Source organism: Euphorbia lathyris, chromosome 8 (assembly GCF_963576675.1).
Source record: "Euphorbia lathyris chromosome 8, ddEupLath1.1, whole genome shotgun sequence".
Taxonomy (NCBI): domain Eukaryota; kingdom Viridiplantae; phylum Streptophyta; class Magnoliopsida; order Malpighiales; family Euphorbiaceae; genus Euphorbia; species Euphorbia lathyris.
In genome coordinates, this window is record NC_088917.1 from 30288642 (window position 1) to 30360730 (window position 72089).

Below are 72089 nucleotides of genomic sequence, written 5' to 3' on the forward strand. Positions count from 1 at the left end.
GGAAACTCCCATTATCAATCGCATCCTGAATCAGGTGAGAGAGCCTCTCCATAGCAATAACAAAAAGGAAAGGGCTCATAGGATCCCCCTGACGGATTCCTCTGCCCGGGGAAAATTCCTCCGACATATCCCCATTGACCATAACTTGAAACACAGGAGAAGAAATACATACCTTAATTAAACTTCTCCAACTGTCCGGGATTCTAGCTCTCTCAAGGCTCTCCATCAAGAAATCCCAATTAATTCGATCATAGGCCTTCTCTAAATCCAGCTTCAGAGCCACAATGCCTTTCCTCCCCTTGTTGTAATTATGTTCAAATGAAGGTTAATTGAGTGAAAAGGGGAAAATAAAACACAAAAAGAGAGTTCAATTTGCTTATTTAAATTAAAAGCTTTTCTAGATATTCCCAAAGTGTAAATAACGTTTTTTTGTCATTTTAAAACCGTTTCCAAAATATCACGTGTTGAAACCTTAATCCGTTCCAACGACGGATTGAGCGAACCTTGTAATTAAAATCGTTTTCTATTTGTAAATAATAGAGTTTTGAATCGTTTTCTTGTCTAAGTGATTTTGTACAAAAATAAATGGACTTGTATGCTTAACCACGTTTTTTTGTTAAAACTTCTTATCTCACGTTTTCAAACGCTCGAGTCGTTCCAACGGCGATTCAAGTCGATATCATGTAAATTAACGGGGTTTTGAAACGTACCTAAATCGTTCCAACGGCGATTAAGGTACGAACCATGTAAATAAACTCGTTTTCGGGGAATGAGATTAGCTTAGAGTTAGTGTATAGTCTAAAGCATAAAATCACACTGTGAATAAATCAATTCTTTCTTCTCCCCCTCTCTCTCCTGTATACTTTAAAATTATGCAAAATGGGTGATTCTTTACTAAAATGACTTTCAAATAACATGCTCAAAACGGTTTTCAAAGCGAGAAAGAAAAGGTTTCAAATGAATTTTAAACTTAAAGAAATATGTGATTAGTCCGTTATCGTCTAACACGCTAAGTAGGAGGCCGGTGGTTCATAACCGGGCGATGTCGGGGTGCCTAGTAGCCTTTCTTTGGAAAGGAGATAGCCTTCTCGGCTCGTACCTAAGTTTCCCGAACCCACACCGGTCTCCCGCAAGGGATCGGTGTTCATTTTCCCATTCGTGGGTGGCGACTCTTCCATACTCCGAGCTCCGGCCCTGCCGAGCAGCTTGATTCCGCGATTTGTTGCTTTCGGCGCCAATCACAGCATCTGTCGTCAACGGTGTCCACCCCCCGGTCCGCTCGGGCGAGGCCGCGACACCTACAGCAGCAAAATTGGATTTTATTGCAACCAACAATGCAGCGGAGTACGAGGCCTTAATATTGGGACTGCGTCTGCTGAAAGAAATCACTCCCGAGCGGATCGTGATCTATAGTGACTCCAAGTTGATGGTCAACCAGGTGATCAAAAATTACGAAATAAAAGATGACGTTTTGGCCAAATACGTTGCTGAAGTTAAAAGATTGCTGGATCACCTTGAAGCCAAAGAAACTAAATGGGAGTTGATCCATGTACCTCGCGGATCAAACACAGAAGCGGAGCATCTAGCTAAAATGGCTTCCAGCAAGGAGAACTGGGTGGATCCACAATGTCCATTCGAAGTTAAAGCAGCTCCAGCCTTCGCCACGGAGGAAGTATCCCTACTCACGACAGTAGAAGGTGATTGGAGGTCGGCCATCCGCCAGTATCTGTTAGATGGAGCACTACCTACGGACAAGGAGGAAGCTCGGCGGATAGTCAGGAAAGCGGCTTATTTCTCCATGATAAATGATTGCCTCTACAGAAAATCTTTTAGCCACCCTTGGTTAAAATGCATTTTGCCAGAAGAGGGACAACAGGTTCTCAAGGAGCTGCACGAGGGAATATGTGGAGCCCATGAGGCATCCGCTTCCATCTTGAAGAAGTCTAGGCTAGTAGGATTTTATTGGCCCACAGCGGAACTTGATGCACAGAAACTGGTGGAATCTTGCCATAGTTGTCAGATTCATGCGAATGAATCTCATACTGCCAAACATCTCTAGAGGCACATCATCGAAGGTAGACCCTTTGCTGTCTGGGGAATTGATATTGTTGGACCATTTCCCCCAACTCGCAGACAGAGGAAGTACGTGGTAGTGGCAGTAGATCATTTCACTAAATGGGAAGAGGCTGAAGCTGTCTCCTCCATCAATGCTGAACGAATGGTTGAGTTCGTCAAAGATAATATTACGGGAAGATACGGAGTTCCACACACGATCATCACTGATAATGGAACGCAGTTCAACTGTGGTGAGTTCAAAGCTTTCTGTGAAAAATTGGGCATTCTAAACAGATTCGCCTCCGTATATTACCCACAATCCAACGGTATGACCGAAGTCACGAATCGGACAATCGTAAAAGGAATAAAGAAAAGACTGGGTGAGCATGATAAGAAATGGGCGGATCAATTAACAAGCGTCTTATGGGCGTATCGTACTACTCCTCGCACGACCACAGACGAAACCCCATTCGCCCTTTCTCATGGCGTGGAGGCTGTAATCCCAGTCGAGATATTGGTTCCGAGTGACAGAGTTGCATTCTATTGCGAGGATGAAAACAGTCAGAGATTGAAAGAAAGTCTTGATCAAGTGGAGGATAGGAGAGACAAGGCATATGTATGTATGGCGGCATACAAGCAGCGGATCGCGGCTTATCATGACAAAAATGCCAAACTTGTAGACCTGAATGTGGGAGATCTCGTGCTCCGTAAGGCCGACAAAATCCAATCTAGAGAAGGGAAGGGCAAGCTAGGGCTCACCTAGACAGGTCCATATCGAATAGTGGACAAAATTGGGTTCGCCACATTTAAGATTCAAGACATGGAAGGAAATACATTGCCGCGCACTTGGAATCTCCAAAATCTCCGCAAATACTTCGCCAGAAAATAGAATGTAAACAAAGGTCTTGAGTACTCTTTTTCCTTTAATAAGCTTTTTTCCCATGAGGTTTTTCTTATTAAAGGTTTTAATGAGGCTCGCATATGAGACCCGCTTGCTGTAATAAAGCGTATCTTCTATCAATAAAAAAGCAATTGTTCTATTGTCCATATTCTTTTTAAGTATTTTCTTGCAGCAATATAAATATTCCAGTCTCAAAAAGAAGGGGGGTATCAATGCTTCCCACATTAAAAAGTATTGCTATCTTATAGCTACTTTTTTCTCCTCAAAGATAGGAGAACAATCTCATGGGCGGATCCATCTGTAGATGATCACCATTCGAGATAGAGTTAAAACATTCCTTGGACGCAAGGTCTTTACACTCTCCTGCACCCTTCCCAAAGATGGGTTCACAAGTCCTAAAGGCGGATCACTTCACCTCAAAGATAGGTAGCAAGTTGATCCCTAAAGGCAGCTTTACTTCCTCTAAAGGAATAAAACAGCTTCAAACCTTCACAAAGGTTCGCACAATGGAGTATGGCTGGCCACCTACTCCAAAATAACTCCTAAAAGCTTATATATTTACTTACGCAAATGTAAAAGTAAAATAAATAGCAACCATAATGATTAAAAAATTGTACTTAAGTTTTACAAACAACAAAACTAAACATTAACAGGAGCATTCTCCTTAACATTCTTCTCGCCTGAGGCACCTGCTTGGGAAGCTTCCTTCTCAACAGCTCCACATACGCCCACCAAGGAGACTTCCTTTTCCACAGAAGGTGTACCCTCAGAAAGAAGGGTGCCATCGGTTATCAGCTCCTCACCCGCCTTTGGAGATACTTCCTCGAGATCCACTAGTTTGACATTGGCAGAAGGCTTGCTTTCTTCGATGGGTCCCTTCATCCATTTTCGAACATAGTCACGGAGGTAGTCCTTGATGTCCAGGATTTTGTTATATTTGAGAACATCATCTGGGTCCGGAACGACGAACTACGGATCTGTAAAATCGATCTCGGGATGCGCCAGCTGGAAATACGCCATGATTAGTTCGCCGTAAAAGAAAGCTTACTCTCCAGCCATGTACTCTGCCTCTCCTAAAGCGTTCTCATGCTCCTTGGCATCTGCCTCAATCTTCTCCTTTAGCTTTTTAATTTCGGCATCCTTGAGGGCAATGGCGGACGCGGCGGATGCAATATTCGCGTTGGCATCAGCGATTTCTTTCTCCAACCTTTCTATGGTAGCCTTGTCCGCCACACCTTGAAGGAGCTCAGCTTCCATAGCGCGTATGCGAGTATACATCTGTTAAAGGCAAACAGTTTTATCAAAATGAAAGAACAAAGGTACAACTTTTTCTAAAAAGAGATCCTTTCTAGCAAGGGGACTTACCGTAAGAAGCTCCATCTTTCCCCTTTGAGCATGGGTTGATCCTGGAATCTGGTTCTGATTCCTCTGTACCTCACCCAACTGACCCAGAGCCTCGTCTAGGTCATTGATAACAGACTCATTCTCCAATGATCCCTGGACACCATACTTGGCGAACCAGTATCCGCCTAGGTCAGGTTTCGCCATCTGCACAAAGATGTAAGGATCAAAACTTAGATTCCAAACATAGCGAACAGATAAAAGATAAAGACAACCTACTTGTTCCATCTCCACCACGGGCATGGCGGATTTCATGGCATCCGCCATAAACTTTGGACCGCCAGAGGATGCAGACTTCCTCCTTTTCAGAGGCGGATCGGCCGTTGTATCAGCCAGACGTTTCCCTGCACCCTTTTGGGGATTCGCCACCTGATCTTTCTTGCGAGACTCATCCTCCATCAACTTCCTATGCTTCTCTACAAGAGCGTGATTGGCCTTAGATAAACCCCTGCCAAAGAGAACAATAAAGCGATCAAGGTTCAAAGAAAGAAAACACAAAGTTACCTTGATCAAACTGGGCAATCTTTGAGTAAATAAACTTGTCCCCTTCCCGGCGAATCAGGGGAATATCATTCATCATGAAGTCTAAGGCGTCAGCGTATGTCCAGGCCTCCGCCTTGACACTCTTCATGAGCTCCGCCACTATCTCATCACTATTCGTCAGTATACGCATATCTCCCGCCATATGCAAAGGTTTGGGATTCCAGTATGTTGGGAAGCCTAGAGATTCGCCCTCGTTTATCTTTACGTAGAAGAATTTTTCGTCCCAATAATGGACGTTGGACATTTTGCCACTAAACGGTGAATACACTCCAAATTTTGCAAAAGTAAGGAAAGACTCAGACTTTCGCTTCAACGGTTTATGAAAAGCTCTAAAGATACGGGGAGTGTACACTACTCCTAAGTTCGAGGCCAGATAGCAATCTAAAGCTATGTCTAACCAGCCATTAGGATGTAATTGGCTGACAGTGATATCAAAGTAAGAAAGGATGTCCGCCATCATCTTTGGAAGAGGAAGTCAGAACCCTCTCTCTACGTGACTATAGTACACAGATAAGAATCCGCTTGGCGGACAGGCGGGTCGTTGATGAGCCTCCGCCAATTGGGTCTCGTAGTTATTTATCCATGGGAATCTACTCGCTAGATCTGCTAGATCCGCGGTACTCATGCGAGAGGAGGTAGACTCCGCACGAGGTGCCTTTTTCCTGGGCGGAGCGGAAGAACCTGGAACTGACAGGTTTGGTGGAATATTCTATAAATCCTTCTGGGATGTGGTTTCCTCTAATGTTTGTGTTGTGGTAAAACAATTTTTCAACACGAGTTTTATGCATCCTGGTATGAATTCCAATTTGTTGGTCCTGATTCCCAAAATTCTCGATGTGAGTGCTATTGATCATTACTGACCCATCATTTTGGGGCAATTCTGTATTCAAGATAATTATTAAAATTCTTGCAGACAGACTTGCTTCCATTGCCACTAGAATCACCTCGAAAAATCAGTTTGGTTTCATTCGAAACTGTAATATACATCATTGTATTACGACAACATTGGAAGGGGTTAACGTCCTAAATAAGCCTTGCTTCGGGGGTAACATGGCTCTTAAAATCGATGTTAAAAAAACTTTTGGCACTATAAATTGGAATTTCATTCTGGGGGTGCTTGAAGCATTCATATTTTCTTTTCTTTTTCGTGACTGGATTTTGAAAATTTCTTCCTCTACAAGAATTTCAATCATGACCAATGGGAAGGCTCGTGGTTATTTTCGTTACTCTTGAGGGGTTAAACAAGGAGACCCCCCCCCCCCCCTCCTCGATCTTCTTCTGTTTGGCAGAAGACTTCCTTAGCAGGAAAATTGAGCGGATGGTGGACTCTAGGATTTTTGAGCCTATGCGTTATATCTGAAATATTACTGATCCTTGTCATCTACTTTATGCGGATGACATTTTAATGTTCTGCAAAGCCACGAATCAGAACATAAGGTTATTTCTGATATTTTTCTTATCTTTGAACCTTGTTCATTGTTTTTACATGTTTTTAATTAAAATAAAAGTGTATTATATCTAGTATTATTTTCATTACTATTTTTACCTATTAATAATCATAATATATATATATATATTCTCTTTACCTCATTTTTAATCTATAGGTATAATTACCATTTCTACTAAAAATGTATATATATGTATATATTTCTTCTTTTCCTTTTAAATTTCCTATATATATATGTTTTAAAAGTGTTTTGATTGGGTGAATTTGGGTTTAATTCATTAATTGTTGTAATTATGTTCAAATGAAGGTTAATTGAGTGAAAAGGGGAAAATAAAACACAAAAAGAGAGTTCAATTTGCTTATTTAAATTAAAAGCTTTTCAAGATATTCCCAAAGTGTAAATAACGTTTTTTTGTCATTTTAAAACCGTTTCCAAAATATCACATGTTGAAACCTTAATCCGTTCCAACGACGGATTGAGCGAACCTTGTAATTAAAATCGTTTTCTATTTGTAAATAATAGAGTTTTGAATCGTTTTCTTGTCTAAGTGATTTTGTACAAAAATAAATGGACTTGTATGCTTAACCACGTTTTTTTGTTAAAACTTCTTATCTCACGTTTTCAAACGCTCGAGTCGTTCCAACGGCGATTCAAGTCAATATCATGTAAATTAACGGGGTTTTGAAACATACCTAAATCGTTCCAATGGCGATTAAGGTACGAACCATGTAAATAAACTCATTTTCGGGGAATGAGATTAGCTTAGAGTTAGTGTATAGTCTAAAGCATAAAATCACACTGTGAATAAATCAATTCTTTCTTCTCCCCCTCTCTCTCCTGTATACTTTAAAATTATGCAAAATGGGTGATTCTTTACTGAAATGACTTTCAAATAACATGCTCAAAACGGTTTTCAAAGCGAGAAAGAAAAGGTTTCAAATGAATTTTAAACTTAAAGAAATATGCGATTAGTCCGTTATCGCCTAACACGCTAAGTAGGAGGCCGGTGGTTCATAACCGGGCGATGTCGGGGTGCCTAGTAGCATTTCTCCGGAAAGGAGCTAGCCTTCTCGGCTCGTACCTAAGTTTTCCGAACCCACACCGGTCTCCCGCAAGGGATCGGTGTTCATTTTCCCATTCGTGGGTGGCGACTCTTCCATACTCCGAGCTCCAGCCCTGCCGAGCAGCTTGATTCCACGATTTGTTGCTTTCGGCGCCAATCACAACATCTGTCATCAACGGTGTCCACCCCCCGGTCCGCCCGGGCGAGGCCGCGACACCTACAACAGCAAAATTGGATTTTATTGCAACCAACAATGCAGCGGAGTACGAGGCCTTAATATTGGGACTGCGTCTGCTGAAAGAAATTACTCCTGAACGGATCGTGATCTATAGTGACTCCAAGTTGATGGTCAACCAGGTGATCAAAAATTACGAAGTAAAAGATGACGTTTTGGCCAAATACGTTGCAGAAGTTAAAAGATTGCTGGATCACCTTGAAGCCAAAGAAACTAAATGGGAGTTGATCCATGTACCTCGCGCATCAAACACAGAAGCGGATCATCTAGCTAAAATGGCTTCCAGCAAGGAGAACTGGGCGAATCCACAATGTCCATTCGAAGTTAAAGCAGCTCCGGCCTTCGCCACGGAGGAAGTATCCCTACTCACGACAGTAGAAGGTGATTGGAGGTCGGCCATCCGCCAGTATCTGTTAGATGGAGCACTACCTACGGACAAGGAGGAAGCTTGGTGGATAGTTAGGAAAGCGGCTTATTTCTCCATGATAAATTATTGCCTCTACAGAAAATCTTTTAGCCACCCTTGGTTAAAATGCATTTTGCCAGAAGAGGGACAACAGGTTCTCAAGGAGCTGCACGAGGGAATATGTGGAGCCCATGAGGCATCCGCTTCCATCTTGAAGAAGTCTAGGCTAGCAGGATTTTATTGGCCCACAGCGGAACTTGATGCACAGAAACTGGTGGAATCTTGCCATAGTTGTCAGATTCATGCGAATGAATCTCATACTGCCAAACATCTCTAGAGGCCCATCATCAAAGGTAGACCCTTTGCTGTCTGGGGAATTGACATTGTTGGACCATTTCCCCCAACTCGTAGACAGAGGAAGTACGTGGTAGTGGCAGTAGATCATTTCACTAAATGGGTAGAGGCTGAAGCTGTCTCCTCCATCAATGCTGAACGAATGGTTGAGTTCGTCAAAGATAATATTGTGGGAAGATACGGAGTTCCACACATGATCATCACTGATAATGGAACGCAGTTCAACTGTGGTGAGTTCAAAGCTTTCTGTGAAAAATTGGGCATTCTAAACAGATTCGCCTCCGTATATTACCCACAATCCAACGGTATGACCGAAGTCACGAATCGGACAATCGTAAAAGGAATAAAGAAAAGACTGGGTGAGCATGATAAGAAATGGGCGGATCAATTAACAAGTGTCTTATGGGCGTATCGTACTACTCCTCGCACGACCACAGGCGAAACCCCATTCGCCCTTTCTCATGGCGTAGAGGTTGTAATCCCAGTCGAGATATTGGTTCCAAGTGACAGAGTTGCATTCTATTGCGAGGATGAAAACAGTCAGAGATTGAAAGAAAGTCTTGATCAAGTGGAGGATAGGAGAGACAATGCATATGTATGTATGGCAGCATACAAGCAACGGATCGCGACTTATCATGATAAAAATGCCAAACTTGTAGACCTGAATGTGGGAGATCTCGTGCTCCGTAAGGCCGACAAAATCCAATCTAGAGAAGGGAAGGGCAAGCTAGGGCTCACCTGGACAGGTCCATATCGAATAGTGGACAAAATTGGGTTCGCCACATTTAAGATTCAAGTCCTAAAGGCGGATCACTTCACCTCAAAGATAGGTAGCAAGTTGATCCCTAAAGGCAGCTTTACTTCCTCTAAAGGAATAAAATAGCTTCAAACCTTCACAAAGGTTCGCACAATGGAGTATGGCTGGCCACCTACTCCAAAATAACTCCTAAAAGCTTATATATTTACTTACGCAAACGTAAAAGTAAAATAAATAGCAACCATAAGGATTAAAAAATTGTACTTAAGTTTTACAAACAACAAAACTAAACATTAACAGGAGCATTCTCCTTAACATTCTTCTCGCCTGAGGCACCTGCTTGGGAAGCTTCCTTCTCAACAGCTCCAGATACGCCCACCAAGGAGACTTCCTTTTCCACAGAAGGTGTACCCTCAGAAAGAAGGGTGCCATCGGTTATCAGCTCCTCACCCGCCTTTGGAGATACTTCCTCGAGATCCACTAGTTTGACATTGGCGGAAGGCTTGCTTTCTTCGACGGGTCCCTTCATCCATTTCCGAACATATTCACAGAGGTAGTCCTTGATGTTCGGGATTTTGTTATATTTGAGAACATCATCTGGGTCCGGAACGACGAACTGCGGATCTGTGAAATCGATCTCGGGATGCGCCAGCTGGAAATACGCCATGATCAGTTCGCCGTAAAATAAAGCTTGCTCTCTAGCCATGTACTCTGCCTCTCCTAAAGCATTCTCATGCTCCTTGGCATCTGCCTCAATCTTCTCCTTTAGCTTTTTAATTTCGGCATCCTTGAGGGCAATGGCGGACGCGGCGGATGCGACATTCACGTTGGCATTAACGATTTCTTTCTCCAACCTTTCTATGGTAGCCTTGTCCGCCACACTTTGAAGGAGCTCAGCTTCCATGGCGCGTATGCGAGTATACATCTGTTAAAGGCAAACAGTTTTGTCAAAATGAAAGAACAAAGGTACAACTTTTTCTAAAAAGAGATCCTTTCTAGCAATGGGACTTACCGTAAGAAGCTCCGTCTTTCCCCTTTGAGCATGGGTTGATCCTGGAATCTGGTTCTGATTCCTATGTACCTCACCCAACTGACCCAGAGCCTCGTCTAGGTCATTGATAACAGACTCATTCTCCAAGGATCCCTGGACACCATACATGGCGAACCAGTATCCGCCTAGGTTAGGCTTCGCCATCTGCACAAAGATGTAAGGATCAAAACTTAGATTCCAAACATAGCGAACAGATAAAAGATAAAGACAACCTACTTGTTCCATCTCCACCACGGGCATGGCGGATTTCATGGCATCCGCCATAAACTTTGGATCGCCAGAGGCTGCAGACTTCCTCCTTTTCAGAGGCGGATCGGCCGCTGTATCAGCCAGACGTTTCCCTGCACCCTTTTGGGGATTCGCCACCTGATCTTTCTTGCGAGCCTCATCCTCCATCAACTTCCTACGCTTCTCTGCAAGAGTGTGATTGGCCTTAGATAAACCCCTGCCAAAGAGAACAATAAAGCGATCAAGGTTCAAAGAAAGAAAACACAAAGTTACCTTGATCAAACTGGGCAATCTTTGAGTAAATAAACTTGTCCCCTTCCCGGCGAATCAGGGGAATATCATTCATCATGAAGTCTAAGGCGTCAGCGTATGTCCAGGCCTCCGCCTTGACACTCTTCATGAGCTCCGCCACTATCTCATCACTATTCATCAGTATACGCATATCTCCCGCCATATGCAAAGGTTTGGGATTCCAGTATGTTGGGAAGCCTAGAGATTCGCCCTCGTTTATCTTTACGTAGAAGAATTTTTCGTCCCAATAATGGACGTTGGGCATTTTGCCACTAAACGGCGAATACACTCCAAATTTTGCAAAAGTAAGGAAAGACTCAGACTTTCGCTTCGACGGTTTATGAAAAGCTCTAAAGATACGGGGAGTGTACACTACTCCTAAGTTCGAGGCCAGATAGCAATCTAAAGCTATGTCTAACCAGCCATTAGGATGTAATTGGCTGACAGTGATATCAAAGTAAGAAAGGATGTCCGCCATCATCTTTGGAAGAGGAAGTCGGAACCCTCTCTCTACGTGACTATAGTACACAGATAAGAATCTGCTTGGCGGACAGGCGGGTCGTTGATGAGCCTCCGCCAATTGGGTCTCGTAGTTATTTATCCATGGGAATCTACTCGCCAGATCTGCTAGATCCGCGGCACTCATGCGAGAGGAGGTAGACTCCGCACGAGGTGCCTTTTTCCTGGGCGGAGCGGAAGAAGAGGCCACCATCCCGGAAAATCCCCTAGAATCTATGGTCGGAGCAATACCAGTGATAGGAACAGAAAGGTTTTGACTACTACTACCTAAACGAGTTCTACCGCGATTACACGCCGAGTCAAGCAACTCAGCTAAATCGGAGTTAACCGTACCTTCGGAGGAAAGAGAATTTTCTAACGAAGAAGAGGTCCAACTAATTGCAATTTCAGAGGGAGAGGTCAAATTAAAAAGTTCAGAGGTTGATCTGGAGGATGAAGAAGAGCTTCTAAACATTCAAAAACACAATATATGGAACGAAAAGATGAACTTACATGGAAAATAAAGGCTTAAAGAATTCTGAAACTCCGAAGAAGCTCTGCAAAGAAGACGCAAAAGAAAATGGAGAGGAAGAACGAATGAGGAAGAAAGAGAAAAGGAAAAAGGAAGAAGGCGTCTTCTCTCTCCTCGGGCGGTGCGCCTGCTACACGTGTCACTCCATGATTGGCATCGAACAGAGTGCTCATTAATGCAGGTAATCATGACGGCGCGCAAAGAAGCTCAAAAGCCCTAAAGGACTTTAAAGGAACTTTGGGGGGGCTTCTGATAACATTGTGATATTATCCCAAGGATCAAAAGGGATATTCGCCTAAAGAACGCCACGTGTTGGTCACCTAAAATGGGAATACCTCGGCGAATGGAAACAAAGAGATCCGGCGGGCGGATCTCCAAGGACTCACCAAAAGAGACTCGCGGACGAACCTATGAGGCGAATCTCCATAAACACTCAATCCGCCATTAGAACGGCTGGGCCGATCTAGCAATAAAGACCATTAATGAGCTATCAATTAGCTAACCGCCAACTTAAGGGTAACCTGTAACCGCCATTAATAGGACATTAATGGAGACTTTCTAGTTGCTAGAAGTTACAACTTCATGACTATATATAGCCTATGTCTCAGGCTATCAAGGTACACATTCACTTACCCCCTGTCAATTCAGTTTGTTCTCTTGTTCTTCCTTACTGACTTTGGCATCGGAGCTTCCCCCCGTCGAACCTAACGACGCCCCCACAGGGACGGAAGTTGATCAGAATTTCTCCATAAGTCATCATAATACTACCCTTTAATATATACGTAGAGCTAAAGGGTAGTATTGTATATGTTAATTGAGTGTATGATGGATCTAAATTTCTAATTTAAAATGGTCAAATATACTAAATTATCGATTCATCTTTACTTGAAGTGTATTTTTTGGACAAAATGAAATTTAGGTACCAAAGTGTAAATTAGGGTAAAGTTTAGGTACCATTAGTGTAATTTACTCATCAAACCCGCATTGACCGGTAAAATATACTAAATTGTCCAGTCATCGTTAGTTCGGGTATATTTCCGGGACAAAATGTAATATAGGTACCAAAGTGTGAATTAGGATAAAGTTTAGGTACTATTGGTGTAATTTACTCTAACCTAACCTCCAACAACCTCTTTTTCCTTTTCAGTTATTTCAAATTCTTACAGCAAAATTCACCAATCCAACTCAAAATCTAAGCATATTCATATATCATTCAAGTTCATGTGAGTATTTTTTATTCATTTTACATATACATTATTCAAATCTGCAATTGGGTTAGTGAATGTTGTTGCGTTGAACCCGTCATTTCTGATTTCCCCATTTCTCTCGATGTGTCGCATTTAGTTGTTGTAAATACGACACATGTCGTTGCATTTTGCGACAACATTGCTTCTGTCGCATCTACGACAATAAGTATCAGCCTATTTAGATGTCACATCCAAGCGCAATTGCGACAACAAATACCAGCATATTTCGATGTCGCATCCAAGCGAATTTGCGACAACAAATACCAGCCAACTGATGTCGCATCCAAGTGGATTTTTAGTAATTGCTTCTTGTAGCATTTGTTTGTTCCTTATCGTATTTGCGACAACATTGTTTTGATTATGTGTTTGTTTCATAAATGCAGAAGTATGTCAACCAAAGAGAAGTGTACCTGTTTTTTTTTGTCTTGAAACGGCCAATGCAACACAGTGAGAGATATGATGATATATGTCGGTGGTAAATCGAAGTTGTTGGTTTTGTCAATAGAAATTGATTTGCAAAAGTTAAAAAGAAAGTTTATACTACCATGTGTGTTGATTCAACCTCATACGACCTACAATTGTCCATACAAGCAACATACAGTCCAAATAAAATGCAGAAGAGTAGCACCTATTGATGACGATGATGATGTTATGGGATTCATAGAGTATTGCCGAATGGAATCCGGTCGGTTTGATTTCACTGTATGTTGCTCTAAGTCTGCGAACAATAGATGTAGAAGTACTGCGATGTCATGAGGATGGGCATGTCGATCTGAGCAAACCACCAAAAGTAAGTTATGATCCCACTATCGAAATTGAGACTCGTAGGCATGTTAATGATGATAATGATGGTGAAAATGACGATGATGATTATCAAAATTACGATAATGATTATCAGAATTACGATAATGATTATCAGAATTATGATAATCATGATCAATATGATAAGCATTATGATAATGATTATTGTTACGAGCAAGGTGATAATGTGGAAAATGAGGTAGATTTTCCTCGGAATCAAAATCTCATAAAAGGTGTTCATGAAACATCCAAACAATCTGATCAGGTCCAAGACAGTGTATACGAGAGTGATGATGAAGCTAAAAGGAAAAGGATGATTGATCCATTTCGATGGCTTCCAAATGTATGTTCGGAGCCAGTGATTCCGATTGCATCAAAGCAATCAAGCAGAGAGTCTACTTTGAGGCCGAATGATATATTCTCAAACATAATAGAATTGCAAGATTCACTAGGGACATATGCAACAAAAAATTCCTTCGATTAGAATGTGTACAAATCAAATAAGTCTTTATTTGAAGTGAAATGTAAAGTTGTTGAAATATGTAACTGGCGGGCTAACGTTATTGTCATTCCGAGTTCCAATATGTTCAGGCTTGCAAGAATTGATAGTGTAGACCTATACATTTGTGGGAGAGATCAAATATGTCCGCATTTTAGGCAAGTGGGAAAACGAGTTGCAGGGATACTACTTCGAAATAGGTTTGATTTGGAGAATCGAGTGTATCAACCAAAGGACATCGTTTTCGATTTTGAACGAGATTTCTCAGTTAATCTCTCTTACTCGAGGCCTCGTCAAGATAGCCAAATTTTTGGCTCCAAGTTTATCGTTTACATTGCAAATTTTTATTTCATTATTGTTATTATAATTATGCATTTCAATTTCTAATTTATATTATTGATTTGTTTACACTTAATTTTGCGATTGGTTTAGGTATATATTGGTGCATAGATCATTTCAATTGTAATTATTTGTCTTTGTTGAACATATCTATTCAGACTATTTTTATATCAATAAAGTAGACCATTTTTCTTCAAGCTTCTTGTTAATTTCATATTTACCTTCCCATTATTTAATTTGCAATAACTATAAATTATATAGCAAAGCTTCTATAACAGTACTAAAAATATAAAAGAGATTTTTTCATCATTGTATCTGTCGCCAATCATTTCGATTAGATTTTAAGTTTTCACATGCAGAATCCATAAATATAATTGTCTACATTAATTGAGAATTAACTTTTCTGGCACGCCCGCACCTAAACCACACGTGACAATATTGAAATTCGCATTATTCACAAAATATCGCTAACAATAGTTAATAACAATTTATATTTAACGTCATAAAGACTATAATTTTAACCTAATATTTGCCGGTTGGACCAATTTTATCCTTAACGTGTGAAAGTTTGGTCAATTTTTCAGTCATTATTAATAAATCACTCTACGCAGTCTTGAATCTTGTTATCTCTAGTCATCTTATACGTTATTTTATCACTCTTCAATAATAATAGATATTAGATATGTATTCACACGTGGAATTTTTTTTATATTTTTGTTTTATTTCATGTTCTAAACTAGATCAAAGATATGTGTATACACGATCCTTTTTTATTATTATTTTATACACATATTTGATTTGTTACTGGCGAGTGATAACATAATACATAAGTGAAGTGAAAACAATAAAATTTATAACCGTCGTAGATCATAATTGATCAAAATTGCAAAAAGTAATTGTATTGTTTACAATGTTAGCAGTTTTTTTTTCTTTTGGAACCTTTTCTAAATAATAAATTAAAGTTTAGGTACTACAATGTGAAAAAGTTTAAATATCATGAAGCAAAGGGTTAAATTTACCTAAAATCCTCTTAAACCCTTCTCCTATCTGTCCTTCCCCTAGACTCGCACACACACTCCCTCTCTCTCCCTCCCCAACTGCGAGAAACTCGGTGGCGACATTTCATCAGTGTACTGGCAAAGATGCCCGCCACTGGTACAAAAATTGAAAACTATGAGGACTTCGTCAAAGTTCACGGTCTGCTTCTGGCTGCGTCGGGTCTCCCTCGATCGCTTCATCGCAAACTGTTCGATAAACTAGTTTCAGAGACCTTCGACGGTGGCGCCTACTTCCATATCGAGCCCTGTCAGGAAGGACGGCAGAGGCGACTTCTTCTTACCTCTGATTCTATGCCCAATGAATCCAACGTTTTCCTTGTCGACCATGCCTGGACATTTCGTCTTTCCGATGCTTACAAGCAGGTAAATAGTTTTTCGCCTTCGATGCTTCCTTTACATAAGAATCTACTTTTGAGCTGTGGAACTGCAATTACTAGCTTAGTCTTAATCTAGGTAGGGACATTTTACTTGTTCGTTCAATTTATGGTTTTTGCTGGCTACAGAGCGTAGAATACTTAAAACTTACAACCTTTGCAGCTTCAAGAAGTGCCAGGGTTGGTACAGAGAATGGCTTCTTTGATGTGTGTAGATATCGACTTCAATTCTGATGCCGATGATGAGGATGGAGTTTCTCAAGATCACAATTCGAAATTGAATGTCGTGGATGTGGTTCAGAACGAGATTAATGATGCAAAAGCTAAAGGCTATGATACTGTTAGATGGTTGGAGCTTGAGGAACTTGACATTGACGATGATATGCTTCTCTCTCTTGATTTACCGGGCAAGTTTCCGGTCAGTTTTATCATTACCGCCAAGTTATTTTCATAGCATAAAGCATGAGACAAGATTCTTTCGTTATTTGTTTATATTAGTCTAAAATCCGAATTTCTCGTCAATGTTGATAGCCCATATATATATTTTTATTACAGTTGGAGTTGCTCTCGTAACTAATATCATACTCAGGAGGTGCCATTAGTAGCTTTAGGGATTTCTTTCGATTTGATGTTAATAATGTTTGTCTTAATTTTTGTTTTAGGATCTACTAGCGCTTAGCCTGTGTGGAAACAAGCTTGACAGCGTAGAAACAATAGTGCAAGAAGTTACCAAATTCAAATATTTAAGGGCTCTGTGGCTGAATAACAATCCAGTCCTAAAACACGGGTATCTTTGCTGATAAGTTGAAAGTATGGACTGGTTTACAGTTTCTATTATTGATTATTCTTGAGAAAGAAGTTTTCTATTACTCCAGTGATGATCATATGGTGGATACAATTATCCAAAGATGTCCAACATTGCAAATCTACAACTCGCGTTTCACTGATAACTTTGGTGAGTGGGCCTTGGGATTTTCTGAAGGAGTGTATGAGAAGGATAATCCTGGCTGCGTCCATGAAGGAGAGTCTGACTTGCAGTGTGTCACTTCCCTTGATCTTTCAAATAGATTTGTTCATTCTCTTATGAATAAGGTCAGAACAATTTATGTTTTGCTAAATCTTCATTTCATGCTTTACTTTTTGGGTATGACAAACTCTACCTTTCCACGTGCTTTCCTTATTCAGAGAAAGAATTCATATTTTGTGAAGTTCTCCTATTTTCTGGACAAAGTTTCCTGCATAACTCATGTGTTATTATTTTGGACATCACATAAACTTGGATTAATTTCATTGATGGTTTAATGTGGTCCTGTTTTTCTTCAGGCATTTTCTCCTGTCAAAATGCCAGCTCTTTCACACTTGAATATTCGGGGAAACCCATTGGAGCAGAATTCAATTAATGAATTATTGGAAGTATTGAAAGGATTTCCTCATTTACAAGCTTTAGAGGTACTTATTTAAAATGGTGGCATTTGTTAATGCTTGAAAAGAAGTTTGATATTCTTATCAAATTGTTATGATTTTCAGTAGTTTAATTGTCCTTTTTTTTTTGTCATTTTGGAAGGTGGATATTCCTGGCCCCCTTGGTGGAAGTGCTATAGAAATTCTTGAATCTTTTCCCAGTCTTTCTTTGCTGAATGGTGTCCATGCATCAAAAATATTAGAAACTGGAAACCCTGTGATTGATGCAAAATTGGAGCCTCGTCTTCCCAAATGGACAGCTGACGAACCTCTTGCTGATCGCATTATTTCTGCAATGTGGTTATATATCATGTCATATAGACTTGCAGATGAGGAAAAGATCGATGAAACCTCAGTGTGGTATGCATTAGCAAGTTGATTGGTCAAGCAAAAAAAAAAAAAATCTTCGGGTTCTTTTTTGCTGGGTGGTTATTATCATTAACTAGTTAAATTCATTACACATCTAAACTTTTAGAACACATGTTTTGAAGTCCATTTTCTGTTTAAAAGTGTTGCGTAGAAGAACAGAACATTTGGATAGAACTAATAACTAAATGTAACTTTTGTAAAGTTTTGCTAATATGATCCGTGCCTGATGGTTTTCTATGAAATTGGAACACTGTTTTTTTTGTATAATGAATAGGTTGAGAAAATTAATGGCCAACTTATGCTCTTCTCCTGGAATGTAGATATGAGCTTGCAAAATATTATCCAGATACTAGTTGATGCATAGTAAATGTCTAAAGGGCGGCCCGGTGCACTACGCGTCCCCGCTGAGCGAGGGTCCGGGGAGGGGTCCCACCACAAGGGTGTACTGGGGGCAAGCCTTCCCCTGCCAATTTATTTGGCAAGAGGCGGCTCCTAAGACTCGAACCCGTGACCTCTAGGCCACACGACAACAATGTTTACCGTTGCGCCAAGGCTCGCCCTCTATGCATAGTAAATGTCTAAATGAAGAAAATAATTTCAAAACAAGGATAAGGAAATCACATGAAACTATTGCAGTTTTAGAAAAGTTATAATACATAAATAATATTATATGTGAAATGGTAAGTTATACCTCAGTTTGTCTCTATTTTAGTGATTGGAAGAATCCTCAACAAAGAAAGGTATTAAGGGCTATATGATTTCTCTAAAGAATTGGAACTTATAATGCGATAGGTGATATGAGCATTCATCAGTCTAATAGTTGAGTAGAATGGTTTTGTATGGTAGTAAAATGTCCTGGATTTGTCCATTTCCTTTCTGCATCAAATTTTGCGTTGCCATTCCTTTTAGTGCAAATTGTGCCTAATTTTCAAGAATGGAAAAGCTTAATCCAAGTGAATTGTGCATGTTGTTTTGGTTTACCGTTGCTTGATTGAACAAGTCTGCTTGTGAGGTCACTGGGTAGTGCCATTATGATCTTGCTTCTCCCTCATAATTAGATGTATTCATGTGAATCTAACACGCATATGGAAGCACATATGTGCCTAATGATGTGGCCTAAATTGCTTGTTCCCTGCAGGTATGTGATGGATGAACTAGGTTCTGCTTTACGGCACAGTGATGAGCCGAATTTCAGGGTGGCTCCTTTCCTGTTTATGCCAGAGGGGAAGCTTGAATCAGCTGTGAGGTTGCCTCTGGTTATTTTACTCATGCGTTTGTCAATTTGTGCATATTTCCTGAACTTTGCAATCCTTTAGGGTGCATATAAAATGTGAATGTCTTATGAAGCTCAATTGAAAAATGACATGCTCAGACATCTGTGCTTTGAAATAGTTGACAGGTCCTCCAAGTTGCAGTTAAAACAGTTGCAATTTTGAATTAAGTACTTATTTTTCTTTTTGTTTCCAGCTATTCCATATTATGGCCCGTTCAGAATGTCAAAAATGGAGATGAATGCACTCGTGATTTCCTTTTTGGAATTGGGGAAGACAAACACCGTTCTGCCAGGCTGACTGCATATTTCCATACACCACATAATTTTTTTATTCAAGTATTAACTCTGTGGATCCACTGCTCTGCTACTTTTAAATTTAATGTGGATTGGCTCTTGGCTCAGTGCTAATTAGGGAAATTTTTATTCAGGAGTACAAGAAATTCTGTCAGAACTTGCAATCAACAAATCTAAACTCTTTGCCTGTGAAGTCTCCTTCAACTAAACGCTTGTGTCGTGGCGATGGATTTCCTTTGCATGTCTACACTGATATACCACAAGTGGAAGAACTTTTAACACGTCCAGAATTTGTAATCAGTACGTATTATAGCCATTTCCCTGTTGTTTAAGTCTGTAATATGTCCCAACTGATGCATTTGTGAATCTATACATCCTATGAGATCTGTTGGGGTAAGCTAGTAATGAATGCAGCATAAGCTTACCATACTTTTGTTCAAGATTATTATTTGATTAAAATTTGTTCACTACATTTTTTTTGGAATTGTTTGTTTATTAGATGGTTCCTATTCCCACTTGATTTCAGTCTGGATAAACAAGGCCACCTAATTGTCAGTCTACTACGTAGGCAACTTTTTTTATCTTTATTTTCTTCTTTCAAATGTTTTTGCTCATACAATTGCTTGCAACTTATGTTGTCTATTGGTGGACCAATATTTCCTTGACCCAGTCTTACAGGTTCTCATTACTCTTTTTCTTGCAGCATCGGAGTCCAAGGATGCAGATATTATATGGACAAGTATGCAGGTGGATGATGAAACAAAAAAAGCTACTGGAATAACGGACCAGCAATACATTAACCAATTTCCTTTTGAGGCTTGTCTTGTCATGAAACATCATCTGGCAGAGACTGTTCAGAGGGTAAAGAGAGAAACTTTGATTATATGTCAATACTTCATTTTGCTTACAATCCGTGATGCATAGCATAGTATTGATCTTTAAGAGAGCTGTTAATTTTATCTCTGCTTTATTTATTAGCAGTTTTTGAAACCGTTCACCCAAGTTGGTTAGATTTATGAGATTCTTCTTCCTAACAGGCTCATGGAAGTCCTGAATGGTTGCAACCAACTTACAATCTGGAAACACATCTATCTCCACTTATTGGTGACTGTTATTTGCGTGAAAGAGATGGAATGGACAACCTATGGATCTTAAAGCCATGGAACATGGCCCGAACTATTGATACAACTGTAACTGATAATTTGGCTGCAATTATCCGACTGATGGAGACTGGTCCTAAAATATGCCAGAAATATATTGAGCACCCTGCCTTGTTCCAAGGGAAGAAATTCGATCTCCGTTATATTGTACTTGTTCGCAGTATGAACCCCTTGGAACTTTTTCTCGCAGATATTTTCTGGGTATGCATTCTGTGCAATGTTGATTAATCCAGTATGGCAATAAGTGGAAACAGTGCCTTTTGAGTATTCATAATGGAATATCAAGGTCCTTTTGTATTTGAATGTATGCTTTGCCCATAATCAAGTAAGCATCTGCATTCTTATTTTCAGGTTAGATTGGCAAACAACCAATATACTCTAAACAAGAACAGCTTCTTTGAGTATGAGACTCACTTTACTGTCATGGTACGTGTTGAATTTTTTTCGTTAAATCAATCTTCGGGAGAGCCATTTATTTCTTAATTTATGGACTTGTTTCTTGATTTTAATATAATGTGTTAACTTGAATGACTTGCAGAACTATCGTGGAATATTGAATCACAAAAACACACCAGAGTTTGTTGCAGAATTTGAACAAGAGCATCAAGGTAACCACATCTCTTCTTCCATAGTAAGGATGGTGATTTGCAATTGTATAACAAACAAGGTATATCTATATTCTTCTGATATGGATTCTTATTTATGTAACAGTTAAATGGATGGATATCCATCAAAGAGTAAGAAACATGATTAGATCTGTTTTCGAGGCAGCTGCACTAGTACATCCTGAAATGCATAGCCCAACATCTAGGGCAATGTATGGTGTCGATGTAATGCTTGATAGCTCTTTTCAACCAAAATTATTGGAGGTTTGTAGCTCGAAATAATTCCGTTCCTACCTCGTTTTTACACGTTAGATCAGAGAGATAAGACAGGACTAGAATCTATTTGTATAGTTGTTGATTAACTATATAAGATTTGATGGAAATTATTATTCTGCAAGGGGATGACAATGACAAATATTATTACGTTTTGTGTTTATGCAGGTAACTTACTGCCCAGACTGCACAAGAGCATGCCAGTATGATATGCAATCTCTATCTGGAAGCGGAGAAGTAATAAAAGCTAAAGAGTTCTTCAATTATGTGTTTGGTTGTTTATTTTTGGATGAAATCACTCATGTAAAGCCACTGTAATTGATTTACAGTTGTGTTGTGCAACATTGTCTCTTTGGTAGAGTTTGTTTTGTTTAACCAACATTGACAACAATCAGTTGATTTATAAGGTTCTTTCTGTTAATTTTAGTTGAGACCGAGAAAGATTTTAACAAGGTAAAAAACATCATAGGTTCTTAATCATTCTAATTTTTCTATTGTTTATTTCACACGGGATCTAAATAGGGCATTGCTTATTCTATTTTGTATTTTTTACATTTTAAAATAAGTTTTTCTTTTAGTCTCTCCCCAATCACATCACAATGAAAAGCAAATGAAATGAATAATATTTTGTCGACTGAAATTAATGTTCAAAACTGATTTTTAATAATCAACAGTTTAATTTGACTAAAAAAAAAAATAGTAGCTTCAAGAGCATAGCTCAGTTGGTATTCGGGGTTCAAACCCATCCACTTTTTAAATCAAAATGATTCTCAGGATGCTTCTTTACCAACTGTTAAAACATTTAAGCCACATTCTTCAAGCGATTTAAGCGTTTTATATTTACAGCTCGCATGACAGACCCAAATCAGGAGTGGAGTGGGCTTCTTTTCTTGGCTGAAAAGAATACACGCAAAAAATGGAGAAATTGGAAATAAAAGTAACTATTCTAATTTCAGAGGTGGCAAAATTAAGAAAGAAAGTTATAAGTGCGATGCAACAACTGCTATGCTACAATTACTTAGTACCTCAACTAGTTTCCTTGATGAACTTTTATGTACATTCAGTTATCTATTCCTTGATATGTTCCACGCTTCTTGTCCTAATATTCCAGCAAAGATGAAGGAGCTAGAATTTTGTATAGAAATGACAAGTAATCTAAAAAATTCATGGCAGCTATACAGACCGCCCCTCACTTGGTTCAGTTGATACATTCGTTTGATTTCTTGATATGGAGAGCTTCTTATGCAGTTCATGGTTCGACATCCGCTCAATCTCCAATGCTCGCTCAAGCTTTAACAGCATCATAAGTTGCACCAACAATTACAAGGTTAGATCAAGTCGAAGCACTCTTGTTCAGGTAATCCTAGAATGGGATAGATGAAATTAAGATATGGTAAAGGAATAAATGGAAGCGGTACCTTAGCTGCTCGTGTGCTCCATTCCCCTAAAATAGCTCTCAGTCTTTCATTCTCTTCCACATACTGTTCCAGTATTTCATCAATGAATTATAGAAACTTGAAATGGCAGCAGATTTATTAACATAAATTTGTAGAAATTATATATGATATTGCTTAAGCATATGAACAAAGATGGGCTATAGCATCAGGGTTGCAAATACTGCAAAATCGGCTATGACTATTTAGAGTGCATTTTTTCAGAATCACTAGTCTCAATAATATCAGAGAACCATGTTTTTGTAGGCTTACTCATTTCAAGCAAAGGAGTTAAGAAAAGGGAAATAAGTCAGTTGCAAGAAACATCATATAAACAATAACAGAAAAGTTAGCCTAACAATTCATAGATAGAAAAAAAGGGAAAAAAATTCTGATGCAAAACATCATAAGACCGAGAAAGTGGGAGAATGCTATAACAAAGGAAGGCATGCATGACTATTTGAGCACAGCCAAAAAAAAAAGATCAACTCTATCATCATATTAAAGCTCCATTCATTTACGATTACTGTAGCATACTTAAAATAAATGGTGCAAATTAAACCTACTGGAGGTACCTGATCATTTGTAGTCCGCACTTGCTGTATCTCAGAGTCCCTCTCAGCTATCAAAGACCGAGCAAGTCTTAGCTCTGTTTGCAGTTGATTCATCTGTACCATAAGCAAGACGTTACTATACTAAGTAGAAAAATTCATTAGAATATGAAAGTCAAACACAAGGGAGAAGGTGTCGACAACTAAGAATAAGCAGCAACTACAGAAATCACAATGAGCAGCAAGATGATGAGATATGACATATATATTATGTATTATATATTATCTTCATACAATTGTGAGTGTTCATGCGAAACATATATTCAATGCTAAAGCAAGAACATCATCACTAAACAAGTTTTACCTCAGCAGAAAGCGTTCGAAGTTCTTGTTCACGGGCTGCTAACATATGAGCAAGATCAACCTGAAGAAGTACAGATAAAAAATCATTATCTCAAGCATTCCTCACAAGCTCCATGTTAGTGCAAACAGAAGGGACATTCCTCCCAGTGTACTCATAGAAAGCAGATATTGTAATAGAAAATAAGTTATTGTCCTTGTCTAGGAGAGAGACACATCACAGCTAAGCTAACCAAAAAGATAATCACTTGTTGCATCCTAACTCCCAACTCAAAGTGAAATTGTTCTTTCTTGTATGCCCTCTAGTTTCTTTTCGCTCCATTGTTTTATTTCTTAAGTGGTGCTGCTTGAGTTGTAGAGCCTTATATGAAGATATTCCCCCAGTTCTCAGGAAGCACCAGATAATTTATGTAAAGTTGAGCAGAGGCATACTAATGAATCAAAGGCAAACAGGTATTCCTAGAAAGAGAGATCTAGCTTGCAAATGTTGACATTTTAGTATAATAATGTCTTTCTGAAGACTTAAAACACAAGCATCTGCTCCCACTTGACCAAGATCTCAACCATAAAATAAGAGAATTATCCAGTAAAAATGAATGAAGGTTATGTTTTAAGAAAGAAAAACAAAAAAATAGGATGAAGTTTTATCTGGCCAATAATGAGTTATCAACACCAAATACGGCATACAAAGTCATCACTCAGGATGAGACTTAATCTGATACTGATCACAATTCTATTCCATATGAACAATGATAAGGATGCAAACACCAACAATTTCCAAAGCCCTAAAAGTTTGAAAATTGGATGCGAAGTCAACATAAACCTTGCATCTGTAGCTTATACTTCCAGTCATTAACAAATTTAACCAGCAGTGTAGTCTATGCAAATACAATAGACCATCTATTGCAACACCCTTATTTGGAAAAATGAAGGAAAACCACCAAAAAATCAATTTGGATCTTCTTGGAGAAGCCAAATTACTAATTTTAAGCAACAGATATGGTTGTTAACCTCAATACTTACAGTTATAACTACTATATTTATGACTATTCCCTAGCACGAGGAATTTCCATCAATAGGGATGAAGAATAGATTTAATTTGCTTTGATTGTGTTTAAGAATAATTCGTTGTAAATATGTTTCTGATATTTATTGTACGTATTTTCAATTTTATATAATTGTGTATATATGTTCCAATATTAATAATCTCATCTATTTTATGAATTTTAGATTAAGGAAAGCCCTTAAGGCTAACCTTTTATTTAATTTTTAGTTTTGTTTTTAAGTTTGAAAATTGGATGCGAAGTCAACATAAACCTTGCATCTGTAGCTTATATTTCCAGTCATTAACAAATTTAACCAGCAGTGTAGTCTATGCAAATACAATAGACCATCTACTGCAACACCCTTATTTGGAAAAATGAAGGAAAACCACCATAAAATCAATTTGGATCTTCTTGGAGAAGCCAAATTACTAATTTTAAGCAACAGATATGGTTGTTAACCTCAATACTTACAGTTATAACTACTATATTTATGACTATTCCCTTCACGATTTCATATTCTGCAAATATAAGTTCATGTTTGCCAGTATGATCAATACCTGAGGCGTGCTCCCATCATCGGACCGCTCATATTTGCTTAAGCACTCTTGCAAACGAAGAATCTGCATGAGAATGTTTTTATGGGCATTTACTGAAAAAGAAGCACAATTACTATAAAGGAAATATATATGAAGATTTAATGTTACTCGTTGGCCACACCATACAAGTGATGAAACCATCAGCCATTTGTTAAAATGTGAAAAGAAGCAAAGTCATATTTTTAGTTCTAGCAGCCAAATACCTCCTCACTCATAAAATGAAGGTTTTCTCGCTGATATTGAAGCAAAGCCATTTGCTGATCAGAAAGTCGACCACCATCATGGTACCTGTTCCACAAAAGGGTTCTCAATGTAGCATCACAGTTTTTTCATGGATAACAAAATTATTTACTTGATAATTAAATCAATAATAGTCCATAGAATGTTTTACTAGAATGCTATAACTGAGAAAACAGCCATCGATCATGCTATACAAAAAAACATGTCTAATTCTATTTCACTCCAAAAAGGATGGAAAGCATTGATAAGTGGTTGGAGATGAAAAGGTATAAATACCTCAAACCTTCCAAAGAAGTTGATTGTTGGAGTGGAGAATATAGTGACTTCAAAATATCAGGCTGAGAATCTAATGAATTGTACTGATGCAAATAACCTGCAAGAAAAAGGAGAGGAACAGTAAGATGAAAAATAGCAAAATGACGAATCCTGTCTAACAGATTGATTTATGAACTTACATACTGTAAGCAGGTACACATGGTATAATTCTCCAGTTAGATAAAATGAGCCTAACAGTTGTCAACATTTCTATAAATGACTTCAGCAAAATAAGTTATCCCAAAGTGGAAACTTCATTTAGCATAACAAATGTTCTCTGAAAATTAAGAATTACCAAAGACGCTACAATAAGTTTCAGTAACAGCCATTAGCATAAAAAATGCCCAGCAGAGTAGAAGTAAACAGTTACAGTTGCATAATGAAGAAACACTCATCTAGACCACCTATGAGATTATATGATTATCAATGGAACCTTTTCGTGCATAAATGATGTAAGGTAGCATTAGACATCAAGATATGTAAACTTACCAATATAGACACTCATAAAGGATATTGCACATATAACCTCAGCCAACACAATGATCCTGCAGATTTATAAGCTAAGAAATGTTCAGTACATATTTCAGAAGGTAAATCTAAACAAGCAAAATGTGATTCATTGTCACCGTGTTGCGAAACAGATAACAAAGACAGAATGCCAAATATAAATAAAGATCCACTCTTCAGAGCACAAATTGAAATGGCTAATATTAAAAGTTGGTACTACATGTACCTCAGTAGTGCAGAGATCGAAAGAAAGCTGATATGGGGTTTCCATACAATGATAAGCAGCATAGCAGCAGTTCCTACAGTTTCCAAAAGCATTGAATATATTTTGACAGTAAAAAAGTTCAAAGGCATAGAACAGAAAGATACAGAATCAGAAATTTCTTATTGTGTAGGTGCGCTTTATTAGCATCACAGACACACAAAAAAAAAAGCGGTTCTTCTAACATTGATACATCAAGCTTATATGCAATATTCGTTAACCAACCATTCTTCCCATACATTGGGCATAAAGTTGCATATTTGCAACTTAGCAGCTCAACAGAAGTTATATCAGTGTGTTTGTAAGAAAGAAGGACAAAGGAAGAATACCATATGCAGTAATGGCAAATGGTAACCGTACAATATGCTTCAACTTCTGGCTGAAACTATAATAACCCTACAAAAGAAATGAGCATGTAAAAAAAAATCCACAGTAGATAAAAGGTTAACTGAGAAGCATAAGTTTTTTGACAATCCAATAGCATTGAAAAAAAGGGCAATAAAAGATAGCTCTAGGATAACTTCTATGGCAATTTCTACACTTCTTATAGAAGTGAGATGTACAAGTCATGAGAGTTCACATAAACACATGTCAAGGGATACAGAGCCATCAATTTGAGGGAAAAAAATTCCAGCAAGTGCAGACCACTTATTTTGGGAGGAGAAAACACAAGCTGAACTATCCAAAGACTATAAATTAGCGTTTTAGTGCATTCTGAAAGAAAAGTACCTGCAAACGTATTTTTTGGACTTGAGAAACGAAATACTGTTGGAAGATGCCTGAAAGAGTGAAATGAATTCATTAAAACTGTCGTAAATGGAGGGGGAAAAGGCTCCAGTAAAACTCACCAGTAACTACTAGAAGAGCAACATCACAACTACAAAGCAAAGAGGGGACATATCTGTGAGGAAACACCAGAGGAGCTGCAGCTCCCAAAACAGAATAACCTGCCTAAAATTGCAGGACAATCAATCAATACCACATTTATAAAATTCCAAAATCATTCAATAAAGAATAAGAGAAACATTAGACTTGCCAGTAAAACACAGTAGAGAACAGCTCCAAAAACACTCCTCCGTTTCCGATGACCACATAACGGAGCCTCGTGGAGTATATCGACAAAACTAGAAAATAGCAGAAGAAAACCCAAAGCGATCAAAATTGAGGCACAGTAATCGAAAAACAAACGAGAAAATGTGGTTTCAAAGAATGCAAGGAAGGAAAAGAAATTCTCACAGAGCGTTTTCTTCACGAGATGCAGATGGCGAATTGCCATGCCTGTCTGTAGACATCTTCTTCATTCACCTTGTAGGGGCTACTACTTTTTGTTGAATTTATCTTTTCTCAAAGATGCATTAGGTGACGATTTAGATCATTATTTTGTGGAGTTTTCTGGTTGAGAGTTGAGAGTGATGGTTTCGCAGGTTGCAGAAAGCGAGTCGTTTATCAGAATTTGGAAATGTTTTATTCGAGATTGACGATTGTCAAGTAAATGAGAATTGGGAATATCATCAAAAGTCAAGGACGAGTTGGTGGGCCGGACCTAGCCCATGTAACTTTCTTCAAGAGTCTAAGGTTCGTATATAAATATCATAATTAAATATAAAATTACAACTAAATTAGATTATCAAACTTAATTTTGAATATATCATATATAACAAATAAAGTATATTTTTACTCTTTAATTTAAAACTTCTAAACTCAAATTCATAAATTGACCATATATTCTAGATCTCTAATTTAGATTAAAAATAAAAATTTTATTAGTTTGATATAATTCAAAATTATAACTTAACATTAATTATAGATAATTTTTTAAAAGTGAATTTGTATGTAAGTTTTCTTTTTAAATTTTAATAATGTTGCCTCTTTTACAGATTAAATTTTCATCTGCTTTTTGCACTATTCTTTTCTTATTTTCTGTGCAAATTACATCATCTGAAGTTTCAAATTGTTATCTTTTGAAGATCTACTTTGAGTAGGAAGAAGGAATGAAGTTTGTCTTCCTTCTTCCTATTCCATCGGGTTATATTTGATGTGTTTTCCTTTGTTATTTTTTTCTTTTTAGTCAGTTTCCATATATTTTATCAGATATCTTCATCCGTTTAAATTGTATTTGCTCTTTAATATTCTTTCATTTATATCATTTACGAATTTAGAAAGTGCGGAAGCGGTTTATCTTGTTCGTGGATCAATAGATCTACGTGGTTGCATCAAAAGAAATGACTTAGATCCGAATATTCGGAATGACCTAAATGCTGAAGCTTGGATTGCATCTACTTTTCTGCATATTTCGATTTAAGATAATTATATGTTTTATTATTGTTTTATGTTTTTGTATGCCTTTATGGCATTTTTTGCTCTTTGTAGTCATTTTAGTCTCTATGTAGATCTTGTAAGGCTGATTTGTCACGTCCGTGACTACATTTCTAGAATTTATATTAATATATATTATAATTATTGGGTGTGTGAAGTTAATTTGGTACTATAGGAAAAGTTTGGAGTTAATTTGAGGGTTTTATATATAAATTAAAAGTTATGATAATTTTTAAAAGATTATATAAAAATGGAGGATCAAAAGGGATATTTACCGAATTTGGAATATAAATCCCAGACATTCGAGCATCTTCCTTATTCTTCTTTTCTTACTTTTCTATTTCATTTGCTTTCATTTTTATCAAATCGTTCTTCGACCGTTTTTTCACCGTTTCTTCGATTTACGGAGATTCGACCGTCCGAATCACTCGAAATTGGAACTATAGCATCCTTATGCATAGATCTAAGACCTAACCGAAGAGTTTTTGAGTTTCGGCAGTATTTGGAGGGAAACGGCTTAGACAGGATTTAGAGGCGAATTGAACGGGTGTATTTCCCTCAATTAGTGACCAAGGTAAATAACTATCAACTATATTTTGAGTTTTATGTATACAGATATATATATATAATCAAAGAAGTTTTAGAAATTGATATTTTAGGGTTATGCAGGAATTTTATAAAATTGGGGTTTTTCCTAATTTTGCTTTTTATTGTGAAATTACGGTTCAAATGAAGCTATTGATTATGCTTTTATGTGAATTTCAGATTTTACTTAATTATGTTGATTTAAGGCTTAATTTGGTTGATTTACATATATACATATATGTTTTTGGTTTCAATATATATCTATATTGAACAAAATGAATTTGATGATTTCTTACGAATTGTTTTTGGATTGAGAAATCTGTTGCGGTTATTGTTGTTATTATTTTGGATTGAAGTCCAAATATGATTTTTATGATACAAAAGGGCTAATTGAAGCCAAATGATTTATGGTTATGAAATAGTTTGGAATTTGATTGTGAAAGGATATTTGAGCACATTATGATTTTATGATTTTATATCCATCGAGAGTTATCCAGATCGGTGGTTTTATATTTGAAGACCATGTTCAGTGAGGGACATGGCCTGTGTACACAGTGTGAAAGACCTATTGGGTATGGCAAAGAAGTGTCGGGTAAGACCATATGGGATATGCAATGTTAAGAGACGTCTCGACTATATATGTGGTTATGGATTGATACTTACGGGGAGAAACTCGAGGATGGATACAATGTTTTAAGTTCATTTGGATTATGTTTTCGGTTATGATTGATTTTGATGTAAGGTTTTACGATTTGGTTTGATAAAACATTTATTTGATTACAAGTTGGTTTGATAAAACATTTATTTGATTATGACTTGGTTTGATGAAACGTTTATTTGTTTTGATTCGTTTTGATAAGATGCATTATAAAAGGTTTTGATTAAATCCCTTTATAAATGTATATATACAACTATGTTAAGTAAAGTTGGTTTTTATAGCTGATAGTTTCTTACTGAGATTTTTGTCTCACGTTTTTAAATGTTTAAATGTTTTTAGGTGAGAAAGTACAGGATATAGAGGAAGTTACCGGCCGTTTAGGCGAGGTTTGGAAGTTGGCTACTTATTGTGGGAATTATGGTTAGAACTTTGGTAGTTCAATTGTAATATAATGGCGTTGGATAATTTGGAGACTCTTAAGTATTGATTATGATCTTTCTGTTTCACGCCCGATGCCGATTGAGGTCGTTTAGGGTCGGGTGTGACAGTTTGGTATCAGAGCTCTAGGTTAAATTATTCGGACCTAAGGTTGATAGTAATTGAGGAATATCGATATTTGGTAATATCTAATGGAGGAATATGGATATTTGGTGATAGCTAAGAAATAATCGATAGTAATTGAGGAATATGGATATTTGGTGAAAGCTAAGAAATAATTTGAAATTTTTCGAGGATTGAGTAACGAGCTAATGAGGGGTAGCAATGGAATTTGATGGTTAGTAAAATATTGGGTGTATGAAAATTTGCAAATTATTTGATATTTGGTGATATGGGTTACATACTTGATATTAAGTATGACTTGGAGTTGATATTCGAGAGTTTAAGAGTTAGCTTACAACCATATATATATATATGAGATATGAGTAAATTATACCTTTTGAGCTAGAGCTAATAGAGAATTGTCTATATAGGTGCTGTGGGAGAATCAGATTCGTATCTGAATCTTATGATGTATTTTTTGACCAGATAGAGGTCGAATTTGTCATGGAGTCCTAAATGAAAGTTCTTTATTATTAACTTACGTTTCCAGAGGTTTTTTGATCGCCTTAATCGGACTCCGTATGAAAAAGTTATGCTGAAAACGGCATATGTTGGTCATTTTAGCGTTAAACCAGAATTTGGTTTTTGCTTCGATTTTTCTCCTTGTTTGAGAGACATTGCTACTGGTTTACATGATAAGTTGGTCTTCTTAGGAATATAGGAAATTGAGGAAATGATAAAGTGATAAATTGAAGATAATAGATATGGGATTGAGAAAGATAAAATATGGAGGTTTCATTTAATGGGTTTGAAAGTTGATTCATGATTGGGAGATTCTAACATGAATTTAGTGTATTATAGAATCTTAAGTTGAATAAATGAGATCTGAAATTTAAATTACTGTTTTGTTGGTGAACTTCATTGGGTTGAGGTTTAGAATTATTGAGAGTTATATCAATGATGTTTAGAGAGATACCGATGTTAGTGATCAATGAGAAGTAATGTGAGAGAATATATTAGAGTTCATGACTTGATGGTAAGCTTAAATAGTTTTTGAGGAAATAATTAAGATATGAATTTTGAGGACAAATTTTTCTGATCTTAAGCACAGTTTGAGGTAGGAAATTAAGAGATAAATATGATATAAGAGGATATATATGTTGCTAATTGAAATTTTATAGTACATATATCGTTAATATAAGTTCTTTTTAGTTGAAGTTTGTGTGATTATGGTTTGAGTTTCTATAAGGATCAAATTGAGTGTTTATAGATCAAATAAGAAAATCGAATGATATTATAGATTCATTGACTTTTATTGTTGTAAATATATTATTTGGAGTTTGGAGAAGACAAAAAAACATTGATTGTCGTAATTTAGGTACTCTATATTTCTTGATTATATAGTTTGGAGAAACGATTGAAGTTTGTTTGGTTAGATTGATGGTATACATAGTAGTGAAAAAAAAATAGCATGTTAGCTTAATTGATTTGGAGGAGTTAAATGGAGAATTATAAGAATGATATTGATATTAAGATTTTATGGAAATGAGTCTTATTGATAGGAAATTGTATCATCATAATGAGGTTTATATTGGTGATGTTGATGTTTATGAAATGACTCTTATAAGAGTGATGGTGATGCTAATGATTGAAGATTATAATATAAATAGTTATTGGAGTGAACAATTATAGATTTAAGTATTATTATGATGAAATATGATTATAGGTGTATGATGTTTATTGATTCGAAATATGATATCATACATATTAGCGGTTCAAAAGTGATATTTTTGAAGTCTGTAGAACTTGGAGATAGGTAAAATATATTTGATATATATGCAATTGATGGAATCAATTGTGATTTAAATCTATTAAAGTGAGATTTGGTTTAATGATAGGAAGATATGAATAGTAAGTATATCATATGATATAAAATTGAATATATATGATATTTGAAGTTTTATTGTGGATTATTGGTGACAGAATTGACTAAGTTGAAGTTTAGAGTTACTAAGAGTTATGTATAAATAATTGTTACAGTGATGTGGATATGGATAAATGATGGAGTTAATAGAATGAAATATTAGAATATGTGGTCTTATGATGATTATGAGGAATCATGGTTTCGGAAGGAAATTAAGATAGATTAGAGAATATGAATTTCGTGGACGAAATTTCTTAAGGTGGGGAGAATTGTCACGTCCGTGACTAAATTTCTAGAATTTATATTAATATATATTATAATTATTGGGTGTGTGAAGTTAATTTGGTACTATAGGAAAAGTTTGGAGTTAATTTGAGGGTTTTATATGTAAATTAAAAGTTATGATAATTTTTAAAAGATTATATAAAAATGGAGGATCAAAAGGGATATTTGCCGAATTTGGAATATAAATCCCAGACATTCGAGCATCTTCCTTATTCTTCTTTTCTTACTTTTCTGTTTCATTTGCTTTCATTTTTATCAAATCGTTCTTCGACCGTTTCTTCACCGTTTCTTCGATTTACGGAGATTCGACCGTCCGAATCACTCGAAATTGGAACTATAGCATCCTTATGCATAGATCTAAGTCCTAACCGAAGAGTTTTTGAGTTTCGGCAGTATTTGGAGGGAAATGGCTTAGACAGGATTTAGAGGCGAATTGAACGAGTGTATTTCCCTCAATTAGTGACAAAGGTAAGTAACTATCAACTATATTTTGAGTTTTATGTATACAGATATATATATAATCAAAGAAGTTTCAGAAATTGATATTTTAGGGTTATGCAGGAATTTTATAAAATTGGGGTTTTTCCTAATTTTGCTTTTTATTGTGAAATTACGGTTCAAATGAAGCTATTGATTATGCTTCTATGTGAATTTCAGATTTTACTTGATTATGTTGATTTAAGGCTTAATTTGGTTGATTTACATATATACATATATGTTTGTGGTTTCAATATATATCTATATTGAACAAAATGAATTTGATGATTTCTTACGAATTGTTTTTGGATTGAGAAATCTGTTGCGGTTATTGTTGTTATTATTTTGGATTGAAGTCCAAATATGATTTTTATGATACAAAAGGGCTAATTGAAGCCAAATGATTTATGGTTATGAAATAGTTTGGAATTTGATTGTGAAAGGATATTTGAGCACGTTATGATTTTATGATTTTATATCCATTGAGAGTTATCCGGATCGGTGGTTTTATATTTGAAGACCATGTTCAGTGAGAGACATGGCCTGTGTACACAATGTGAAAGACCTATTGGGTATGGCAAAGAAGTGTCGGGTAAGACCATATGGGATAGGCAATGTTAAGAGACGTCTCGACTATATATGTGGTTTTGGATTGATACTTACGGGGAGAAACTCGAGGATGGATACAATGTTTTAAGTTCATTTGGATTATGTTTTCGGTTATGATTGATTTTGATGTAAGGTTTTACGATTTGGTTTGATAAAACATTTATTTGATTACAAGTTGGTTTGATAAATCATTTATTTGATTATGACTTGGTTTGATGAAACGTTTATTTGTTTTGATTCGTTTTGATAAGATGCATTATAAAAGGTTTTGATTAAATCCCTTTATAAATGTATATATACAACTATGTTAAGTAAAGTTGGTTTTTATAGCTGATAGTTTCTTACTGAGATTTTTGTCTCACGTTTTTAAATGTTTAAATGTTTTTAGGTGAGAAAGTACAGGATATAGAGGAAGTTACCGACCGTTTAGGCGAGGTTTGGAAGTTGGCTACTTATTGTGGGAATTATGTTAGAACTTTGGTAGTTCAATTGTAATATAATGGCGTTGGATAATTTGGAGACTCTTAAGTATTGATTATGATCTTTCTATTTCACGCCCGATGCCGATTGAGGTCGTTTAGGGTCGGGTGTGACAGTTTGGTATCAGAGCTCTAGGTTAAATTCTTCGGACCTAAGGTTGATATAATTGAGGAATATCGATATTTGGTAATACCTAATGGAGGAATATGGATATTTGGTGATAGCTAAGAAATAATCGATAGTAATTGAGGAATATGGATATTTGGTGAAAGCTAAGAAATAATTTGAAATTTTTCGAGGATTGAGTAACGAGCTAATGAGGGGTAGCAATGGAATTTGATGGTTAGTAAAATATTGGGTGTATGAAAATTTGCAAATTATTTGATATTTGATGATATGGGTTACATACTTGATATTAAGTATGACTTGGAGTTGATATTCGAGAGTTTAAGAGTTAGCTTACAACCATATATATATGAGGTATGAGTAAATTATACCTTTTGAGCTAGAGCTAATAGAGAATTGTCTATATAGGTGCTGTGGGAGAATCAGATTCGTATCTGAATCTTATGATGTGTTTTTTGACCAGATAGAGGTCGAATTTGTCATGAAGTCCTAAATGAAAGTTCTTTATTATTAACTTACGTTTCCAGAGGTTTTTGAATCGCCTTAATCGGACTCCGTATGAAAAAGTTATGCTGAAAACGGCATATGTTGGTCATTTTAGCGTTAAACCAGAATTTGGTTTTTGCTTCGATTTTTCTCCTTGTTTGAGAGACATTGCTACTGGTTTACATGATAAGTTGGTCTTCTTAGGAATATAGGAAATTGAGGAAATGATAAAGTGATAAATTGAAGATAATAGATATGGGATTGAGAAAGATAAAATATGGAGGTTTCATTTAATGGGTTTGGAAGTTGATTCATGATTGGGAGATTATAACATGAATTTAGTGTATTATAGAATCTTAAGTTGAATAAATGAGATCTGAAATTTAAATTACTGTTTTATTGGTGAACTTCATTGGGTTGAGGTTTAGAATTATTGAGAGTTATATCAATGATGTTTAGAGAGATACCGATGTTAGTGATCAATGAGAAGTAATGTGGGAGAATATATTAGAGTTCATGACTTGATGGTAAGCTTAAATAGTTTTTGAGGAAATAATTAAGATATGAATTTTGAGGACAAATTTTTCTGATCTTAAGCACAGTTTGAGGTAGGAAATTAAGAGATAAATATGATATAAGAGGATATATAACCTAATACAATATATAACTAAAGGCAATACAATATCCACGAAGGAATAAAAATGACACTAGTAAATTTATGGTGTTATTATAAAGTCTTTTAAGTTTTATTTTAATTGATTTTTTAGTCTTTCTATTTATTTTTTTATATTAAAGTATAGGACCATATTTAGTTATATAAATAAAAAAAATTATTTTTAGTTTTTAATATCAAAATAGTTTTAATGAAGTTTATATATATATATATATATATATATATATATTAAAGTATATTTATTTATGTGTATTTTTTTTTTTTGGTAGAAATTTATTTATTTATTTATGTGTATTAATTATGAAAAATATATATTATTTAGTTTCTAAAATTTTGTTATCACTTTTTTTATTTTTTAATATAATATCTTTAAATTAATATTAATTTTTTTATTTTTCTATTTTGATAATTTTTTCAAAAAAATCATATTTTCTTATTCATTTCATCCATAAAATTTATTAGAGATAAAAAAAATTCATTTTTACAATTTTATATAATTTTATTCCTATTTTGGTAAATTTATAAAATATTTTACATTCATTTTTTAATAAGTTATGCAATGCAAACTTTAAGTTATATTATCAAGATTTGGGATCATCTCACCTTACAACATCCACTTCTTTAATATATATTATGTATTTCCCTTCTAATAAGGAACTAGACATGTTGATGGTAAATTATATAAATTCGAGGAGATGTGCTTTAGGCAATTAGATATAGCATTTTCTTTTGTCTCATGTAATTAACTTTGATAATAAAAAAAAGTATTTGTTTATGGTCATTATCAAAGTTAATTACATCAAACACGCCTACAGGATTTAATTATGAAAGGTTAGGTTGTTGATTAATGTTTGATGCTTTGTTCATGGTATCTTCAAGGGGTGAAAACTTCCAATTACCCATAAAGAAATTTGGACCGTGTTGATAATGTTGAAAAGTAAATGTTCTCATTTGAAGGACGGATATTAGGTAAAATAGGAAGTACAAATCTTGATGATATGACATTTTCCCAAATACATTGTTACGTGTTGCTTCATTATGATCAAATATGTACGTATAGGATGTTTGTTTTATTTTATTTCATTTGAATTCTTTTTAATTCAAATTATTTTTTAGTGGTTTTTGAATTGAGTAGTAAACTTTTTATTAATAAACTAAGAAATATCATCCACATTGATTTATACAACACATTTAGTAGAAGTTGCTTCTAAACAAGTTTCCAACGTGTCTTGTAAACCAAGTAATTTATTTTGAAATGTTGATAATTTTATATTAGGTCAATATATTTATATCAAATATTAAATTTAAATAATTTCTGCACTTTAGTGTGAGGTCAATATATTGATCATAATTACCGGCTATACACTTTAGTGTGAAGTCGCCAAAAGGTTGTACAATTTTGTATATAAAATTGAAGATTCTACACCAAAGTGTGAAAAATGACAAAACTTGTACACCACGTATGTAATTTACCCTTATTCACACCTAACCTAAAATTCATAAATTATTTAAATTTAAGATTTGACATTCATATATCGACCTAATATAAAATTATCAACATTTCAAAGTAAATTACTTAGTTTACAAACCACTTTGGAAACTTTTTTAGAAGCCACTTATATTCAATGTGTTATGTAAATCAATGTGAACGATATTTCTTGGTTTATTAATAAAAAGTTCACTCCTCAGTTCAAAAGCCACTAAAAATAATTTGAATTAAAAAAGGAGCAATTTAAAATAAATTAAAAGTCCTATATTTAAATTGAAGTAAATTAAAGCAATGAATAACATCTGTCACTCTTTCTCACTCTCGGGTTATATTAGTTATACTCTTAAAATCATATCTAAAACCGATATGCGCAATATACTTACCGATAACAAATTGAATGGTTCAAACTTCACCGACTGGTTTCGCAACCTCAAAATCATTTTGAAGTTCGAAAAGATAGGGTATGTATTAGATACACCGATACCCATTGTTCCGGCTGATGGTGCTCCCATTGAAGAGATCGATGTTTATCAAAAGCATCAGTCTGATGATGATCATGCAGGATGCATCATACTTGCATCTATGACACCAAAACTTCAGAGGCAACATAAGGAGGTGGATGCCTATTCTATTGTCATGCACTTAAAGGAGTTGTTCGAAAAACAAACTCGATGCGGACGCTATGAGATAGCAAATTTTTTGTTTGGCTGCAAGATGCAAAAGGGTACATCTGTTGTGACACATTATGTCAAGATGAGTGGTTACATAACCAAGCTTTCCAACATTGGATTTGTGATGGACCATGAACTAAGTGTTGACTTACTTCTGATCTCCCTCCCAGAGAGTTATTCACAGTTTATTATGAACTACCAGATGAATGACTTAAAGACCTCTCTTGAAGAGCTCATGAACATGCTCAAGTCTGTTGAGCCCAATGTAAAGAAAGATAAGGTTGTGTCTGCTCTTATTATTGAGGGATCCAAGAAGAGGAAAGGGAAGTTTCCCAATCCCAGAAATCCCAAGAAGAACAAGGGATCGAAACCAATCCAAGCCAAGGGAAAGCAAGTGAAGAAGCCCAAAGGGAAATGCCACTTCAGTGGTAAAGAAGGGCATTGGAATAGGAACTGCAAGGAGTACTTAGCTTCCTTCAAGAAGGGAAAGGATGATGTTTCTGTTGGTCCCTAGTAATTAGTTCCAAGGGGGGGGGGGGATAGGAACTAATGTAACTTTTTCGCTTTTAATTATGCTGACTTAATGTTATTTTAAGAGTTTGTTAACTCAGCGTGTTGGTCAGCACGGCTGATTGATTAGTCAGACAGTTTTAGTTCTATGCTGACTAAGACTGCTTGACTTGAGAGTTGGGAATTGACTCTTGAGAGGTCAGCTTCTAACACAACACTCAGATTTACTCAGTTTCAGTTTTAACAATTTATATTCTGAGTAAATATCACAAGCAACACATGCACATATATATATATTGAGAGAAAGAGTTTAGAAGTTACTCAGCACGACTTATCCTGGTTCGGCCTCTCTGCCTACGTCCAGTCCCCAGTTCCTCCTGGGATTTTCAATCCAATACTGAGCTCTTTCAAGGTAGAGCACAAACCCTTTACAAGGCAGTGAGTATGCAAGAGTACGTCCTCTATTCGTCTACTCAGCTCCTACTAAGTACTACAACCCAGCACTTAGATTTTTCTACCACTGAATGCTTACAACCAAGCACTCAGCATACACTCTCAATATTTCAATTGATAAACACTTGTTCTCTTTTCAGTAAAGAACACTTTAGAAGATTACACAGAATCACTCTAGCATTTACACAAAGAATAGAAGATTTGGTGTAAGATCTTTGTATTTGAGTGCTTTGAAGATTTCTCTCTTGGATTTTTCTTCTTTGTAATTCGGCAAATGTCCAAGTGAAATCCTTGTCCATTTTATAGATGAATTCTGGAGATTAGACCGTTTGAATTTGGTGTGTCCGTTGATTCTAAAACGACTCTTTTAGTAGACAGCTTCTGGTCAGCTTCAGTTTTGCAGGCCAATCCTGTCATCTGTTTTCTTCAGGTGTCAGCCCTGTCTTCTTCCTACAGACTTGTCTTTTTATAGCAGTTGTCTTTTACCAATAATCCATTGAACCATGTTTCTTGGAATTAGTCTTCTGTGTGTTTTCGAGGCTTCAATTATTGGTGCAGAAGATTGGCAGACTTTGTCCTTTAGTGAACGGATCCTTCATGCTATCTTGACTGTCACTCAGCTTCATTCGTTATCTTCGAATGTTCAACTTCCATGCTGAGTTCCTTCTTAGTCAGCTCCGTTCTGTTTATACAATTCTGAAGGAGTCTTCTAATTTAGTCAGCTTCGTTTTGGCAACTTTGAAGGAGACTTCTGATACTGAGTTCTACTCCACTCAGCTTCTATTCTTTCATACTGAGTTCCGTTCCACTCAGCTTGGCTTATGCTGACTTTTGTCCTGTCTAACTTTATAAATATATTTTTGCACTCAATATTGAACAAACACATTAGTACAATTAAATCAAAGCATTTAAATTTAATTGCCTCTTAATCATGGATGATTTTGTCAAATCAAAATCTTGTGGAAAGGTGTTTCAACAAACTCCCCCATTTTGATGTTGGCAAAATACATAATTATGGAACTCAGTTATAAGTTACCCCATGATTGATTTATTTTTGAAATAACTCCCCCGTAAGGGTTGCACATATTGTCTTAACTTAATTCTAAACCTTCCAAGATTTAATTGAATTAACCTTAAGACATTTGTGTATACTGACTTAGTTTAATGTTAGATTTTTCAAGATCTGAGCTAATTGGATTTAAGTCAGTTTTCAAAAATATTAGAAGTATGTTGTTACTCAGTTTATAAGTATTTTAGTGTTAATGTATACTGAGTATGTTTTACTTCTTAATTTGTTTGTTCAATTTTATCAGCCAGGTTGAGAAAATGGTACTTGTCATAGATTAAGCAAAAACATATGAGGAAAGATTCTATGCTAAGTTCTAAACATTGACTAAGCTATATCTAGTTCTTCTTCTTTTCCTTCATATTGACCTGAGCTTGATGGTCAGCTTGATATACTCCTTTGCCTTTATCTTTACTTCCTGAGGCATTACCTGCAAGCTGAGTTCCGTCTTGGCTTTTCTCCCCCGTTTTGCCATCATCGGGTATATAAAGGAAGGTTTCGTTTCTAGCTGCAGTGGAGAGGAAATGTGAGTAACGCTGGAGCCTCTTTGTGCTTTCACTCAAGCCATCAATTACAGGGACACTGTCATCTTGGACATGGCGAGGAACCCGAAGAGAGTTGCTAATCATGCTGAGTAGGCATTCATGTGATTTGCTAAGCCAGGTGTGCGCACTGGTGAGCTGAGCAAAAGATTGGTGGTACATCTTTAGTATGGCAGAGTCATAAAACATGCGCTGAGCATTATTGATGCGCATTGCCTTCATAATCGCTTGGGAAAAGCTCAAGAGTTGACCATTGGAGACTGGGTCAACATCCATCTGTGCTTTGTTGACGTTGAGTAGACTTGTTGAAACACCTTTCCACAAGATTTTGATTTGACAAAATCATCCATGATTAAGAGGCAATTAAATTTAAATGCTTTGATTTAATTGTACTAATGTGTTTGTTCAATATTGAGTGCAAAAATATATATAAAGTTAAACAGGTTAAAAGTCAGCATAAGCCAAAGCTGAGTGGAACGAAACTCAGCATGAAAGAACAGAAGCTGAGTGAAGTAGAACTCAGCATCAAGAGCTTCCTTCGAGGTTGTCAGAACGAAGCTGACTAAACTAGAAGACTCCTTTAGAATTATACAAACATAACGAAGCTGACTAAGAAGGAACTCAGCATGGAAGTTGAACATTCGAAGATAACGAATGAAGCTGAGTGACAGTCAGGACAGCATGAAGGATTCGTTTACTAAAGGACAAAGTCTGCAAATCTTCTGCACCAATAATTGAAGCCTCGAAAATACAAAGAAGACTAATTCCAAGAATCACGGGTCAATGGATTATTGGTAAAAGACAACTGGCACAAAAAGACAAGTCTGATGCAAGAAGACAAAACCTGACGCCTGAAGAAAACAGAGGAAGGGAATGGCGGAACAGACTGAAGCTGACCAGAAGATGTTCCCCAAAAGAGCCGTTTTGGTGTTAACGGCTAAAACAAATTCAAATGATCCATCTGCATATTTCCATCTATAAAAGGACAATCAAGAAGCCTTGGATCATTGCTCAAGCATCAAAAGAAAAATACAAGAGAGAAAATCTTGAAAGCACTCAAATACAAAAAGATCTTACACCAAATTTTCTATTCTCTGTGTAAATGCTAGATTGATTGTTTTGTAATCATCTAAGGTGTTCTTTAGTTGAAAAAAGAACAAGTGTGTGATCAATAGGAATATTGAGAGTATTGAGCTGAGTACTTGGTTGTAAGTATTCAGTGGTAGAAAAATCTAAGTGCTGGGTTGTAGTACTTAGTAGGAGCTGAGTAGACGAATAGAGGACGTACTCTTGCATACTCACTGCCTTGTAAAGGGTTTGTGCTCTACCTTGAAAGAGCTCAGTATTGGATTGAAAATCCCAGGAGGAACTGGGGACTGGACGTAGGCAGAGAGGCCGAACCAGGATAAGTCGTGCTGAGTAACTTCTAAACTCTTTCTCTCAATATATATATATGTGCATGTGTTGCTTGTTGTATTTACTCAGCTTATAAATTATTTAAACTGAAACTGAGTAAATCTGAGTGCTAAGTTGGAAGCTGACCTTTCAAGTGTCAGTTCCCAACTCTCAAATCAAGCAGTCTTAGTGAGCATAGAACTAAAACTGTCTGACTAATCAATCGCCCGTGCTGACCAACACACTGAGTTATCAAACTCTTAAAATAACATTAAGTCAGCATAATTAAAAGCGAAAAAGTTACATTAGTTCCTAACCCCCCCTTGGAACTAATTACTAGGGACCAACAAGTGGTATCAGAGCCTAAGCTCACTACTCAAAGATCTAACAATCTTGAGCTGATCCCTAAAAATGGGTGAGAATAGCACTCGTTTCCTCCCAGGAAACCAAACAACACAGATACTCCCTGAGGGATTATCAATCACTAGACCTCCCCTATTCTTTGGGTCAAATTATACATTCTGGAAGAATAGGATGAAGAACTTTATACAAGCCACAAACATGAGTGCATGGCTTGCAATTTTTCAAGGTCCACATGTGCCATACAAAACTGTTAACAATGAGAAAGTTGTTAAAAGTGAAGCTGAGTGGACAGAGGATGACCTCAGAAAATTACAAAATAATGCTTCGGCTATCAATATGCTTCACTGTGCTTTAGATGCTGCAGAATACAATAAGATTTCAGGTTGTGAGTCAGCATAGGAGATCTGGAAGAAGCTGGAAGTAACTTATGAAGGCACCAGCAAGGTCAAGGAATCCAAAGTGAACCAACACATGCGATTGTATGAGCTGTTCGAGATGACTGACAATGAGGACATCTCAACAATGAATGCCAGGTTCACCAACATAATAAATGAGCTTAAAAGACTCGGTAAGAATTTCACTGAAGAAGAACAAGTGAAGAAGATCTTACGAAGTCTTCCCAAAAGCTGGCAAGCCAAGAAGACAGCTGTAGAGGAAGCTCAGGACCTGACCACATACAAATATGATGAGCTGATCAGTTCCTTGCTGACTCATGAAATTTCAATGAAAAACTTTGAAGCTAAAGAAAAATCTGAGGACAAGAAACAGAAATCCCTAGTGATGAAAGCTTACTCCACAGAAGCTGAGTCAACTGATGATGAGGAAATGGCCATGTTTACTAGAAAAATGAAAAAGCTGTTCAGAAGAAATGAAAGAACTAGTAAGCGGCCATACAAGAGAGGAGACAGATATAAAGCTGAGTCCAGTGACACCAGATACAAAAAGGACAGCTCCAAGCCTGTCACGTGTTATGAGTGCCATCAAACTGGGCATATTAAGTCAAGTTGTCCTAATCTGAAGAAAGATAAGAATGGAAGCAAAAAGGCAATGGTGGCCACGTGGAGTGACAGTGATGAGTCGACATCATCTGAAGCTGAGCAAAATGAAACAGCCAACATATGTTTCATGGCAGATGATGGAGCTGACCAATCTCAATCTGAGCAAGCTGACCTCTCTGGAGACTCTGAACAGGAGGAAAACAACAATAAGGTCAGCTTGACATGCGTGGAGAAATCAAAACTTTAGTATATAGACAACACATGCTCAAGACACATGACAGGTGATGAAACTCAGTTCATCACACTAGAGCTTAAACGAGGAGGTAGTGTAAGCTTTAGAGACAACAAGAAAGACAAGATAGTTGGCTCAGGAACTATCGGAGGTAACCCTAAAATTGAGTCAGTCTCCTTAGTTAAAGGTCTCAAATATAATCTTCTAAGCGTAGCTCAGCTTTGCAAGAGTGGAAGAAAGGTTATATTTGATGATACTAAGTGCCAAATACTCGAGGGAAAAACAAATGATTTGATTTTAACAGCCCCTCGTGTAGAAAATGTTTACATGTTGAGTTTGGAAAAACAATTTTCAAAAAGTATTTGCTTAGTGTCTAAAGAGGACAACTCCTGGCTATGGCATAGGAGACTTGGGCATGTCAGCATGGACCTCCTTGCCAAACTAGCTAGAAAGCAATTAGTTGAGGGATTACCCAAATAAAGTACGAAAAATATCAACTTTGTAATGCTTGTCAGCAAGGTAAACAAACCAAAAAGTCTTTTCATAGCAAAAAGGTTGTCTCAACCAAAAGACCATTGGAATTACTACATTTGGATCTTTTCGGACCTATCCAGCCACTCAGCATGGGAGGTAAGAAATTTTCCTTAGTCATTGTGGATGATTTCTCTAGGTACACTTAGGTCATCTTGCTGAGTAGCAAAGATGAGACATTTGAGATGTTTACCACATTAGTCAAAAAGCTTGAAAATGACAAAGACCTAAGAGTAGCTCACATTAGAAGTGATAATGGTGGAGAATTCAAAAACCAATCATTTGATGAATTCTGTGAAACTAATGGTATTGACCACAATTTCTCTGCCCCTAGAACTCCTCAACAGAATGGAGTTGTTGAAAGGAAGAATAGGACAATAGTAGAAATTGCTAGGACAATGCTGAGTGAAAATAGGCTTCCAAAGTATTTTTGGGGAGAAGCTGTCAATACAGCATGTTACATATTGAATAGGGCCTTGGTAAGACCTATATTAAAGAAAACTCCTTATGAACTTTGGAAAGGACGAAAGCCCAATATTGGATACTTTCGTGCCTTTGGGTGTAAATGCTTTATACTCAATACTAAGGATAATTTGGCAAAGTTTGATGCCAAAGCTGACGAAGCAATCTTTTTAGGGTACTCAACAAACAGCAAAGCATATAGAATTTATAATAAAAGAACCCAAGTTGTAGAAGAGTCAGTCCATGTAGATTTCGATGAAATTGACCCTGCAGGTAAGACAACTCAACCCATGGAGGACGAGCTGAACTCAGCTTCTGCTGACCAGAATGGACATGCTGAGTCAGCAGCACAAGAACTGACCAAAGGTAAAATCGAAACTAAAATTACCTTTGCTGACCAATCTGTTCCTGCAGAGACTGTAGAAACACCTGTTCCAAACAGCTCAACATTACCCAAGGAGATAAAAATTCCAAGAGGACATTCAGAAAAGTCCATTGTTGATGATGCAAATAACAAAGTAATGACTAGAGATCAGCTTAGGAAGTTCCTTAGCAACGTTGCTTTCGTATCAGTTCATGAACCAAAGAACTTTGCTGATGCTGAGCATGATGAGTATTGGATCAATGCCATGCAAGAGGAGCTTGACCAATTCACGAGAAATGAGGTATGGGATTTAGTACCTAAACCTAGGAATAAAAAATCCATAGGAACTAAGTGGGTTTTTAGAAACAAACTAGATGAGCATGGAAATGTAATTAGGAACAAAGCTCGACTTGTAGCCCAAGGCTATAGTCAGCAAGAGGGCATTGATTATGGTGAAACCTTTGCACCAGTTGCTAGGTTAGAAGCTATACGTATATTGTGTGCATATGCCAGTTTCATGAACTTTAAATTGTATCAAATGGATGTTAAAAGTGCATTTCTTAATGGTTTTATAAACGAAGAGGTATATGTTAATCAACCTCCCGGTTTTGAAGATCCAAAATTTCCAAACCACGTTTATAAACTCAAGAAGGCCCTATATGGCTTGAAGCAAGCTCCAAGAGCTTGGTATGAAAGGTTGACCAACTTCCTGCTGACCAGGAATTATGTCAGAGGAAAAGCTGACACAACCTTGTTCATTAAGAAAAAGGGTAAACATACCCTACTTGCACAAATCTATGTAGATGACATAATATTTGGTGCTACTGACGAATCCTTGTGTCAAGAGTTTAGCAAACAGATGCAGACTGAGTTCGAAATGTCTATGATGGGAGAACTCAGCTTCTTCCTTGGACTTCAGATCAAGCAAGGTAAGAACGGCATCTTCATTAGTCAGTCCAAGTACACCAAAGAGATGTTAAAGAAATTTGATATGGAAGATTGTAAGCCCATATCAACCCCTATGGGTACTGATACTGTCATATGCAAAGATGAGAAAAGTAAGTCAATAGATAGTAAACTTTATCGAGGTATGATAGGTTCCTTACTCTATCTCACTACTAGTAGACCTGATATACAGTACTCAGTATGTTATTGTGCAAGATATCAAGCTGACCCAAGGGAATCTCACTTAATCGCTGTAAAAAGAATTTTTAGATATTTGCAGAGCTCAGTTGATGCAGGTCTGTGGTATCCAGCCTCAAATGACTTCACACTCGTAGGATACACTGATGCTGACTATAGACGGGATAAGCTAGAACGTAAGAGTACTTCAGGAGGATGCCATTTCCTTGGAAGCTGTCTAGTATCTTGGTTCAGCAAGAAGCAGTCATCAGTTGCTCTGTCTACAACTGAAGCTGAGTATGTTACTGCTGGAAGCTGTGTAGCTCAAGTCCTATGGATAAAGCAACAGCTTGAGGATTATGGAGTAAGAACTGAAACAATAGAGATCAAATGTGACAACAAAAGTGCCATTGATCTATCCAAGAATCCTATCCAACACAGCAGGATGAAGCATGTCAGCATAAGGCATCACTTCATCAGAGATCACGTACTAAAGAGTGAGATCAAGCTGACCTATGTGCCAACAAATGAACAGCTTGCAGATATCTTCACCAAGCCTTTGGCTCGTGAACAATTTAACATACTAAGGGAAGCTATCGGTATGTCTAATCCTCTTCAGTAATTCTAAGTATTTGAATAAATGTTGAGTGATTGTCATGCTGACTGATATCAATCTAGTAACTGCTGCACATTGAGTTTAATAGTCTATGCTGAGTAGATATAAATGCTGAGTAAATATTCTGTGCTGAGTAGATAGACATATTGAGTAATCACCTTATGCTGAGTGAATGTACATATTGTGTGATGAACGTATGTAGAGTTACTAAGAGATAGGAAATCCATCTACGTAGAATCAAATACTCAGTATCATAAACGACTCATATTCTGGCAAACTGAGTAAATGCCCACTTGCACCGATTAACAATGACACGTGTAACAAATCATACCTAGAAAAACGCAAGTAATAATGAATACCCATGCGCCAAACCTGTCATAAATGGTAGAATCTTTGTCGATTAAAGTCCCAAGATGAAAACGGCTAGTTCATTAATGACTCAAAACTCTATAAGTAGTGGAAGGATCCTCACTCATTACTCTTTACGCTTACGATCTTCTGAAATCGAATTCTCCTCTGTCCCTAAAACTTAAAAACCTTCCTCGGTAACAATGACTTCCGGCAAGAACGAAATCCCTAACATCTCCACTCAGCCTGGCCAAACCTCTGGCAAACCTACTCAAGCTGATCCCGCCGATTCTTCAAAGCAAGTAGAAAGGAATATGGTCAAGGTCCATAAAAAGGTCAACAATTTAGAGGTTCTGAAGTGCAGATGGTTTTCTCCAGGATTCGTCACTTCTGAGAAGCCATTCTGCGACTGGATCGAGAAGAACAAATGGACCGGTCTCTTCTCACTCGCCGGAAAAACATACCCCAGGCTGGTCAGAGAATTTTACTCTAACATGCTTGTTGATGAGGATGATGCTGACTATTTGGAGACTACAGTCAAAAGTCAGAAAATCACCATAACCCCTGCCTATCTAGCTACTTTCCTTGATTTACCAGACGAAGGAATAGAATTTAGGACAACAAAAGAGAAAGTACCAAAGGAGAAGATTGACAAGATCAAGGGGTTCTGTAAACCCAAGAACCACAAAGGTGAAATACCCAGCACGTGTATGGGGCAAGACCAGAAGATGGCTCACTACATGCTAACCAACTTCATCTTCCCCAAACTCAACTCAGCCTCATCTGCCTCTAATTTTGAACAGTGCTTCATATGGTACATGTTGACCTACACTCCACTCAACATGCCCGTCTTTTTGGTTGGGGCTCTTCAACGCAGTGGAAAGAAACTCAGGCTGGGTTCTCTGATCACTAAGATTATTGAGGATAAACAGATTGAGACAATCAATGAAACTGACACTTTGGGAAGTGAGATCACAGCAGCTCTGCTGGTTGGACTGTTGTACAATCAACCGTTGAAAGGATATGAAAAAGTTGTAGATGCTGAGGAAAATGATGAAGCTGAGCTAGAAATTGAGGCTGAAAATGAGCCTGAGAAAGAAGTGGAGGCTCCTGCTGAGTCACCTAAGGAAAAGAAGACGAAGAAGAGAAAGGCCATTGAAACATGCTCCAAAGACATCCATGCTGTCCCAAAGAAAGTGAGACTAGTGTCTCAAGAAAAGGTTAAAGCTGACAAGGCTAAGGAGAAAGCTGAGTCGGCAGAGAAGAGAAAGAGGCTAGAAGAGCCTGAGGATGAAGAAGAGGGAACTCCAAAATCCCCCTTGATGAAAAGGAAGAAGGTTAATTCCTTAAAGACAGTTGAAGCTGATCCCCTAGATTGGGTTGTATCGTCTAAAGGTCATGGAATTGACCTAGAAAAGGAAGCTGAGAAAGAAACTGAGCATCAAGCTGAGAAAACAAATGTTGAAGTAGAAAGGGAAGCTGACAAAGAAACTCATGTTGAGGAAGACATCCATACTAAGCAGGAAGAACCTGCTGATGTTGAGCAACCTCAGGGTGATGCTGAGCAAAGAGTTGAGGAAGAAGAAACTGTTGCTGATGAGGATCATGTTGAGCAACATGAGCATCCAACTATGGTAGAAGAGACAGTTGATACTGATGAAGAGAACATTGATGCTGACCTTTCTCCTCCCAAGGAACAAAAGTTCAAGCGGCTTAAGAAGAAAGCCCATAAAACTCAAGTTATTGATCTCCTTGCAGACTCTCCTCTTCCAGAACAATTTACTGGCATGTCTGAGCTACAGTTCGCATACTTTGCAAACGACCCTGAGTCTCCCTCAAAGGAAAAACAAGCCTCTGTTACTCAGGATGAGGAACAAGCCAAAACCCTTGAAGATCCAAATCCAACTGCTCAAGATGGAACAAACCCTGCTTCAACTTCACCCACTCAGGATGAGCAGGTCAACATGACTAACCAAACTCCACCTCCAACTCAGCATGTTGACAACTCAGCTCCTGAAGATCATCTGCATCAAAGTCCAGTCACTAATCAAGGTGATCAATCTGGCAAAGAGCCTACTCCCCCACCATCAAGCTCAATTCCAGCCTCTGAGACAAATGCTGGCAAGTTCCAATACTTGAATGCTACTGAGTCAGGAAGACGAATCATTGCCTCTGCTCAGTCCTTGCTTCAAGATTTGAACCCCTCTCAAGCTGATGCTACTAGATCGTCTCATGCTGAGTCCTCCCACCTATCTGGCATCACTCAGCTTCTCAATGAACTAAGAGGACTCAAGGATCTGGTAAGTATTATAACAACTGTTCAAATTCAGCAACCAAACCAAGATCAAATAGCAAAGCTGACTGAACTAGTTCTCTCCATGGTAAACCATCTGAACTCGATTGAAGGCAAAATCCAACAACCATCAGAAGTTAATCTAGGGTATGCCACTTCATCTGAACTTCAAGGATATTTTACTAAGTTAACTGCAGAACAAACTAAATCAAGTGCACCTGGCAATGCTGAGTTTGCCACCTATGCTGAACTTTAAGAATGCTTTACCAAGCTTAATGCTGAGCTGACCAGTACGCGTGACTTAGTATCTTCCTCCTCTCAGTGTACAATTGACCAACTGAGTGAAGCAGTCAGCCTACTCAACATCAACAAAGCACAGATGGATGTTGATCCAGTCTCCAACAGTGAACTCTTGAGCTTTTCCCAGGCGATTATGAAGGCAATGCGCATCAACAATGCCCAGCGCATATTTTATGACTCTGCCTTGCTCAAGATGTACCACCAATCTTTTGGTCAGCTCACCAGCTCACTCACTTGGCTTAGCAAATCTCATGAATGCCTGCTCAGCATGATTAGCAGTTCTCTTCGGGTTCCTCGCCATGTCCAAGATGACAGTGTTCCTATAATTGATGGCTTGCGAGAAAGTACTAAGAGGCTCCAGCGTTACTCAACTCACCTCTCCTCTCATGCTCGCACTGACACATTCATTTATAAACCCGATGATGGCAAAACGGGGGAGACAAGTCAAGGAGGAACTCAGCTAGCAGGTAATGCCTCAGGAAGTAAAGACAAAGGCAAAGGAATAGCTCAAGTTGACCACCAAGCTCAGAAGAAGAAGAACTAGATATAGTCTAGTAAATGTTTAGAACTTAGCATAGAAACCTTCATATATGTGTTTGCTTTATTTTTTTTGTTTAATCTATGTCAAGTACTATTTTCTCAATATAGTCGATAAAATTGAACAAACAAATTAAGAAGTAGAACATACTCAGTATACATTAACACTAAAATACTTAGGTAATAAACTGAGTAACAACATACTTCTAATATTTTTGAAAGCTGACTTAAATTCAAAAAGTTCAGATCTTGAAAAATCCAACATTAAACTAAGTCAGTATACACAAATGTCTTAAAGATAATTCAATTAAATCTTGGAAGGTTTAGAATTAAGTTAAGACAATATGTGCAACCCTTACGGGGGAGTCATTTCAAAAATATATCAATCATGGGGTAACTTATAACTGAGTTCCATAATTATGTATTTTGCCAACATCAAAATGGGGGAGTTTGTTGAAACACCTTTCCACAAGATTTTGATTTGACAAAATCATCCATGATTAAGAGGCAATTAAATTTAAATGCTTTGATTTAATTGTACTAATGTGTTTGTTCAATATTGAGTGCAAAAATATATATAAAGTTAAACAGGTTAAAAGTCAGCATAAGCCAAAGCTGAGTGGAACGGAACTCAGCATGAAAGAACAGAAGCTGAGTGAAGTAGAACTCAACATCAAGAGCTTCCTTCGAGGTTGTCAGAACGAAGCTGACTAAACTAGAAGACTCCTTTAGAATTATACAAACATAACGAAGCTGACTAAGAAGGAACTCAGCATGGAAGTTGAACATTCGAAGATAACGAATGAAGCTGAGTGACAGTCAGGACAGCATGAAGGATTCGTTTACTAAAGGACAAAGTCTGCAAATCTTCTGCACCAATAATTGAAGCCTCGAAAATACAAAGAAGACTAATTCCAAGAATCATGGGTCAATAGATTATTGGTAAAAGACAACTGGCACAAAAAGACAAGTCTGATGCAAGAAGACAAAACCTGACGCCTGAAGAAAACAGAGGAAGGGAATGGCGGAACAGACTGAAGCTGACCAGAAGATGTTCCCCAAAAGAGCCGTTTTGGTGTTAACGGCTAAAACAAATTCAAATGACCCATCTGCAGATTTCCATCTATAAAAGGACAATCAAGAAGCCTTGGATCATTGCTCAAGCATCAAAAGAAAAATACAAGAGAGAAAATCTTGAAAGCACTCAAATACAAAAAGATCTTACACCAAATTTTCTATTCTCTGTGTAAATGCTAGATTGATTGTTTTGTAATCATCTAAGGTGTTCTTTAGTTGAAAAAAGAACAAGTGTGTGATCAATAGGAATATTGAGAGTATTGAGCTGAGTACTTGGTTGTAAGTATTCAGTGGTAGAAAAATCTAAGTGCTGGGTTGTAGTACTTAGTAGGAGCTGAGTAGACGAATAGAGGACGTACTCTTGCATACTCACTGCCTTGTAAAGGGTTTGTGCTCTACCTTGAAAGAGCTCAGTATTGGATTGAAAATCCCAGGAGGAACTGGGGACTGGACGTAGGCAGAGAGGCCGAACCAGGATAAGTCGTGCTGAGTAACTTCTAAACTCTTTCTCTCAATATATATATATATATGTGCATGTGTTGCTTGTTGTATTTACTCAGCTTATAAATTATTTAAACTGAAACTGAGTAAATCTGAGTGCTAAGTTGGAAGCTGACCTTTCAAGTGTCAGTTCCCAACTCTCAAATCAAGCAGTCTTAGTCAGCATAGAACTAAAACTGTCTGGCTAATCAATCGCCCGTGCTGACCAACACGCTGAGTTAACAAACTCTTAAAATAACATTAAGTCAGCATAATTAAAAGCGAAAAAGTTACATTAGTTCCTAACCCCCCCTTGGAACTAATTACTAGGGACCAACAAGACTTACTGCTTCACTCAGTTGGTCAATGGTGCACTGAGAGGTAGAGGATACTAATTCACGCGTACTGGTCAGTTCAGCAGTTAGCTTGGGAAAGCAGTCTTGTAACTCAGCAGAGGTAGCATACTCAGGATTGCTAGTTGCACTTGATTTGGTCAGTTCTGCAGTTAGCTTAGCAAAATAGCCTTGAAGCTCAGTGGAAGTTGCATACCCTGGATTAACTTCCGTCAGTTGTTGGATTTTGCCTTCAAGCGAATTCAGATGGTGCACCATTGTGAGTACCAATTCAGTCAGCTTTGCTATTTGGTCTTGCCTGGGTTGCTGAGTTTGAATGGTGGTCATAATACTTACAAGATCCTTGAGTCCTCTTAGTTCATTGAGAAGCTGAGTGATACCAGACAATTGGGAGGATTCAGCATGAGAAGATCTAGTAGCATCAGCTTGAGGAGGGTTCAAATCTTGAAGCAAGGACTGAGCAGAGGCAATGATTCGTCGTCCTGACTCAGTAGCATTCAAGTATGTGAATTGAGCAGCATTTGTCTCAGAGGCTGGAATTGAGCTTGATGGTGGTGGAGTTGGCTGCTTTTCAGCTTGAGTTGAGTGGTCAGGAGTGGATCCTTTAGGGATCTCAGTACCAGGAGCTGAGTTCTCATGACTCTGTGGAAACTGAGTTTGGAGAGATGGACTTACGGAAGGATGGACCTGAGGAGGTGGAGTTGGATGTTTAATAGCTTGCTCGCCTTGTTGAGTAGCTGCGACTTCGAGCTCTTGCTCGCCAGTTTTTGGATTCTCTGGAGTCTTGGCTTATTCCTCAATATGAGTAACAGAGGCTTGGTTTTGTACAAGATTCGTTGGAGGAGACTCAGGCTCAGCATCATGGGAGAAATATTTGAACTGAATTTTGGAGAGTTCAGCATCAATATCTTGAGGAGGGGAATCATCCAGAAGATCAATGTGCTTTTGTGCCTTCTTCTTGAGTCGCTTGAACCTTGTTTCTTTAGGAGGAGATGGGTCAACATGAATATCCTCCTCATCAGTATCAACTGTCTCTTCTTCCACAATTGGATTCTCATGTTGCTCAACGTGATCCTCAACAGCAACATTTTCTTCTTCCTCAATTCTCCGCTCAGCATCATCCTGATGTTGCTCAACATCAGTAGGTTGTTCCTGCTCGGTATTGACTTCTTCCTCAACATGAGTTTCTTGCTCAGCATCCTTGACCGACTCAGCATGAGTTTGGTCTAGGTCAATTCCATGACCTTTTGGAGGTACAGCCCAATCCAAGGGATTAGCTTCAAATATTTTTAAACCAGAACTTCAACTCTTCTTCCTAAGAGGCAGTTCTGGAGATTCCTCATTTTCTTCTTCTGGCTTAGCTTGCCCTTTCCTTTTCTCTGCTGACCTAGGTGTACCTTGAGGTTGGTCAGCTTCAACATTCTTAGCTCTGTTCATAGCCCGCTTCTTCCTGGGCACTGCGTCAATATCTTTTGCACATGTTGCCAGCGCTTTTCTCTTCTTCTTTTCCTTAGGGGACTCAGCAGGAGCCTCCACTTCTTTCTTAGGCTCATGCTCAGGCACATTTTCCTGTTCAGCTTCATCATTTTCCTCAATATCTTCAATTTCTTCATATCCTTTCAATGGTTGATTGTATAATAATCCAACCAGTAGAGCTGCTGTGATCTCATTTCCCAAGGTATCAGTTTCATTTATGGTCTCGATTTGTTTATCTTCGAGGATCTTAGTGATTAAAGAACCTAACCGAAGTTTCTTACCTCCTCGCTGGAGCGCACCAACCAGAAATACCGGAAGGTTGAGAGGGGTGTAGGTCAGCATGTGCCATATGAAGCACTGCTCAAAGTTGGAGGCAGATGAGGCTGAATTGAGTTTGGGGAAGATGAAGTTGGTCAATATATAGTGTGCCATCTTTTGTTCTTGCCCCATACAGGTGCTGGGTATTTCACCTTTATGATTCTTGGGTTTGCAGAACCCCTTGATCTGGTCAAGCTTTTCCTTTGGTACCTTTTCTTTTGTTGTCCTAAATTCCATTCCTTCGTCAGGTAAGTTTAGCAGAGTAGCTAGATAGGCAGGGGTTATGGTGATTTTCTGTCCTTTGACCGTGGTCTCCAAATAGTCAGCATCTTCTTCATCAACAAACATGTTGGAATAGAACTCTCTGACCAGCCTAGGGTATGTTTTTCCGGTGAGTGAGAAGAGACCGGTCCATTTGTTCTTCTCGATCCAGTCACAAAACGGTTTCTTAGAAGTGATGAATCCTGGAGAGAACCATCTGCATTTTAGAACCTCCAAGTTGTTGACCTTCTTATGGACCTTGATCATGTTCCTTTCTACTGGCTTTGATGAACCGGCGGGGTCAGCTTGAGTGGGTTTGCCAGAGGTTTGGCCAAGCTGAGTGGTGAAGTTAGGGATTTCGTTTTTGCCGGAAGCCATTGTTACAGATGAAGGTTTTAAGGTTTAGGGAGAGAGAAGGATTCGATTTCAGAAGATTTTAAGCGTAAAGAGTAATGAGTGGGGATCCTTCCACTACTTATAGAGTCTTGAATCATTCCTAATTAATGAACTAGCCGTTTTCTTCTTGGGAGTTTAATCGACAAAGATTCTGCCATTTATGACAGGTTCGGCGCATGGGTATTCATTATTACCTGCGTTTTTCTAGGTATGATTTGTTACACGTGTCATTGTTCATTGGTACAAGTGGGCTTTTACTCAGTTTGCTAGAATATGAGTCGTTTATGATACTGAGTATTTAATTCTACGTAGATGGATTTTTTTATCTCTCAGTAACTCAACATACGTTAATCACTCAGCATGTACATCTACTCAGCATAAGGTGATTACTCAATATGTTTATCTACTCAGCACAGAATATTTACTCAACATTTGTATCTACTCAGCATGGACTATTAAGCTCAATGTGCAGTAGTTACTAGATTGATATTAGTCAGCATGACAATCACTCAACATTTATTCAAATATTTAAAATTATTGAAGAGGATTAGACATACCGATAGCTTCCCTTAGTATGTTAAATTTCTCATGAGCCAAAGGCTTGGTGAAGATATCTGCAAGCTGTTCATTTGTTGGCACATAGGTCAGCTTGATCTCACCCTTTAGTACGTGATCTCTGATGAAGTGATGCCTTATGCTGAATGCTTCATCCTGCTGTGTTGGATAGGATTCTTGGATAGATCGATGGCACTCTTGTTGTCACATTTGATCTCTATTGTCTCAGTTCTTACTCCATAATCCTCAAGCTGTTGCTTTATCCATAGGACTTGAGCTACACAGCTTCCAGCAGCAACGTACTCAGCTTCAGTTGTAGACAGAGCAACTGATGACTACTTCTTGTTGAACCAGGATACTAGACAGCTTCCAAGGAAATGACATCCTCCTGAAGTACTCTTACGTTCTAGCTTATCCCGTCCATAGTCAGCATCAGTGTATCCTATGAGTGTGAAGTCATTTGAAGTTGGATACCATAAACCTGCATCAACTGAGCTATGCAAATATCTAAAAATTCTTTTTACAGCAATTAAGTGAGATTCCCTTGGGTCAGCTTGATATCTTGCACAATAACATACTGAGTACTGTATATCAGGTCTACTAGCAGTGAGATAAAGTAAGGAGCCTATCATACCTCGATAAAGTTTACTATCTATTGACTTACTTTTCTCATCTTTGCATAGGACAGTATCAGTACCCATAGGGGTTGATATGGGCTTACAGTCTCCCATATCAAACTTCTTTAACATCTCCTTGGTGTACTTGGACTGACTAATGAAGATGCCATTCTTACCTTGCTTGATCTGAAGTCCAAGGAAGAAGCTGAGTTCCCCCATCATGGACATTTCGAACTCAGTCTGCATCTGTTTGCTAAACTCTTGACACAAGGATTCGTCAGTAGCACCAAATATTATATCATCTACATAGATTTGTGCAAGTAGGGTATGTTTGCCCTTTTTCTTAATGAACAAGGTTGTGTCAGCTTTTCCTCTGACATAGTTCCTGGTCAGCAGGAAGTTGGTCAACCTCTCATACCAGGCTCTTGGAGCTTGTTTCAGGCCATATAGGGCCTTCTTGAGTTTATAAACGTGGTTTGGGAATTTTGGGTCCTCAAAACCAGGAGGTTGATTAACATATACCTCTTCGTTTATAAAGCCATTAAGAAATGCACTTTTAACATCCATTTGATACAATTTGAAGTTCATGAAACTAGCATATGCACACAATATACGTATAGCTTCTAATCTAGCAACTGGTGCAAAGGTTTCACCATAATCAATGCCCTCTTGCTGACTATAGCATTGGGCTACAAGTCGAGCTTTGTTCCTAACAACATTTCCATGCTCATCTAGTTTGTTTCTAAAAACCCATTTAGTCCCTATGGACTTTTGATTTCTGGGCTTAGGTACTAAATCCCATACCTCATTTCTTGTGAATTGGTCAAGCTCTTCTTGCATAGCATTGATCCAATATTCATCATGCTCAGCATCAGCAAAGTTCTTCGGTTCATGTACTGATACAAAGGCAACGTTGCTGAGGAACTTCCTAAGCTGATCTCTTGTCATCAGCTTGTTGTCAGCAGCATCAAGAATAGACTTTTCTGAATGTCCTCTTGGAATTTTTATTTCCTTAGGCAATGTTGAGTCATTTGGAGCAGGTGTTTCTACAATCTCTACAGGAACAAATTGGTCAGCAAAGGTAATTTCTGTTTCGTTTTTACCTTTGGTCAGCTCTTGTGCTGATGACTCAGCATGTCTATTCTGGTCAGCAGAAGCTGAGTTTGGTTCTTCCTCTGTGTGTTGAGTTGTTTTTCCTGCAGGGTCAGTTTCATCGAAATCTACATGGACTGACTCTTCTACTACCTGAGTCCTTTTATTATAAATTCTATATGCTTTACTGTTTGTTGAGTACCCTAGAAAGATCGCTTCATCAGCTTTGGCATCAAACTTTGCCAGATTATCCTTAGTGTTGAGTATAAAACATTTACACCCAAAGGTACGAAAGTATCCAATATTGGGCTTTCGTCCTTTCCAAAGTTCATAAGGAGTTTTCTTTAATATAGGTCTTACCAAGGCCCTATTCAATATATAACATGCTGTATTGACAGCTTCTCCCCAAAAATACTTTGGAAGCCTATTTTCACTCAGCATTGTCCTAGCAATTTCTACTATTGTCCTATTCTTCCTTTCAACAACTCCATTCTGTTGAGGAGTTCTAGGGGCAGAGAAATTGTGGTCAATACCATTAGTTTCACAGAATTCATCAAACATTTGGTTTTTGAATTCTCCACCATTATCACTTCTAATGTGAGCTACTCTTAGGTCTTTGTCATTTTCAAGCTTTTTGACTAATGTAGTAAACATCTCAAATGTTTCATCTTTGCTACTCAGCAAGATGACCCAAGTATACCTAGAGAAATCATCTACAATAACTAAGGAAAATTTCTTACCTCCCATGCTGAGTGGCTGGATAGGTCCGAAAAGATCCAAATGTAGTAATTCCAATGGTCTTTTGGTTGAGACAGTATTTTTGCTATGAAATGACTTTTTGGTTTGTTTACCTTGCTGATAAGCATTACATAGTTGATCTTTTTCATATTTTAGTTTGGGTAATCCTTCAACTAGTTGCTTTCTAGCTAATTTGGCTAGGAGGTCCATGATGACATGCCCAAGTCTCCTATGCCATAGCCAGGAGTTGTCCTCTTTAGACACTAAGCATATATTTTTTGAAAATTGTTTTTCCAAACTCAACATGTAAACATTTTCTACACGAGGGGCTGTTAAAATCAAATCATTTATTTTTCCCTCGAGTATTTGACACTTAGTATCATCAAATATAACCTTTCTTCCACTCTTGCAAAGCTGAGCTACACTTAGAAGATTATATTTGAGACCTTTAACTAAGGAGACTGACTCAATTTTAGGGTTACCTCCGATAGTTCCTGAGCCAACTATCTTGCCCTTCTTGTTGTCTCCGAAGCTTACACTACCTCCTCGTTTAAGCTCTAGTGTGATGAACTGAGTTTCATCACCTGTCATGTGTCTTGAGCATGCGCTGTCTATATACCAAAGTTTTGATTTCTCCACGCATGTCAAGCTGACCTGCATTTTAAACTATTCGTTTTTAGGTACCCAATTCTTTTTGGGTCCTTTCTTGTTAGTGTAAACAGGTGCAAAGTCATATTTCAACTTGTGACGATATACTTTTATAGTGTGGCCAGACTTACCATAGAAGTCACAAAAAGGTACCCTTTGAGGGTTGTACTGAGTATAGTCAGCATTGTTGTGTTGAGCATGCCAGCATACTTTTGTGGAATGCCCTTTTCTTCCGCAGAAGTCACATTGGACAATCCGCTTGTTATGCCAACACACATCTTTTGTGTGCCCCCTTTTTCCACAACACTCACATTGAGTGAATTGCTTATGTTGGCTAGTACTTGCGTACTCAGCATGGGGTTTATTTCTTCTTGAGCCATTCACTTGACTCTGTAAGGTTGTGACATCCTTTCTAAGTTTCTTTGACTCAGATTGGACCTCCGTGACAAACTTATGTATAATTTGCATGTTGGTATGTAAATCTGAGTTGTCCTGGAGGAGATATCGGAGGTCACTCAGCTTGACCTCTTCAATCTCATCACATCGCCTGCTGAGTGATTTTATTTTGTTATTGCATTTTTTTTGTTAGCTTATGTAAATCACTCAGGGCATTTACCATCTCATTTCTAAATAAAAGTAAGGGTGTTACCTCATTGTTGTTTTCCTCCTGCTCAGAATCTCCAGAGAGATCAGCTTGTTCAGATTGAGATTGGTCAGCTCCATCATCTGCCATGAAACATATGTTGGCTGTTTCATTTTGTTCAGTTTCAGACGATGTTGACTCATCACTGTCAGTCCACGTGGCCACCATTGCCTTTTTGCTTCCATTCCTATCTTTCTTTAGATTAGGACAGCTTGACTTAATGTGCCCAGTTTGATGACATTCATAGCATGTGACAGGCTTGGAGCTGTCCTTTTTGTATCTGGTGTCACTGGACTCAGCTTTGTGTCTGTCTCCTCTCTTGTATGGTCGTTTGCTGTTTCTGTCATTTCTTCTGAACAGCTTCTTCATTTTTCTAGTAAACATGGCCATTTCTTCATCATCAGTTGACTCAGCTTCAGTGGAGTCAGCTTTCATCACTAATGATTTCTGCTTCTTATCTTCGGTTTTCTCCTTAGCTTCAAAATTTTTCATGGAGATTTCATGGGTCAGCAAGGAACCAATCAGCTCATCATATTTGTATGTGGTTAGGTCCTGAGCTTCCTCTACAGCTGTCTTCTTAGCTTTCCAGCTTTTGGGAAGACTTCGTAAGATCTTCTTCACTTGTTCTTCTTCAGTGAAATTCTTACTGAGTCTTTTAAGCTCATTTATTATGTTGGTGAACCTGACATTCATTGCTGAGATGTCCTCATTGTCAGTCATCTCGAACAGCTCATACAATCGCATGTGTTGGTTCACTTTGGATTCCTTGACCTTGCTGGTGCCTTCATAAGTCACTTCCAGCTTCTTCCAGATCTCCTGTGCTGACTCACAACCTGAAATCTTATTGTATTCTGCAGCATCTAGAGCACAATGAAGCATATTGATAGCCGAAGCATTATTTTGTAATTTTCTGAGGTCATCCTCTGTCCACTCAGCTTCACTTTTAACAACTTTCTCATTGTTAACAGTTTTGTATGGCACATGTGGACCTTGAACAATTGCAAGCCATGCAATCATGTTTGTGGCTTGAATAAAGTTCTTCATCCTATTCTTCCAGAATGTATAATTTGACCCAAAGAATAGGGGAGGTCTAGTGATTGATAATCCCTCAGGGAGTATCTGTGTTGTTTGGTTCCCGGGAAGGAAACGAGTGCTATTCTCACCCATTTTTCGGGATCAGCTCAAGATTGTTAGATCTTTGAGTAGTGAGCTTAGGCTCTGATACCACTTGTTGGTCCCTAGTAATTAGTTCCAAGGGGGGGGGGGATAGGAACTAATGTAACTTTTTCGCTTTTAATTATGCTGACTTAATGTTATTTTAAGAGTTTGTTAACTCAGCGTGTTGGTCAGCACGGTCGATTGATTAGTCAGACAGTTTTAGTTCTATGCTGACTAAGACTGCTTGACTTGAGAGTTGGGAATTGACTCTTGAGAGGTCAGCTTCCAACACAACACTCAGATTTACTCAGTTTCAGTTTTAACAATTTATATTCTGAGTAAATATCATAAGCAACACATGCACATATATATATATATATATATATATATATATATTGAGAGAAAGAGTTGAGAAGTTACTCAGCATGACTTATCCTGGTTCGGCCTCTCTGCCTACGTCCAGTCCCCAGTTCCTCCTGGGATTTTCAATCCAATACTGAGCTCTTTCAAGGTATAGCATAAACCCTTTACAAGGCAGTGAGTATGCAAGAGTACATCCTCTATTTGTCTACTCAGCTCCTACTAAGTAATACAACCCAGCACTTAGATTTTTCTACCACTGAATGCTTACAACCAAGCACTCAGCATACACTCTCAATATTTCAATTGATAAACACTTGTTCTCTTTTCAGTAAAGAACACTTTAGAAGATTACACAGAATCACTCTAGCATTTACACAAAGAATAGAAGATTTGGTGTAAGATCTTTGTATTTGAGTGCTTTGAAGATTTCTCTCTTGGATTTTTCTTCTTTATAATTCGGCAAATGTCCAAGTGAAATCCTTGTCCATTTTATAGATGAATTCTGGAGATTAGACCGTTTGAATTTGGTGTGTCCGTTGATTCCAAAACGGCTCTTTTAGTAGACAGCTTCTGGTCAGCTTCAGTTTTGCAGGCCAATCCTGTCATCTGTTTTCTTCAGGTGTCAGCCTTGTCTTCTTCCTACAGACTTGTCTTTTTTGTGGCAGTTGTCTTTTACCAATAATCCATTGACCCATGTTTCTTGGAATTAGTCTTCTGTGTGTTTTCGAGGCTTCAATTATTGGTGCAGAAGATTGGCAGACTTTGTCCTTTAGTGAACGGATCCTTCATGCTATCTTGACTGTCACTCAGCTTCATTCGTTATCTTCGAATGTTCAACTTCCATGTTGAGTTCCTTCTTAGTCAGCTACGTTCTGTTTATACAATTCTGAAGGAGTCTTCTAATTTAGTCAGCTTCGTTCTGGAAACTTTGAAGGAGACTTCTGATACTGAGTTCTACTCCACTCAGCTTCTATTCTTTCATGTTGAGTTCCGTTCCACTCAGCTTGGCTTATGCTGACTTTTGTCCTGTCTAACTTTATATATATATTTTTGCACTCAATATTGAACAAACACATTAGTACAATTAAATCAAAGCATTTAAATTTAATTGCCTCTTAATCATGGATGATTTTGTCAAATCAAAATCTTGTGGAAAGGTGTTTCAACAGTTTCTACCTCTGGTATGTTCTATATTGAAATCAATACAATTTCACAGTCTGAGTCTTGGGTATTAGATACCGGATGTGGATCTCATATTTGTACAAATATGCAGGAACTAAGACAGACTAGGGACTTGAAGAAAGGAGACATAAATTTGCGAGTAGGAAATGGAGTAAGAGTTTCTACAGTCGCAATTGGAGATTATGTTTTACATCTACCATCTAGACTTGTAACAAAATTAAGGAACTGTTTATATGTTCCTGAGATGTCTCGTAACATTATTTCTGTTAGCTGTCTCGTGAATGATGGTTTTAATGTTTAAATTAAGAACAATGGTTATGAATTCTATAGAAATGGCATTTTCTATTTTTCAAGAATATCATTAAATGGGATTTATGTTTTGAATGATAAAGTTTCTGCTTTCACAATTGATACCAAAAGGCATAAGCTAGATAATTCAACTTACTTGTGGCATTGTCGCCTAGGCCAAATAGAGAAATTTGGATAATATGAAATTAAATCAATGGAGCTGCATTTCACGGCAGACTCCATTGCTCTCCTCCTTCAACCTCCATCTTCTTCCTTTCAAAACAAATCATTGTTCTTCCTCATTCTCCCTCATTTCTTCACCGTTTTTCGCGAATTTTACACCGAAACGAAGCTCTCAACTCTAGCTACGCATGCATGTAAGTTTTATTGTGAGATTTTGAGTTTTTAAAAATCGTTTAGAGAGAGAAAATTCGCCACTTTTGCTATTCTCTCTATTTCTCGGTCCTATGTTCATTATTTTGCAATTCTAACACCAAAAATGGACTCAGGGGGTCGATTTACCTATGGATACACTAGATTTTGATGCATGCAATGAGTTTTGAGGGGTAATCGGAGCTACACCAGAAAAAGTAAGAAATCTAACCAAAGTTTAATTTTCCGGTCGATTTTGGGTGTTTTGAGAGTAATTCTAGACTCCTAGAATCATAAGGAACAAAGTGGTATAATTAGTTTCTCAAAACAATCAACTTTAATTTTTCCGATAGGCGGATCCCGAACACCGGTGATATTTTCCGGTGACATACGAAATAAGTGCAGAAAAATTATTTGGTTAACTTCAGAATGTTCTAAATATTATTTAGAGCAACATTAATTCTTGGACTTTGGCCAAATTCCTTACCGTTTAGTCTCTATAAATTACAAAAGTATATAGTTGGGTGAAATTAAAGAAAATAAATTAAGTTGAGTTAAAAATGATTTTTGGATCCTTATTTAAATAAATTTCAGAATATATAATTTTAAAAATAAAGGTTGAAGGGAGATTGGACTAAGCATAATTAATTAATTATGCTCTTAAGATCATTGGTTAGTTAATTTGGTTGATATAGGTATTATGAAAATGGAGTATAAGTATATATGTTTATATGTTGTTTGATGATGAGTAATTTTGAGAGTAAAGTATTGGAATTACTGACAGTTATGGAACTGTCGGATGATTGATGTCCAACCGGGTTGATAAATTGTAGTCTATGGAGTCCCGGTTTGGACTTTGAATATTTTTTAATATAGAAGTGTATTTTATTGCAGGATTGACCCTAGTTATTACTATGAGAATGTTCGTTTTATAGGGGATATTCTGCCGAATTTTCGGTAGACAGTCTGTAAAACGAGACAAAATAAATTTTAATATTTCCCTAAACATATATAAATTCTAAAAATAATATTATCTCTTTTAGATACTCAACTGGTAGGAGGAACAACAATACCTGAAAATTAGGACAGTTGGCTAGGAGCAATTTGTGAGTTAATTATATGTTATGCATTTTTAATTTAGCATTTGCATTCATAATAAATGATTTCATGATATTTCAAGTAAATTATTATTTTTACTTATAAAAGTGTTTTATTGTTTATAATAATTTATACGTAATTATTTGTGGATAAATACGTGTTATGGACATGCTTCCTGATGAGCGGCATCAGGACCTTGTGCGCACAGGTACTATCGGGTTATTGGATATTGATGATACTAGTATTGTGAATGTTGTGATATATGGATAAGCTCGGTTGAGATATTCTCGAGCTATATGATATGTGGATTTTGGATTTAAGTGAGACTGGGTACGGAATCGGTTGAGTTATTCTCGATCCTCCAGCTAACTGGGCGTGTAGTCGGTTGAGTTATTCTCGGTCCCCCAGTTATTGGATATGAGTGAAATGGTGATTATTGGTGGATTATTAGATTGAGTATTGAGGTTTAGGGTCCAACACACGTATTAAACCACCTATCCATTTATTTATAAGACAATTTTATGAAAAACATATTGTGTGATCACTTATATTATATATTATGATTATTATTATTGTGTGTGACATAAATGTTAAATTACTCATGCATTGCATATAATTAATTCACTATGGGAGGTTTGACTCCTTTAATTTTTCAGGTGACTAGAAGTCTGTTGCAGCCTAATTTCTTTCTTCGGGCAGCACATCTATCTTACTATGTATGACTATTTAAGAATTATGTTAAAAATTTATATTCTAGACCGCAGTATCAGTTTGAGGATTATGTGTGTGTTTCTTTTTGAAGGTTTTAATATTAAATTATGTTAAGACTATTGGTAAGGTTGATTTTATATTATATTAAGGCTTGCTACGGGTTCCGGTAGCTTCAACTTACCCGTTCCCTAGCGCCGGTCACGGTCTGTGGGATGGGTCATGACAACATGTGAGTCTTGTTAGAAGGAAATATGATAAAGACACCCTTTAGCAATAAAGGTGAGCGTGTATCAGACTCTTTAGCGTTAATACATTCGGATGTATGTGGTCCTATGTCAGTCCAAGCAAGAGGAGGATTCAGATACTTCATAAGATTCATAGATGACCATACTAAATATGGTTATATCTATTTGATGAAGCACAAGTCAGAAGCTTTTGAGAAATTCAAATGCTTCAAGAATGAAGTAGAAAATCAAACAGGAAAGACTATTGAGATACTACGATCAGATCGAGGTGGAGAATATCTGTCAGATGATTTTATGAATTATCTAACTAAATGTGGAATATGCTCACAATGGACACCTCCTTATACACCACAGCACAATGGTGTATCCGAAAGGAGAAACCATACCTTATTAGATATGATAGAGCTTGAGGAAGGTCAAGAAGAAACAACACTTGAAACTACAGAAGAGTTGGTTGAACCCGAGCTTGTCTCGTTAGATGAGACACAAGTGCCAAAACCTACTCATAAGTCTCAAAGGGTTTGTGAACTCCCAGTTAGATATGGTTTTCTAGTGGGAGACAATGAAGAGGTTCTCGTATTAGATGACGAACCCGAGACCTACGAAGAGGCTCTTACTAGTCTAGAATCCAAAGCTTGGCTTGAAGCCATGAATTCTGAAATGGACTCCATGTATACCAACCAAGTGTGGACTTTGGTTGATCCACCCTAAGGGGTAAAACCCATTGGGTGCAGGTGGATCTTCAAAAAGTAGACAGACATGGATGAAAAGGTTAGTACCTACAAAGCTAGGTTAGTAGCGAAAGGATATCGTCAAAGACAAGGCGTTGAGTATGACGAAAATTTCTCTCTAGTAGCCATATCCAAATCGATCAGAATTATGCTTGATATTGCCGCTCATTTTGATTATGAAATTTCACAAATGGATGTGAAAACAACTTTCCTAAATGGAAACCTACTTGAGGATGTGTATATGATGCAACCTCAATGTTTACTTATAATTATTATTATTATTATTATTATTATTATAAAAATCAGCAACTTAAAAAAAATGGAGTTGAATTGTTATGTACAATTCATGATAAATATACAATAACCCATCCAACCCACTATAACCCAACCCATCTAACCCACTTAAAAAATTCATACAACCCATCATAACTGGAAGGCTGCTCGCCACGACGGTTTGCTTTCTTCAACGGGTCCCTTCATCCATTTCCGAACATAGTCTCGGAGGTATTCCTTGATGTCAGGGATTTTGTTAAATTTAAGAACATCTTCTGGCTTTGGAACGGCGAACTGCGGATCTGTGAAATCGATCTCAGGATGCGCCAGCGAGACATACACCATGATCAGTTCGCCGTAAAAGAAAGCCTGCTCGCCATCCATGTACTCAGCTTCTCCTACAACATTCTCAAGCTCCTTGGCATCAGCCTCAATCTTCTCCTTCAGCTTCTTTATCTCGGCATCCTTAAGGGCCATAGCAGTCGTGGCTCACATGCAGATGCCTTGGTCATTACTGTGATGATGGAAGGCTGGGAGATGAAAAGGGTGATGATCGATACTGGGAGCTCATGCAATGTCATCACAAGAGGAGCTTTCGCCAAACTCATGGTCGATCCAGTCCAAGTAGAACCAACTGTAGTGGATATCCTGGGAGTAACAGGACATACCATTCAGACGAAAGGCCAAGTAACGTTGGATTGTGAGTTAGCAGATGAGGATCAAGTCTGGAGGGGTGATCTGGAATTTTCTATCTTGGATGGTCAGTTAGCCTATAATATTATCCTTGGACGGCCCTTTATCTCCGAGGCAGCTGCCCTCATCTCCATACGCCACTTAACTCTTTACATCCCTACGACCAAGGGGGGTGTAATGATCAGAGGGAGCCAAAAGGTGGCTCAAGAGACATATTCGGCATCACTGATGATCCGCCCCTAATCTAAGGACGAAGATGAAGAGGAACTCGTCACAATAGCCTTGGGCGAGACAGAAATGTACCTCATGGCGGACGAAAAGCAGGTCCGAATGGCTAAAGGGCTCAAAGGTGAAGTTAAAGAAGTGATCACCAAAGTTCTCCATAAAGCGGAGGACGTCTTTGCATGGAAAGATGAGATCCTCCCAGGGATCAGTCCAGACGTGATCACTCACAAACTTAACATCGACAAAGATGCAGTTCCCGTAGCTCAGAAACGGAGAAACCATGGCCTTGAAGGCAGAAGGTGATAGAGGAAGAGATCACCAAGCTCCAACGGGCGGACGCCATTGAAGAGGTCCTTTATACACAATGGTTGGCGAACGTCGTTTTGGTGAAGAAGGCAGGCGGATCCTACCGCATGTGCATTGACTTTACGGATCTCAACAAAGCTTGTCCCAAGGACAATTATCCTTTGCCGTGTATTGACATACTCGTAGATGGAACCGCTGGACATGCTATGTATTCCTTCACAGACGTGAAGTCGAGTTATCATCAAATCCCCATGGAGCCTTCGGATAGAATCAAGACCTCGTTCGTGACTCACTAAGCCACTTATTGCTTCAAGGTCATGCCCTTTGGGCTTAAGAACCCAGGTGCCACCTATCAGCGGATGATGAACAAAATATTCGCAGAAAGCAAAGGTGATAACTACTCTGTCTATGTAGATGACATGATCATCAAAAGCACCACTGTGGAGAAGCATGCGGATGATGTAAGGGAGGTACTGGCCGTACTCCGATGCCACAATATTAAGCTAAACCCGAAAAAATGTACTTTTGGTGCGACATATGGAAAGTTCCTGGGATTCATGATTAGTGAAAAAGGAGTAAGCCTAAATCCTGATAAGATTAAGGCTGTTCTGGAAATGCAGGCACCACGAAACATCAGGGAAGTGCAACGCCTCAACGGGCGGATCGTGGCCTTGGGCAGGTTTATCTCCTGTTCAGCTCGCAGATGTCAGCCCTTTTATGAGGTCATCAAGAAGCAAAAGGCATTCGAGTGGAATGAGGATTGCGAAAAGGCTTTCGAGGGGATCAAACGGTTTCTCACGGAACCACCTATGATGAGTCGACTCCTAAAAGGTGAGAATCTCTACATATATGTCTCGGTTACAAAAAAAGCTGTGTGCACAGTCATGATAAGAGAAGAGGATGGCCAACAGTACCCAATCTATTACGTGAGCAAAGTATTGAAGGATGCTGAAACCAGGTATTCTAAACTTGATAAAATGACTCTGGCCATTGTCACCACAGCAATCCGCCTTAGGCCATACTTCCAGGCCCACACTGTCATAGTTCGCATGAATATACCCATGAGAAAGGTATTGCAAAAGCCAGACACTTCTGGGAGATTGATGGAATGGGCAATTCGCCTCGGAGAATTTGATGTGCGATATGAGAGCAGGACCGCCTTGAAAAGTCAGGTCTTGGCAGACTTTGTGAATGAATTCACAGAAGAAGGGGTGAATCTCCCCAAATCTCAAGTAGAGGAGTGGACGATGTACACGGATGGGGCTTCCTCTGCAGATGGAGCTGGCATAGGTATCGTGATCAAGGGCCCCCAGTACATAAAATTACGGTACGCAGCAAAGTTGGATTTCCATGCCACCAACAATGCCGCCGAATATGAGGCTCTAATATTAGGGTTACGCCTGCTTAAAGAAATCACTCCCGAGCGGATCGTGATCTATAGTGACTCCAAGTTGATGGTCAATCAAGTGATAAAAAATTATGAGGTGAAGGATGACGTTCTGGCCAAATACGTTACCGAGGTCAAAAAGTTGCTGGACCACCTCGAAGCTAAAGAAACCAAATGGGAATTGGTCCACGTGCCCCAAGAATCAAACACTGAAGCCGATCACCTAGCAAAAATGGCTTCCAGTGAAGAGAGCTGGATAGATCCGCAATGTCCCTTCGAGGTTAAAGCAGCTCCGGCATTCGTCTCCGAAGAAGTATCCCTAGTCACAACAGTAGAGGATGATTGGCGGACAGCCCTTCGCCAGTATTTGTCAGATGGAGCTCTACCCATCGATAAGGAGGAGGCTCGGCGGATCTTTAGAAAAGTGGCCTATTTCTCCATGATCAACGATTGCCTCTATAGAAAGTCATTTAGCCATCCATGGTTAAAATGTATTCTGCCAGAAGAGGGACAACAGGTCCTCAAGGAGCTGCACGAGGGATCATGTGGGGCCCATGAGGCATCCGCCACTATCTTAAAAAAATCCAGGTTAGCAGGTTTTTATTGGCCCACTGCCGAGCTTGATGCACAAAAATTGGTGGAATCATGCCATAGTTGTCAGATTCATGCGAATGAATCACACACGGCCAAACATCTCCAGAGGCCTATCATTGAAGGGCGACCCTTTGCCATCTGGGGAATTGACATCGTTGGACCGTTTCCTCCTACTCGTAGACAGAGGAAATATGTGGTAGTGGCAGTAGATCACTTCACCAAGTGGGTAGAAGCCGAAGCTGTCTCCTCCATTACGGCCGAACGAATGGTGGAATTTATTAAAGACAATATCGTGGGAAGATATGGCGTACCCCACACCATCATCACTGATAACGGAACACAGTTCAACTGTGACGAATTCAAAGCTTTCTGTGAGAAATTGGGGCATTTTGAACAGATTCGCCTCCGTTTATTATCCTCAATCCAACGGTATGACTGAAGTTACGAATCGGACAATCGTAAAAGGAATAAAGAAGAGATTGGGGGAACATGATAAGAATTGGGCGGATCAGTTGACAAGCGTCTTATGGGCGTATCGCACCACTCCTAGAACGGCCACAGGAGAAACACCATTTTCCCTCTCTCATGGCGTGGAAGCTGTAATCCCGGTTGAAATACTGGTCCCAAGTGATAGAGTTGGATTCTATTACGAGGAGGCCAACAACCACAGATTAACAGAGAGTCTTGACCAAGTGGAGGAGCGAAGGGACAATGCTTATGTACGTATGGCGGCATACAAGCAGCGGATCGCCGCTTACCATGACAAAAATGCCAAACCTGTAGACCTAAATGTGGGAGACCTCGTCCTCCGCAAGGCGAACAAGATCCAGTCTCGAGAAGGGAAGGGCAAGCTAGGGCTCACCTGGACGGGACCATATCAAATAGTGGACAAGATTGGGTTCGCCACATTTAAGATTCAAGATATGGAGGGGAACACATTACCACGCACGTGGAACCTCCAAAATCTCCGCAAATACTTTGTCAGAAAATAAGATGTACATACGGTCTTGAGTACTCTTTTTCCTTTAGTAAGCTTTTTTCCCATGTGGTTTTTCTTATTAAAGGTTTTAGCGAGGCTCACATGTAAGACCTGCTTGCTGTAATAAGGCATTTCTCCTATCAATAAACATCAATGGTTCTATTGTCTATGTTATTTTTAAAATTTTTATCGCAGCAATATAAATATTCCAGTCTTAAAAAGAAGGGGGGCATCCAACGGTCTCCACATTGAGAAAGTACTGCTATCTTATAGCTACTTTTTCTCCTCCAAGATAAGAGGACAAGTCTCATGGGCGGATCCATCTCTAGAAGATCCCCATTCGAGATAGAGTTAAAACGATCATTGGACGCAAGGTCTTTACACTCTCTTACTCCCTTTCCAAAGAAGGGTCTACAAAGTCCTCTAGGCGAATCACTTCACCTCAAAGATAGGTCGCAAGATGATCCCTGAAGGCAGCTTTACTTCCTCTAAAGGAATAAAACAGCTTCAAACCTTCACAAAGGTTCGCACAATGGAGTATGCTGGCCACCTACTCCAAAATAAATCCTAGATGCTTATATATATTTACTTACGCAAATGTAAAGGTAAAACAAATAGCTACCATGAGGATTAAACAAATTGTACTTAACAAGTTTTACAAAACAAAAAAAGACATCAAGTAATCACAGGAGCATCCTCCTTAAAATTCTTCTCGCCAGAAGCACCCACTTGAGAAGCACCTGTTTGAGAGGCTTCCTTCTCGACAGCCTCGGATACGCTCGCCAAGGGGACTTCCTTTTCCACGGAAAGTGTTTCCCCAGGAAGAACGGTGCCATCGGTTATCAGCTCCTCGTCAGACTTAGGGGGCACTTCTTCGAGATCCACTAGCTGTACGGTGGCGGCAGGTTTGCTTTCTTCAACGGGTCCCTTCATCCATTTCCGAACATAGTCTCGGAGGTATTCCTTGATGTCAGGGATTTTGTTAAATTTAAGAACATCTTCTGGCTCTGGAACGGCGAACTGCGGATCTGTGAATCAATCTCAGGATGCGCCAGCGAGACATACGCCATGATCAGTTCACCGTAAAAGAAAGCCTGCTCGCCAGCCATATACTCAGCTTCTCCTACAGCATTCTCAAGCTCCTTGGCATCAGCCTCAATCTTCTCCTTCAGCTTCTTTATCTCGGCATCCTTAAGGGCCATAGCAGTCGTGGCGGATGCTATATTCGCCCTGGCATCGGCTGTTTCCTACTCCAGCCTATCTATGGTAGCCTTATCCGCCACACCTTGAAGGAGCTCCGCCCCCATAGCACGTATGCGAGTGTACATCTGTCAAAGGCAAACCTTTTTGTCAAGAATGAAAGAACAAAGGTATAGCTTTTTCTGAAAAAGTTCCTTTCTAGCAAGGGGACCTACGGTAAGAAGCTCAGTCTTCCCCCTTTGAGCATGAATTGATCCGGGAATCTGATTCTGATTCCTCTGCACCTCGCCCAACTGGCCCAGAGCCTCATCTAAGTCATTGATAACAGACTCATTCTCTAAGGACCCATCGGCCCCGTACTTAGCGGACCAATATTTGCCTAGGTTAGGCTTCACCGTCTGCACAAAGAAGTAAGGATCAAAACTTAAAATCTAAACATAACGAACAAGCGAGAGGTAAAGGCAACCTACTTGTTCCATCCCCCCCGCAAGCATGGCGGATCTCATGGCATCCGCCATAAACTTGGGACCACCAGAAGCTGCAGGCTTCCTCCTTTTCAGAGGCGGATCGACCATTGCGTCCGCCAGACGTTTCCTTGTGTCCTTTTGAGGATTCGCCACCTGAGCTTTCTTGCGAGCCTCATCCTCCAACAACTTCCTACGCTTCTCTGCAAGAGCATGATTGGCCTTAGATAAACCCCTGCCAAAGAAAACAATAAAGTAATCAAGGTTCAAGAAGAAAACAAAGTTACCTTGGTCAAATTATGTAATCTTTGATTAAATGAACTTGTCCCCATCTTTGCGAATCAAGGGAATATCGCTCATCATGAAGGCTAAAGCATCCGCATATGTCCAGGCATCCGCCTTGACACTCTTCATGAGCTCCGCCACTACCTCATCACTCGCCGTTAATATTCGCATATCACCCGCCATATGCAAAGGTTTCGGATTCCAGAATGTTGGAAAACCCAGTGATTCGCCCTCGTTTATCTTCACGTAGAAGAATTTCTCGTCCCAACAGTGGACATTGGACATTTTGCCACTGAATGGCGAATACACTCCAAATTTTGTAAAAGTGAGAAACGACTCCGACTTTCGCTTTGACGGTTTATGAAAAGCTCTAAAGATCCGCCCAGTGTATACTACCCCTAAATTCGAAGCTAGATAGCAATCTAAAGCAATATCTAACCAGCCATTGGGGTGTAGTTGGCTGGCTGTGATATCGAAGTAGGAAAGGATGTCCGCCATCATCTTGGGAAGAGGAAGTCGGAACCTTCTCTCCACGTGACTACAATACACAGTTAAAAAGCCACTTGGCGGACAGGAGGGACGTTGATGAGCCGCCGCTAATTGA

General features: G+C 38.2%; 2 protein-coding genes across 2 annotated transcripts; one reads left to right on the top strand and one right to left on the bottom strand.

Annotated features, from left to right (window-relative positions):
* The first annotated feature begins 15687 nt into the window (after positions 1-15687).
* LOC136203292 (uncharacterized) lies at positions 15688-22022 on the top strand. Its single transcript, XM_065994411.1, has 15 exons — positions 15688-16070; positions 16245-16499; positions 16744-16868; positions 16957-17173; positions 17405-17530; positions 17646-17902; positions 19050-19157; positions 19379-19520; positions 19613-19778; positions 20182-20339; positions 20516-20839; positions 20990-21064; positions 21177-21246; positions 21350-21507; positions 21685-22022. The coding sequence occupies exons 1-15, from the start codon at positions 15792-15794 to the stop codon at positions 21832-21834; spliced, it is 2610 nt and encodes an 869-aa protein (XP_065850483.1). The 5' UTR covers positions 15688-15791; the 3' UTR covers positions 21835-22022.
* A 413-nt stretch (positions 22023-22435) lies between these two features.
* LOC136203821 (protein FIP1) lies at positions 22436-28300 on the bottom strand. Its single transcript, XM_065995061.1, has 14 exons — positions 28063-28300; positions 27859-27950; positions 27675-27773; positions 27556-27605; positions 27156-27222; positions 26791-26863; positions 26547-26602; positions 26019-26115; positions 25706-25790; positions 25464-25526; positions 23865-23924; positions 23525-23617; positions 22935-22997; positions 22436-22806 (listed from the first exon to the last, which is right to left on the bottom strand). The coding sequence occupies exons 1-14, from the start codon at positions 28125-28127 to the stop codon at positions 22690-22692; spliced, it is 1080 nt and encodes a 359-aa protein (XP_065851133.1). The 5' UTR covers positions 28128-28300; the 3' UTR covers positions 22436-22689.
* Between the last annotated feature and the right edge of the window lie 43789 nt (positions 28301-72089).

Bases quoted from the DNA above. Each gene is read 5' to 3' on its own strand.
- LOC136203292 (XM_065994411.1), top strand. From the start codon at position 15,792: ATGCCCGCCACTGGTACAAAAATTGAAAACTATGAGGACTTCGTCAAA. The intron at 16,500-16,743 runs GTCAGTTTTATC...TTTTTGTTTTAG, and splicing joins ATTTACCGGGCAAGTTTCCG to GATCTACTAGCGCTTAGCCT. The intron at 17,531-17,645 runs GTACTTATTTAA...TCATTTTGGAAG, and splicing joins CTCATTTACAAGCTTTAGAG to GTGGATATTCCTGGCCCCCT.
- LOC136203821 (XM_065995061.1), bottom strand. From the start codon at position 28,127: ATGAAGAAGATGTCTACAGACAGGCATGGCAATTCGCCATCTGCATCT. The intron at 27,774-27,858 runs GTCTAATGTTTC...AATTTTAGGCAG, and splicing joins CTACTGTGTTTTACTGGCAA to GTTATTCTGTTTTGGGAGCT. The intron at 23,925-25,463 runs GTATTGATCATA...GTACTTCTTCAG, and splicing joins ATGATGGGAGCACGCCTCAG to GTTGATCTTGCTCATATGTT.